We start from the raw sequence: 70727 nt of genomic DNA, 5'->3' as shown, positions 1-70727 counted from the left end.
ATGTTTGGTTTTCTGGGCTTAGCTCGTTAGCATTAGGGTTTCGGTTTCTTACCTTTTAGGGTTAGGGTTAGTTTATTATAAATAGCATGCTTGTTATTCAATTGAGAATAAGCTATTCACAATGTAGTCTTTTAGGGTTTTGTAGTCGTTCCGGCATTCTAGTTTGTTTAATAATATTCTTATTATTTTGTTAGTCTTATTCGTTGCATACTCTGATATTCAACTTATGCAAACCCAAATTCAACCATTAGAGAAAAGGCAGTGGCGATGGACTTCTGGAGAGATAAAGTGGTTTGAAGGAAGAAAGAGAAATGGAATTTTAAAGAGAAAGAAAGCAGAAAGGCGAGCGAGAGGAAGAGAGAAGGAAGACATTTAGTGGATTTGTGTTTGTCGTTCATGGATTCCAATTGGAGAGATCTGCACTGGAAGGAAATGGAAAGGTTTACTGAACCTTCGAGAGAGAGCTCAAGAAATCTGAGAGAGAACAAGCGTCCACCATGTGTAAACCTGACAGAAATGAAATTAAACAAATCAAGTAAGGGTAAAATTGGGAGAACACTGTGCTTATGAACAGTGTTTCAGTTCATTTTCTCTTTTAGTATATATAAATATATAATTTCCAGCTTTCTAAGTGCTTCAAGGGCATGTCAATGTCTGTTGGATCTGCATTTTAGCATTTCAAGAAAACTCACCTCCTGATTTTATATGCATTCCAAATATTATTTTGGTCTCCAAATACCCTTCTTAGTCTAATTAATTTAGTCTTATGTTGTCTCTTTGTATTTGATGTTTTTCATGGTCTTGTTCTTTTGGTTAGGGGTTGTCATTATTTCTGTTTGTGTTTGAGATGTACTGGTTGCAATATAGCTTAATTACGAATTTGTAAATATGTCATTAGAATGATTCGCTTGATGTTTAGGATTTACTTGTCTACATTTTTCTGGGACCTATTATCCTTTTAAGTTTCGCCCCTCTCTCAGACTATTCTTGGCTTCGCCAGTGTACCTAACTAGGTATATGAGCCCCAACGTGGGCTAGTTTGTGTTAGAACAAATCAAATGTCAAGTGTATAATATATAACAATTGCACAGTTTATCTTGAATAGAAATTTCACAAGTATACGATATATCTTACAATATGAACAATATAATGCATTTGAATAACAAATCACAAAAACACGCTGACTTGTTTTCAGAAGATAGAGGCTTGCAGAGCAATCTTTTAAGACAGAAATACGCCCCTACACCAGTGCAGTAGTTCAAATGATGTTTATCTTGCAGGATACAACTATCTAATCCAAGTTCTTGCACACGAACTTGGATTCTTGACGAATTGGTAGTGTTGTTCTCTGTAAGGAATAAAAAGGAGCGATTGAATTGATGTTTTTTTTTCGTTTCTGAGCGGACTGCCATATATATAGTGGCTTAACTTGAACAAACGCAACCGTTCGTCCTTATCAGTTACAAAACGGACGTAACTATTCACTTAGTTTTATCATTTCGGAAAAACTGAATCCAAAAATTAAAAATGAAAAAATTAAACTTGTGTTTTCTTCAATCCGAGCCCAAGACCCCCAAGGCCCAAGGCCCATCTTTGACATTTAATATATACACCCAAACCTCCATTTGTAAGGCCCAATGTCCATAGCTTTGGCCCAATTCATTTTAAACCATAAGTGAGTTAAACCACTTATAAAGAGGACTTTAGAAATCTGTTTGGGCGGTGTGGGACTGAGTCCCACTCACAAGTTCCAACAATACCCCACATTTCCTATTCAAACTCGAATAATACCCCACATTTGAATAGAAAACAAGATACTAACTAAATCAGTAACATCGTTCCAGAGAACTGAGATATGATATGCATAGGGATAGGTGTCTTTTGGACTTGAACCTTCTCTAGTGAGTACTTATCGGATTTACCTAATGAAGCAGTGAATTGAATATCTTGAACTGATCATTGTAAGTAGTAAATCGAAACAAGAAGTATCACACATATCACATCTTGACACACTTCAATTCATACGGTTGTGTTCATTTTGGTCCTGAACAGATCCTGATTTCATGAGACCTTTAGAGAATTGTAGCCATATCAAATCTCAAAGATGCGACCCCACATCAATCTCATATAGGTAATGTTAACTAAGAATAGCCTGTTCTATTCATCTCAACTATAAGATATTAGTATTATTAAGAATAATGATTCACCCTTTACGTCTTACAGGTAACACACTGTTTGCCATCATAGGAATAAGTAAGGATCGTGTGTTTCTTACCTTGAGTTTTCCTCAACTAGTTTGCCTATTGAACCTAGACCATGGGATCTCCAATTAGCTAGGTTAGGTTTTCGTCAAGTTATAACTCATTGAGTTGGCTTTAAACCCATTCCCCTCGATGTAAATGTCACTTGATCCTTGGATCGGCTTTTTGTCAAAGGATCGGTAATATTCTCCTTAGATTTAATATAGTCAATGGAGATAGTTCCATTCTTGAGTAGCTGTCTAATGGTTTTATGTCGTCGCCTTATATGTCTTGACTTTCCATTATATTCAGCGTTTTTGGCTTGACCTTGTGCAGCCATGCTATCACAGTGTATACATACTGCACTCACAGGCTAGGGCCATAATGGAATATCTTCCAGAAAATTTTTAAGCCATTCAGCTTCATCAGCAGCTGTATCTAAGGCTATAAATTCTGATTCCATTGTCGAACGTGCTATACACGTTTGCTTTGATGATTTCCATGACACAACTGCTCCACCAAGTGTAAATACATATCCACTTGTGGATTTACTGTCTGTGCTCCCTGAAATCCAATTTGCATCACTATATCCTTCTAATACGGGCGGATATTTATTGTAATGCAAGCCATAATTCATTGTATGCTTTAAGTATCTTAATACCCTTATTAAAGCATTCCAATGATCTCTTCCAGGATTACTTGAATACCTACTTAATCGGCTTATTGAATAAGTGAGATCAGGTCTTGTACAATTCATAATGTACATCAAGCAACCTATAACTTGTGTATACTCCAATTGAGATACGCTCTCTTCTTCGTTTTTAGCAAGTTTATGAATTGGATCAAATGGAGTGACTACAGGTTTACAATCATAATGTCCAAACCTTTTTAGAACCTTTTCAACGTAATGTGATTGAGTTAGGACATATCCATCTAAATTCCTTAGAATTCGAACTCCAAGAATCACATCAGCTAATCCCATATCTTTCATATCAAAGCTAGAATTTAGCATTTTCTTTGTGGAGTTAATCACATCTTTGTTTGTTCCCAGTATAAGCATGTCATCAACGTAAAGACACACAATAACACAAGCATTTTTCGTTTGCTTAACATAAATGCATTTATCACTTTCATTGATCACAAATCCATTTGTGAGCATATTATGATCGAATTTTTCATGCCATTGCTTAGGAGCTTGTTTAAGTCCATATAATGACTTAATCAATTTGCAAACTTTCTTTTCTTGACCTTTGACAATAAAACCTTCAGGTTGTTCCATATAAATTTCTTCGTCTAATTCACCATTTAGAAATGCAGTCTTGACATCCATTTGATGTATCTCGAGATTGTGTACGGATACTATAGCTATTAATAACCTTATAGATGTTATTCTAGCTACTAGTGAATAAGTGTCAAAGTAGTCAAGTCCTTCTTTTTTACGATATCCTTTGGCAACTAGACGAGCTTTATACTTGTCTATGGTACCATCCGGTCTCAATTTCCTTTTGAAAATCCATTTATGTCCTATTGGTTTATTCCAGGAGGCAAATTAACCAATTCCCATGTATTATTTTGCATGATGGATTCCATTTCACTTTGAATAGCTTATTTCCAATAAGGCGCTTCAGATGATTCTAAAGCAGCCTTATAAGTTTGAGGCTCGTCTTCGGTTATAAAAGTGAGGAAATCAGGACCAATATCCTTTGCAATCTTTGCTCTTTTACTCTTCCGTGGTTCCAAATCTTGACTTTGAACTCTAGAAGTTGAAGCATGATTTTCGTCATCATTTCTTGTATTATCATCATGTACTCTTTTGTTCAATACATATGACCTATCTTTATAAGGAAAATTTTCCTCAAAGAACTCAGCTTCGGCAGATTCAAGTATTGTATTTACATGAATGTCTGCAATTTCAGATTTATGAACCAAAAATCTATATGCCAAACTATTATTGGCATGACCAATAAATATACAATCCACTGTTTTTGGTCCAAGTTTTTGTCTCTTCGGAAGAGGCCCTTGAACTTTTGCAAGACAACCCCACACTTTCAAGATTTTGTATGTAGGTAACCTACCTTTCCAAATTTCATAAGGAGATTGATTAGTCTTCTTATGTGGAATTCGGTTCAAAATCGTGTTTGCAGCAAGGAGTGCCTCACCCCATAAATTATGTGGTGCTCCAGAACTGTTCAACATGGAATTAATCATATCCTTCAATGTACGATTTTTCCGTTCAGCCACTCCATTTTGTTGAGGAGTATATGAGGCTGTGGTTTGATGTATTATTCCATGTGTTGAACAAAATTCTGCAAAGTCATTAGATTCGTATTCACCACCTCTATCCGATCTTAAGACTTTTATTCTTTTGTCTAGTTCATTTTCGACTTCGGCTTTAAATGTCTTAAACATGTTTAAAGCTTCATCTTTACTATGAATCAAATAGACATAACAGAATTTGCTGCGATCATCGATGAAAGAAATATAGTAATTCTTTCCTCCACGAGTTGGTGTGGATTTGAAATCACAAAGATCACTATGGATTAAACCAAGTATTTCGTTGGATTTTTCCACTGATTTATAAGAGTGTCTTGCATATTTGGATTCTGTGCATATCTCACATTTAGATACTTTGTTCATAGAGCATTTTGGCAATAGGCCTAAGTTAACCATTCTTTGAAGAGAACGAAAATTAACATGACCTAATCTTGCATGCCATAATGTAGATGACTCAATCAAGTAAGCAGAAGAAGCACTAGGCTTGTTATTGTTATTGATAGCATCAACATAAAGTACATTCAATTTAAAAAGCCCCTCAGACAAGTAGCCATTTCCCACATACATCCCACCCTTGGTGATTACAAACTTGTCAGATTCGAAGACTATTTTGAAACCCTTGTTACTTAGAAGCGATCCAGAAATCAAATTCTTGCGAATATCAGGAACATGTAGAACATTGGTGAGTGACAGCTCTTTTCCAGAAGTGAGTTTGAGCGTCACTTTTCCTTTCCCTGCAACGGCAGATGCAGTTGCATTCCCCATGTACAGATTTTCTCCACCATCAACAGATTGGTAAGTAACAAATAAATTTCGATCAGCACACACATGCCTTGTTGCTCCTGTATCAACCCACCAGTCATTGGAATTCGTCAATAAATTGACTTCAGACACAACAGCAACAAACTTGTCTTCTGCAACGTTTGCTTGATTGGAATTCTCAGAATTCTGATCATTCTTGTGGCGGCAATCCTTTGCCCTATGTCCTGTCTTTCCACAAACCCAGCAACCTCCTTTGATTTTCTTGAAGGTTTTCCCTTTCACAGCAGGTAGTGTTTTCTTTACAGCAGCATCTTTGCCTTTGTTTTTCTGATGGTGCCTTGCCTTGTGTGGGTCACTTCCTTCCACAACATTGGCTTTTGCCTCCAGCGATGAGACATCATACTTCTCATGTTTGCGATGATCCTCCTCAACCCGCAATTTGAGAATCAATTGATCCATGCTCATGTCTTCAGTTAGATGTTTAAGATAAATCTTAAAGTCCTTCCAATTCGAAGGCAGTTTCTCTATAATAGAGCCAACCACAAAACCTTCTTTCAGACCAAGATTTTCTTCATCTAACTCATGAATAATCACTTGGAGTTCTTCAATTTGCTTGACAACAGACTTTGTGTCACTCATCTTGTAATTCAGAAATTTTCCAATTACAAACTTCTTGGAACTTGCCACTTCGGACTTATACTTCTTATCTAGAGACTCCCACAGATCTTTCGCTGTCTTATATGATGAATAAACATCATACAGAGAGTCATCTAAAGCATTCAGAATGTAGCTCTTACATAGAAATTCACTGTGAGTCCAGGCTTCTATAGCCTGCAGAATTTCAGCAGGAATATCTCCCTCTTCTGGTGCTTTGGGGGACTTAGAAATAATCACATGACTCAAGTTCAGAGTTGTTAAGTAGAACAACATCTTATGTTGCCAACGTTTGAAATCAACTCCCTTGAACTTCTCAGGTTTCTCAACGTGTTGCTTAACGACACCAACATTTGATTGATCCATGGTTACACAAAGATATTTCTGTCTTAGATTGTTAGAACAAATCAAATGTCAAGTGTATAATATATAACAATTGCACAGTTTATCTTGAATAGAAATTTCACAAGTATACGATATATCTTACAATATGAACAATATAATGAATTTGAATAACAAATCACAAAAACACACTGACTTGTTTTCGGAAGATAGAGGCTTGCAGAGCAATCTCCTAAGACAGAAATACGCCCCTACACCAGTGCAGTAGTTCAAAGGACGTCTATCTTGCAGGATACAGCTATCTAATCCAAGTTCTTGCACACGAACTTGGATTCTTGACGAATTGGTAGTGTTGTTCTCTGTAAGGAATAAAAAGTAGCGATTGAATTGATGTTTTTTTTCCGTTTCTGAGCGGACTGCCATATATATAGTGGCTTAACTTGAACAAACGCAACCGTTCGTCCTTATCAGTTACAAAACGGACGTAACTGTTCACTTAGTTTTATCCTTTCGGAAAAACTGAATCCAAAAATTAAAAACGAAATGCCCAAGGCCCATCTTTGACATTTAATATATACACCCAAACCTGCATTTGTAAGGCCCAATGTCCATAGCTTTGGCCTAATTCATTTTAAACCATAAGTGAGTTAAACCACTTATAAAGAGGACTTTAGAAATCTGTTTGGGCGATGTGGGACTGAGTCCCACTCACAAGTTCCAACAGTTTGTTCCACATAAAAATTTGCCACTTAGTATTACGGTCTAGTTGTATTCCTCTTCACTTGTAATTGAGAGGTCTTAGGTTCGATTCTTGCCAAAAGCGAGTTTTAACCACATTGCTAGCCCATTGTGAGGCTAAGTCCACTCCCTCTCCTTTAGTATAGATAATATCGTTGTTCAAACAAATTTACATTATAATCAAAAGGGAACTCTGGTAGCCTAAGGAAAAGAAGAGAAAAAGAAAAGTAGAACCTTCCAACCTTCTACGCAGTCATTTCTCTCTCATGACTTTACATGTTCTATGTTGCTTCCCATTAGGCCATTGTAACTTTCATATATCAGACTCATTAGCATCGCATGGATATGGTGTTTATAACTCTTTATATAGAATATTTTAATAGATATATAACTCTATATACCCTTTAAAGAAAACAGTGTAACTCCTTGATTACTCAAACAATATTAAATGGCTTTTTTTATTAGCATCCCATAAAATATTGAATGCATCCCACATTAAAATTTAATATTAAATGATTTATTTATCCCACTATGCAATAACAATTTTGACCTTATTAGGTTTTAAAAAAATAAAATAAAAATCTCTAAATACACCCCAAATCACTAAACCCTATTATTTATCTTCTCAACTATCAAAACCCTCACAGCCTCCATTGTTGAATAAAAGCCTAACCAAAGAAACTACAAACATGTTGATTGAGAAAAATTGCTTATGAAGAATGAAACACAAAATCAATGTTTTGGAAGCTTCACATGTTGATTGAGAAAAATTGCTTTTGACCAATGAAACCACAAACTGATGCAACACGATAGAAGCTGCTACAGTCACATTCAAGGAAGTAGTACCACCTCCATACTGCGGAATATACACAAAGAAGTCACATATCTCCAATTATTTAGCAGAAAGGCTCGTTCCCTACAAACAACACAAAGAAGAAAAGCAGTGCTCTTGGTGAAGGGGTGATGATTTACAGGCAGAGCATTATCAGTGATCCCAACGCCGCAAATATCACAATCTCTGAGACCGAGCGAAAAAAGCACTTCTTGTGGAGGAATATAAGGAGTATATTGAGAGATGTGGGGTGTATAGAAGATGTGGGGTGTATGTACAAAATATAAGGTGTATATTGAGAATGTTAGGTGTGGGGGTATTATGGGAAAGTATGTGGGGGTGTATTAAGATAATTTTTAAGTGAAAAAGTAAATGTGGGGTATATTAAGTAGGTGAGGTTTATTCAATAATTTGTAGGATGTTAATATAATAAGCCTATTAGATTTCAAGATTTATTTTCTCAAACTATATCCTATCTTCCCACAGGCACCAGAATAACTTAATTTACGTATATGCACACACATTTTCAATCAATGCTTTTTCTGTCAACAAAAAAGTGACAAGATTTTCTTTGGATCTTTTCTATTAATCTATGTGCTTAATTCGTTCGTAGATAAAAACTTATCTTCTTTTGTTTGCTTTCTGTTCTCAGTGTACATGTTTCCTTCTTAAGCTTCACTTCAAACCAAGTTTTTTGTGTAGGAATGTTAGAGCTTGATAAGTCTTTATAAGAACAAGAGTTTCTTTGAGTCAATGCTTTACTTAACTACGAATTTATTTTCATTTTTCAATCAAGCTATTTCTATTAAGTACAATTTTTATTAATTTTTCTTAATCCTCAGTGGGAAAAAACTTTGTTGTTGTACGATTCATACAACCGAGCACAATGACGTTCTAAGATTCATACAGCCGACCCTACTTAGTGGGAAAAGACTTTATTGTTGTTCTTAATCCTCACATCCTCAAGATTGAAAGCTATCGAGTAACTTATTAGGATCTTGCTAGCTGTTTAAAATTTATTCAGAGTGCATGACATGTATCGATCGAGTCCTCGTGGCACGATTTGGCTCACTCCCTCAGTATTGCTACCCTATACTGATTAGGGTTCAATATACCTTTTGCCTCAATATCTTCTCCTGCATTTAGCATCAGGGATCAATTAAGTGTGTCTTAAAAAAAATATTAAAAAAGTTCAAACTTGAGAGGAGGTTGTATATAATCGCCGCCGGTCAAGAAATTTCTAATAAATTAGTAAACTCCTTGTAAGAGATAAGCACAACAACCTAAGAAGAAAAACCATCAGATTTTAAGCACCACCAGCACTTGTCTTAGTTGTCTAAGCACACCATCAGAAATTATCTAACGATGATGTACAAATTGACCAAAACTACCCAATCCACCAACCATACAACATGATTTCTGAAGGCTTTAAGGGCTAGTTTTGTAATTTACTCGGATATATTTCAAACTAGCCAAATTTGAGATATGTGTTTATGGTAATATTTGGTCAGTTTTCTGCTTGTCTGTAAATGTGTACGGGTTAAGTGTACACATTTATTTCTGGTATTTTGTTCTCTAACATAAGGTCCTCCTCTTCCCTTTATAAGGACATTATTTGTGCGCGTCTTCTTTGCATTTCTTGTTGCTCAGAGAGTAAAAGAAAGAGAGTGAGAGTAACAGTTATGGAGCCAAACAAAAGGATTAGCTTCTATAATGGATTAAGATCATGGCCTAATAATAATAGCCCCATTGAACAAAAACCCTTTTCAATGACGGCTCCATCGAACCTTCCTGAACAAAAACCCTTTTCAAAGATGGCTCCATCCAATGTTCCTTTAGCTCCAGCTGGTTCATCTCAAGTGTGGAACCAATTTTACTTGATGAACCATTCTTCTGGTATTGGTGGTTCAAGTAGCAGCTATGCTTATGCCAATAAGCCCCCTCTCCAGCCCTCATCAAATAACCCTGCCGTTGCCAACACGACCAACACAGCTTCTGTCGTAGCTGTGATGGATGCAGATGGCAAGAACTCAGGCCCTGATAGTGATGATGATGACCATGCTGATGCTGGAAATCAGTATAAGGATATTAACAAAGGCAAAATTGTGCTTGTGGATGGAGTTCAGGTCAGACTGGGTGGCAACATGGACACTGAGTCCTTGGATTCAAGAAAACTCAAACGGTAACCACTGGTTGTAAGCATTAATATGTTGCTCACAGAAAAATAATGTTGTTATACCACGTTTTTGCTGACCGTCTCTTTAACAGAGTAGTTTTATTTGTGTATATAGCCATTTTAGTCAAGAATTACCCTTGAGATTGACATAACTCCTCACTTTGATCCCTAAGACTTGAAATCAATAGAAGTGATCTCTGAGTTTGTCCACCGTCAAATCATTTTTTGGTCCTCAGTGAAAAATCTCTGTTAAATAAGGATTAAACAAAAATATCATCAATTTAATAAACAATGGTTGAAATGATTTGACAAATATTGATGGTATTTTTGTCATTTTGGTCCTTATTTAATTGAGATTTTTCACTGAATGACTAAAATGATTAACCGTGGACAAACTCAAAACCACTTTTATCGATTTCAAATCTCAGGAACCAAAGTAAAGAATTATGCCAATCTTCGGGACTATTTTGGCTAAAAAGCCGTTGTGAATATTATGCTCATGTGGGTCCCAATTTAATATAGGAAGATGTTGATAGTTGAATATGTGTGGAGTTATGTCAGGGACCAAAGTGAGGATTTAAGCTCATCTTATGAACCATTTTGATTAAAAAGCCTTTGTGTATATTATGCTCATGTGGGTCCCAGTTTAATAGAGGAAGATGTTGAGAGTTGAATATGTCTAAACAGTTTGTCCCACACATCGGTGAGGGACAAGGCTAGCTAATGAGTTATATGGTCTAGGCTACTTCCCATATTGCAAATTGGTTGTATGGTGGAATCCCAATTTTATCTTGATATCAGAGCAGGTTATCCCTCGTGTGAAAGCCCAAAGGCCCACACGTGCTCACATGTCACCCACATGGGGGCGTGTTGAGAATTGAATATGTGTGGACAGTTTGTCTCACATCGATGAGAGACAAGGCTAGCTAATGGCTTATAGCGTTTGCTTGCCCTCCCTAACTCTCACTAGATTTGATTGGACTAAAGGTTAGTCCAGTCTTGTGTTTGCTACTCGCATAGATTGGGTTTAATGACACTAACTTTCACTCGCCTCGACTAACTATAGGAATAGCGATTCTTAGCAACACCCCCCAAACACCATGGGACTAGCTAAGACTGACCAATTTTAGATCTGTTTCACAACCATTTTTCTCATAAATACCAATTTGAAGCTGGGAATGGGGGATTATACCTGAGGGAGTCCAAAAGGTGGTCGGAAATGGCCGAAAAATGGCCTAAAATTCTCAGCCTGTTTGGGTTTCTTCAAATTCGTGATAGATTTGAGCATGCAAAGCTTAAATCTGGGTCTAGGATGGTGAGGAGTTTGTTCGTGGTGCTAACCTCGTCCAATTCGATGAGGTTTGGCCGGAAAATGTGGCGGGGAAATAGGTTTGGTTGTTGAAGAACGCGCAGCTAGGAGAGAGAGGGGGAGGAAGGAGAGAGATATAGAGAGGAATCGATAGGGAGTTGATGCGAAAAAATTTTGAAGAGCCCATCCGGTGAGGTTTGATTTGGGGAGTAAGAGGGAGAGAGTAGTACGAAGAAGGGAGAAGAAAAGGGACATAAAGGGATAGAGAAGTGAGAAAAAGATGCAAAAAAAAGGGGATTAATAATAAAATATTAATATTTGTGGAATAAATAATAAGGAAGTGTTATTGGCACTCCAAAAATCTCATTCTACACTCCTCACAAGTGTATTTTTCTTTCTAAATATAGAAAGTTTGGAGTGTAGAATAAGAATTTTGGAGTGTCAATAACAATTCCCTAAATAATATAGTATTAGAGTATCTTAACTATCGTGCTACTTCTTAGTCTGACATTATAACAAACATTTCACTAAGTCAATCTAGCTTAGTTTATTCTAAGCCAATCTAGTTTAGTCCCTGAAGCTAGTTCAGTCCGAGATAGTCTGGTGCAATAAACGCACCATTGGCTACTCCTTATATTGCCAATTGGTTTTATGGTGGACCCCAATTTTACCAAAAGATAGTATGTAGAATGGTTAGAAGAGTAATCCTACACTAACTAGATATTTGTGTCATCATTTGTACCATTTCTCTAATAGAGTTAGGATCCACCAACACATAATACAAATAATAATAATTCAAATATATAGTAAGAATATCATTGTTGTGGTCAGAATACCTGGTTTAAGTAACCATACTCTTGTGTGCATTATCTCTGTTAAATGTCTATATATATAAATATATATAATTATCATGTATAATCAAAACATTTGTGTCGATATTTGATGGTTTGTTATAGGATAATATCAAACCGGGCTTCCGCTCAGAAATCTAGACTCAAAAAGGTTCAATATGTTATGGAAATGGAAAAGAAGGCGAAGACTCTAGAGGTAATAACCGTCGGGCGATTAGATATTTTACTCGCTATTTACTGGACTTTAAAATATGTGTATATTTGCTATACTTAATTTACTTCCAAAAAACTAATATTTGATATATTTTACTTGTCTGTACATAGAGTCAAATTGCTTTTCTAGCTCCTCAAGTGGAGTTCTACACGCACCAAAAGCAGTTTCTGCAAATGGAGCAGAAGTCCTTGAACGGAAAAATAGCTGCTTACACAAACGACAAGATACAGAAAGATGGTAAAACCCTAGCTAGTTTCTTCTCACCGTCAGCATTACTGATTTATAGCTAGACACACACGTGCCCCTTCTTAGCCGGAATCCCGTTCTACTGTAGCAAAAAATGGGACGATAGAGCCTCTTCGAAGTGCTTCTATATATATAGCATGTAGTTTATGTTGGACAATGAGAAATGTGTTTTTAATTTGGCAGCTGAAATTGAAGCGACCAAAAAAGAGGTTGCCAGACTGAGGCTACTGCTAGACCAAAAGGCCAACATACAAGCCGGCGCAAATGCAAGCAGCAGGATGGTGAATCAGAAAGATGCAGGGTTGTTGGAGCAGATGCCAACTCCAGGTTTCAATCAGTCTGGTCCTGGAAAGATGAGCTTTTCAAACTCAGAAAAAGGTAAAAAAGAAAATCAATTAATATATAACGTAGCTAGCTAGCCGGATACCTGCAAGTTAAATGTCCTTCATCTGAAATTTTTGTAATTAATCTCTCCTCTTTGTACATTTTCCTTGGTCTACTACAGGCATTAACAGATTTCAATAATTTTGGATAATATCTAGATATATATGGTAGCATATTATGTGTTATAAATAATATATGTCACATGCATCACCTTATCGATTGGTATCATAAGCACGGATATACTAACTAATTATACTCATGCTATACTACATATTTGGGGTTTAGGATACTACATGTTTAGGGGGACTACATATCTAAGTAAGGGTTGATCCTTAAACCTTTTTCGCTGTTGACGTTTTAATTTTTGAATAATTTCGTTTGTTAATAAAATAGTAATAACCTCACAAGCTTAGTAAGAAAAAACATAATAGCATTTACAAAAGATTATCAACGTCGAAGGCATTTTCAACAAAAAAAGAGGTATAGACAAGCAAAAACATACCATGCTCTCAAGGATGGGTCTTCTTTGACAATATAAAAGAAACTATGTTCATAAGTACCCGCATAAACACGACGTCTACGCATAATTTCCAGTTTTTAGTCTTTTATCATTAAGGATGGCCGAGTGAAACTAATAGCAACAGTTTCTTTTCATTTTCTAGACTCGCATTTAGTGTAAATACTTGTGTCGTTAGATTGACGGGTTCACTTTTTTTAGTTGAGGTAGCCAGAGTGGAGATATCTGTACTCATTTCACTGTTTAGACGAAAGGAGTGAAATAGTTAAGTTAGGCACATCATAGATTCACGAACCTTTACCTGATAATATTTGGAAATAGCACCAGAAGAGACCTAGGCATTACTACCTTTTCTTTTCCTATTTTCGAATTCATCCTACTGTACATATGAAGAACTCCCTCCTTACTGTTAGGGTTTTCTAAAAGAAATTAAAAACAAACATGCAGGATGTAGTCGTTCCTTTACAGCAGAATGTATATCATGTGCACTTCAAAGTTCAGACCACAACTTAATCATGCATGAAAGAATTAACTTCAACACTCACTCTCTTTTCGTATATAATTAAGAGTCGGTTAGGTACCAACTCTTCTTAGTCCAGAGTTGATTCTCTTCTCAATATTAGAAGCGGTTCTAAGTTCAAAGCCCCCCTCTCCGTTGATGAAAAATCATGTGGATTAACTTTTCCCCTTTTTCTTTCTCTTTTTTGTATATATAACAAGTTGGAGAAAGCTCAAGCGAGGCCAATAAGCTGAAGCACGTCACTGTGGCACAAGAGGAGCAACAAAACCAAAACCAACCAGTTGGGCTGACAACGATGGCTGGCCAGGAACCTGCGAGGTCAGACCAATCCGTGCCACAGCAGAAAGATAAAAACAAGATGAACTCAGAGGATGGGGATCAAGAGATGAAAGATGTGATGAACTTCAATGAGCAGAAACAGCAGCAGGAGCGTTTCATATGAAACTGATTATCTGGTTATTGCTTGGCTTGAATAAGTAAAATGTTCGTTGTGCTAGTTGTGTTTCCTTTTTCTGGTGTCTTTTTATTCTAATAATATTGCTTTTGGACTCCAAAGCTTTAAACTTTGGGTTATTTTAGATGGAATAATATTGGAACTTTTGTTTTGTGTTAAGATATATATATATATATATATATATATATATATATGTGTGTGTATGTGCGCGCGCGCGCATTAATTTCTTGGATGTTACCATTGCCTGCTTATGCAATATGCATTTGATTCGTATTTGTCCACACACGAACACCGATTCGATCAGAATTATCTTTGTTGGTTTTGTTTCAAATAACGTTGTTTGATTGCTTATGAATAATTACTTGGTTTTCTCAACAACAACAAAATTTGTTGGATGTCATATTTTTGAATTTTCAAGATAGTGCTATATGTGATTCTGAGTGGCGAACGAGCACTTTGGTGCCTATCTACAAGAATAAGGGCGACGTACAAAATTGCATGAACTATAGGGGTATTAAGTTAATGAGTCATACAATGAAGCTCTGGGAGAGAGTCATTGAGCATAGATTGAGGCAAGAGACACGGGTTTCGGACAACCAATTCGGGTTCATGCCAGGGCGCTCAACCATGGAGGCAATATATCTCTTACGAAGATTGATGGAAAGATATAGAGATGGGAAAAAGGATTTACACATGGTCTTTATAGATTTGGAAAAAGCGTATGATAGGGTCCCAAGAGACATTCTTTGGAGGATCTTAGAGAAGAAAGGAGTACGAGTAGCATATATCCAAGCTATAAAGGATATGTATGAAGGAGCAAAGACTGCCGTAAGAACTCATGAAGGACAAACCGAAAGCTTTCCCATAACTGTAGGATTACATCAAGGCTCATCCTTAAGTCCTTACCTTTTTGCGTTGGTAATGGATGAGTTAACAGGACATATTCAAGATGATATTCCTTGGTGTATGCTTTTCGCAGACGATATAGTGTTGATAGATGAAACTCAGGAAGGGGTAAATGCAAAGCTTAACCTTTGGAGAGAAGTGTTGGAATCTAAAGGTCTTCGCCTAAGCCGATCAAAGACAGAATATATGGAGTGCAAGTTCAGTGCAGATGGAGGCCAAAACGAGTTAGGGGTGAGGATCGGAGATCAAGAAATACCAAAGAGCGACCGTTTTCGTTACCTAGGATCTATCTTGCAAAAGAACGGAGAATTAGATGGAGATCTCAACCATAGAATACAAGCTGGATGGATGAAGTGGAAGAGTGCATCTGGCGTGTTGTGTGATCGCCGTATGCCACTGAAGCTCAAGGGAAAATTTTATAGGACGGCAATAAGGCCGGCGATGCTGTATGGCACAGAATGTTGGGCGGTGAAGCATCAACACGTACACAAAATGGGTGTAGCGGAGATGAGGATGCTTCGTTGGATGTGTGGGCACACGAGAAAGGATAAGATTAGGAATGAGGATATCTGGGGTAAAGTAGGAGTAGCCGAAATTGAAGGAAAGATGAGAGAAAATCGGTTACGGTGGTTTGGACATGTGCAAAGAAGGCCTACTGACGCTCCGATTAGAAGATGCGACTATGGGACAGAGGTTCAGGGCCGAAGGGGTAGAGGAAGACCTAGGAAAACTTTGGAAGAGACTCTAAGAAAAGACTTAGAGTACTTGGATCTAACGAAGGACATGACACAGGACCGAGCACAATGGCGTTCTAAGATTCATATAGCCGATCCCACTCAGTGACTTGGATTTTCCAAGTCTCCAACCGAGAAGTGTTCCTCACTCGAAAAATTAAGGGAACACTACCCCAACCTACATGCTCCACTCAGAAAGCTTCAACATACAAGCTTCAACAAAAGAAATTTCAAAGAACTTAGCGAAGAAGGCTTTGGTGTATTTAACACAATACGTTGAAATGAAGGGAAACTTATTTATTGATATCCCCGATAAGCTACAAATATGTACATATACATGAGTCAAAATAAACAAACAAGATGGAGCCTTCACAAAGGTTGCTTAGGAGAAGTCTCAGCAGTCGGTAGAGCCCCAGAAAGAGAAGGCATCGGAGGGGGATCATTCGGAGCCTCAGTACTGGACAGAACCCTAGAAGGAGGAGGCATCAGAGGTTGATCATTTGGAGCTTCATTACGCGGTACAGCCCCAGAAGACGAAGGCAATAAATGCCTTTGGAACAAACCCACAAATCTCTGATGATCAAGTAAAACCTGACCATCAGTTTCCTTCATCTGGTCAAGCTTCCTCTTCATGTTTGTAGCATAGTCATGTGCGAGCCGGTGCAACTGTTTATTCTCATGCTTGAGCCCTCTAATCTCCTGTTTGAGACTCATCACTTCGGCCGCCAATGATTCAACTTGGCGGGTTCGAGCAAATAGGCGTTGGGCCATATTAGACACAGAACCTGCACACTGAACACTGAGAGCCAGTGAATCCTTAACAGCTAACTCATCAGACCGTTTGGAAAGTAGTCTGTTATCTTTGGGAGTGAGAAGGTTCCTGGCCACCACCGCAGCGGTCATATCATTCTTCATCACGGAATCCTCAACGGTAAGAGGACCAGTAGGGGAGACGAAGGATGGGCGCCATATGTTGTCTGGAGAAGGCGGGGCTACCTCTTCAACAAGGTTCAAGTCAAAACGACGGTCGGATGGGCCAGACATTTTCAAAGGTATTGAAGAGAGAAAAGGTCGGACAAATCAAGATCTTAGAAGTGCAAGAATGGAGCTTCTACTGGTGGAGATTCAAGTGTGCTTTGGAACTTAATGCCAGCCCCTATAAAAAGCTGCACTCGACGGAGCTTCAGACATCGAAGAGGCGCCTGCTCAGAAATCGAAGAGGCGTTTGCTTTCTCAAAAGCTGGGCTGCTTAGAGACCACGAGGGTTGATCTCATAAATCAAAGAGGTGTTTGCTTTCTCAAAAGTTGGGCTGCTCAAAGACCATGAAAGCCGATCTTAGAAATCGAAGAGGCGCTCGCTTCCTCAAAAGCTGGGCTCCTCAGAGACCACGAGGGCCGATCTCAGAAATCGAAGAGGCACCTACTTTTCCAGCCTTGTCAGCACCTGTCACACGCACACTCAGCTTTGCGAAAATTATGGGTATTCTGTCGAAGACTTCTGGGGAAGTAGAAAACACATGAATCTTACTGTCCAATCACCCACTTCCCACACGCAGCAATAGCTCATAGGTACCACAGATAACTTTGCCAAAGTTCTCTGCCAAAGTTGAGCACGTGAAGCTTGCAGCTCCCACTACATCGCTCTGACCAAGAAGGGTAAAAGAATAGCAAAGAAACAGCACTAACAAAGTTTAGACCCATAAATTTTGAAGGTCTAGCTACCATATTATTACCCACAAGGGTAAAGGAACAGTACCACTGCTGGATAATTGGAAAGTCCCTGTGTGTCAACCTCTGTGCCTCGTGGCAAGGTAGACTAGCAAACATGCCCAACCTTTACTCACATTCGAGTAAACACTCCCAATAAGATTGCTTGCTCCAAAATCGAAGAGGCACCGTCCTCCGAATCTCGAGAGCCAGACTCCCAACATGACTACTTTCTCAAAAATCGAAGAGAGGGTAAAGGAACAGTACCATTGCTGGATAATTGGAAAGTCCCTGTGTGTCAACCTCTGTGCTTCGTGGCAAGGTAGATTAGCAAACATGCTCAACCTTTACTCACATTCGAGAAAACACTCCCAACAAGATTGCTTGCTCCAAAAATCGAAGAGGCACCGCCCTCCGAATCTCGAGAGCCAGACTCCCAACATGATTACTTTCTCAAAAATCGAAGAGACACTGCTCCCCGAATCTCGAGAGCCAGACCCCCAGCATGATTGCTTTCTCAAAAATCGAAGAGGCATCGTTCTCCGAATCAATCGAAGAGGCGCTCGCTTTCTCAAAAGCTGGGCTGCTCAGAGACCACGAGGGCCGATCTCAGAAATCGAAGAGGCACCTTCTTTTCTAGCCTTGTCAGCACCTGTCACACGCACACTTAGCTTTGCGGAAATTATGGGCATTCTGTCGAAGACTTCTGGTGAAGTAGAAAGCACATGAATCTTACTGTTCAATCACCCACTTCCCACACGCAACAATAGCTCATGGGTACCACAGATAACTTTGTCAAAGTCTCTGCCAAAGTTGAGCACGTGAAGCTTGCAGCTCCCACTACATCGCTCTGACCAAGAAAGGTAAAAGAATAGCAAAGAAACAGCACTAACAAAGTTTAGACACATAAATTTTGAAGGTCTAGCTACCATATTATTACCCACAAGGGTAAAGGAACAGTACCACTGCTGGATAATTGGAAAGTCCCTGTGTGTCAACCTCCGTGCTTCGTGGCAAGGTAGACTAGCAAACATGCCCAACCTTTACTCACATCCGAGAAAACACTCCCAACAAGATTGCTTACTCCAAAATCGAAGAGGCACCGCCTTCCGAATCTCGAGAGCCAGACTCCCAACATGATTACTTTCTCAAAAATCGAAGAGACACTGCTCCCCGAATCTCGAGAGCCAGACCCCCACCATGATTGCTTTCTCAAAAATCGAAGAAGCATCGTTCTCCGAATCTCGAGAGCCAGATACCACATACCACTTTTTCAAAGTGCTCTGACAGAGTTAAAACATGTGAAGCTGGCAGCTCCCACTACCATGCTATGACCAAACAGGGTAAAGGAATAGCATTACTACTTGTTGTTAGGGAGACTCCTATATATGTCGACCTCCATCCCCAACGGACAGGCAGACCTGCAAAAATGCTCAACCCTTCCTCATATCTGAGAGGGCACTCCCAACGAAGCCTTTCAAAATATTCAGCTTTCTTTCCCCCCGATAATACCTTTGCAAACAAGCTATACTAGAGCAAGAATATCTCATATCATCAGGGTTAAAAGCAAGAGTATCCCATATCATGCTTTTTCCCTGTCTTTTCCTTTGGCCTTGTTTTTACCTGCAAGACAAGGAGAAAGAGAGCAATCAGTCAGCACTTGAAATCAAGCTCCCAGCCAGGAACTGACAGCCTGGAACCCCTTACCTGATTACTTACCTGGCATTGCTCTCGAGTACTCATCTTCAACATCTTATGTTGCCAGGGAAGATACCGCATCTGCTTGAGGAACAGATAGGGCAAGTGCGAAGGATACAAGGAAGCATGTGGAGACAAGCGTAACAGCACACGTGCCGATCCATCCATTACTCTGTCAAAAGCAAAAGTATCTCATATCAGCAGGGTCGAACGTACTTTAGATTTGATGGACTTGTTTTGACCCTCAAATTCTTCAGTCGGCCTTATACTCTGGAGGAAACCAGAAAACCCTCCAGCTCAGTTCAAGAATAAGCCTGTGGAAAGTTACTTCTTCAAAAGCAAAAGTATCCCATATCATCTCTTCTCATTTTTCTTCTCTTTATCCTTCATGCTGCTGCAAGATGGGGAGAAGGTGAACAATCAGCCGGAGCTCTGATTGCTTACCTTGTCTGTCACCTCTTTCAGCAAATCCCCTAGCTCGGCGACTTGGGGGACTCCTACTACATGGTTTGTATCGCGCTTGACCAAGCCTGAAACTACAAGTAAGCTTCAAGTGAAATTGATACATTACCTTGTGCATCTCCACCAGTTAAAGATACCACCCCTGGATGGAGGAAGAGTACTTCCAGAGAAGCTGCCACATCTACCTATGAGACAGATAAGGCAAGTCAAGATGATACCACACTCCGATACTTAGAAGTTTCGTGATTACGAGATCATTCTCCCACAATATTTCCTAATGTCATTTGTACTCTAATGTCATTTGTACTAAATCATTCACTTGTACTCACTAAAGGAGAGCTTGAACCTATGTACTTGTGTAAACCCTTCACAATTAATGAGAACTCTTCTATTCCGTGGACGTAGCCAATCTGGGTGAACCACGTACATCTTGTGTTTGCTTTCCTATCTCTATCCATTTATATACTTATCCACACTAATGACCGGAGCAATTTAGCGAAGATCACAAAAAGCGACCGTTTTCGCTACCTAGGATCTATCTTACAAGAGAACGGAGAATTAGATGGAGATCTCAACCATAGAATACGAGCTGGATGGATGAAGTGTAAGAGTGCATCCAGCATTGTTGTGTGACCGTCGTAGGCCACTGAAGCTCAGGGGAAAATTTTATAAGACGGCAATAAGGCCAGCGATGTTGTATGGCACAGAATGTTGGGCGGTGAAACATCAACACGTACACAAAATGGGTGTAGCAGAGATGAGGATGCTTCATGGGATGTGTGGGCACACGAGAAAGGATAAGATTGAGAATGAGGATATCCGAGGTAAAGTAGGAGTAGCCGAAATTGAAGGAAAGATGAGAGAAAATCGGTTCCGGTGATTTGGACATGTGCAAAGAAGGCCGACTGACGCTCCGGTTCGAAGATGTGACTACGGGACAGAGGTTCAGGGCCGAAGGGGTAGAGGAAGACCTAGGAAAATTTTGGAAGAGACTCTAAGAAAAGGCTTAGAGTACTTGGATCTAACGGAGGACATGACACAAAACCGAGCGCAATGGCGTTCTAGGATTCATATAGCCGACCCCACTTAGTGGGAAAAGGCTTTGTTGTTGTTGTTGTTGTTGCTATATGTGATTCGTTTGGAAGCACTAGTAACCACAAGTAATTTTGTTGAAATACACTTTTGATAGATTAAACACAGCAATATCTTTTTAATAAAAGGTCAATTTGTTTTGTAAGTATTTTTATGATTTATAAGGAAAAAAGATTTTGGTGATTCATAAACATGTTTAATTTTTTATGCCAAAAGTTGAAAGTAACAAATAGCGTTTTTTATTTTATTTTATTTTGAAGTTCTTATACCTTATCGTGTTTGGACGGGAGACTTTTCAAAATTTCATGAACTATTAATAACAATTGTTAAAAATTCGTTACAAGAACATATATCAAGAAACTATAAGACATGAAAAAATAAATCAAAATGACACCTAGCTACTTTGTTGGTGGCTTGACAAATATTGGAAGGAAAGGGTCAAGGGTTCGTATGACCCTCATTGCTGCAAACTTCCAAAATGATTTTCAAATTTGCTTATTGGTTCAATTTGATTTGGTTAGGTTAAAAATAAGGTTTTAGAAATTCAAATCCTGAACCAGATTTGTAATTAAGTAATCAGTATACACAAACTACACCGAACCGACCATGGGGTCCGATTGCAATTCTTTGTTTTTTTTTTTTTAACAAACAGTATTATCTACACTAAGGGGGTGGGAGAGTGGGAGCTTCACAAGAAACTAACAATAATATGATACAAATGAAGAGGAATACCACTAATTCATAGTACTAAGTGACAATTACAATTCAACTTAATTCCCACCCGTAATTACTAGCACTGAATTATCCAATGAAAAAAATAATAATAATTTGAATGTAACATTTCTATATTACATGCGATATGTTACACTAATTTTGTCTAACATTTTTTATATTTCAATTACGTATGTTGATGCACAAAATCAGCGAAGACTTTGGTACAACAGAAAGTGTCAGGTTTTATGACCTTCGCTTGGTTGCTTCGGTCACTAGTGAGGATAAGTACGTAAATGAATAGAGACAGAGAAGCAAACACAGGATGTACGTGGTTCACCCAGATTGGCTACGTCCACGGAGTAGAGGAGTTCTTATTAGTAGTGAAGGGCTTACACAAGTACAAAGGATCAAGCTCTCAATTTAGTGAGTTCTTGTGAATGATTTAACACAAAATGGCATTAGGCGATATTGTGGGGGAATGACCCCTATTTATAGAAAAACTTGTAGCTTTGTCACATTGACATGTGTCATGTTATGATTGGTTCTTGATGTCGACACGTGCTGCGCTCTGATTGGCTTCTAATCTTGACACGTGTCGAGTAGTGATTGGCCTCCTGGTCGGAGGGGAACTCTTCTGGGTCCTTGACAGTATAGCGTTGGCCGGTGCTCGGTAGTTTCGGGATTGGTCAAGTATGGTACAAACAGTGCTCCCTTAAGTTCCCGAGTGAGGGAAACTCCTCGGTTGGGGACTTGCAAGATCCAATCCCTTGAGTAATCACGAAACTTCTAAGTACCGAAGTGTGGTCTGATCTTCATCTGCCCTTCTCTGGAAGTACCTTTCCTCCATCCGGGAATGGTGTACTTAGCTGATGTTGACGCACAAGGTAATGTATCAATTTCACCTAAAACTTAGTTGTAGTTTCGGGTTTAGTCAAGTGTGATACAAACCCTATAGTAGGAGTCCCCCAAGTCGCCGAGCTAGGAGATCTGCCGAAAGAGGTGACAGACAAGGTAAGCAGTCAAACTTCCAAGTAAGCAACCCAGGGTCAGAGGTTTGACTTCGGCTTCCGGTTGATTGTTCTCCTTCTCCTTGTCTCTCATTCAACTGCCAGGATAAGGAGAAGCAAATGGATAAGAGATGATATGAGATACTTTTGCTTTTGAAGAAGTAACTTTCCACAGGCTTATTCTTGAACTGTGCTGGAGGGTTTTCTGGTGCCCTTCAGAGTATAAGGTCGACTCAAAAATTTGAGGGTCAAAACAAGTCCATCAAATCTAGAGTACGTTCGACCTTGATGATATGGGATACTTTTGCTGTTGACGGAATAATGAATGTGGTATGGAAAGGTGTCGTGCTGTAGTGATCTGTTTCAGCTCACCGTTGAACCTTCTGCTTCAATCTTTTGCATGGCAGAAGTGGTGTGCAACCTTTGCATTTAAATGGTCCTTCAGAACATTCCTTCATAGTGACTCATCCATGCTTGGCAGCTTCAGTGTAAAGAGCCAATATCTGATCAACTGTCATGAGGTATTTGCCGGTGGAATTCGTGACCTTGACAGCAGTTGAGGATGAGTACTCGAGAGCAATGCTAAGTAAGCAACCAGGCAAAGGCTCCAGGCAGTCAGTTCCAAATTGGAGGTTTGATTTCAGGTTCCGACTGACTGCTCTCTTTCTCCTTGTCCTGCAGGTGTGGACAAGGACAAAGACAAAGATAGGGAGAAAGCATGATATGGGATACTCTTGCTTTCGACCCTGATGATATGAGATACTCTTGTTCTTGGTGTGGCTTATTTGCTGAGGTATTATCGGGGGGAAATAAAGCTGAGTATTTCGAGAGGTTATGTTGAGGGTGCCTTTTCGAATGCGAGAAAGGGTTGAGCATTTTTGCAGGTTTGTCTGTCCGTTGAGGAGGGAGGTCAATGTATATAGGGATTTCCCAATAACAAGTAGTAATGATATTCCTTTACCCTTCTTGGTCACAGCAATGTAGTGGGAGCTGCCAGCTTCACGTGTTTTAATTTTGTCAGAGCACTTTGAAAAAGTGGTATGTGGTATCTGGAAAGCTGATGTTACGTGTGAAGATTACAGACAAGCTTTATCTAAGGAAATCTGGCTCTCGAAGTTCTGAGAGTTGTGCCTCTTCGGTTTTCGAACAAGCAATCCCGTCGAGGATCTGACTCTCGAGATTCGGAAAGCGGTGCTACTCCGGTTTTTGAGAAAGTAATTATGTTAGGAGTCTTTTCTCGAATGTGAGTAAAGGTTGGACGTTCTTGCCAACCTGTCTTGCCGCAAAACACGGAGGTCGACACACATAGGGACTTTCCAGTTGTCAAGCAGTGGTGCTGTTCCTTTACCCTTATGGGTAATAGTAGGGTAGCTGGAACTTCGAAATTCTCGTGCCTAAACTTTGTCAGAGATCTTTGACAAAGTTATATGTGGTACCCGAGGAGTTGATGGTGCATATGGAGAGCGGTGATTGAACAGTAAGATTCACGTGCTTTTTACTTCACCAGAAATCTTCGACAGATTGCCCGTAATTTTCGCAAAGCTGATTGTGCATGTGACAGGTGCTGACGAGGCTGAAAAAGCAGGTGCTTCTTCGATTTCTGAGATCGTCCCTCGTGGTCTCTGAGCAGCCCAGCTTTTGAGAAAGCAAACGCCTCTTCGATTTCTGAGATCGGCCCTCGTGGTCTCTGAGCAGCCCAGCTTTTGAGAAAGCAAACGCCTCTTCGATTTCTGAGATCGGCCCTCGTGGTCTCTGAGCAGCCCAGCTTTTGAGAAAGCAAACGCCTCTTCGATTTCTGAAGCTCCGTCGAGTGCAGATTTTTATAGAGGCTGGCATTAAGTTCCACAGCACACCTGAATCTCTACCAGTAGAAGCTCATTTCTTGCACTTCTAAGATCTTGATTTGTCTGACCTCTTCCTTCTTCAACACATTTGAAAATGTCTGGACCCTCCGACCGTCGTTTTGACCTGAACCTTGGAGAAGAGACAGCCACGCCTTCTCCAGACAACATATGGCGCCCATCCTTCATATCCCCTACTGGTCCTCTTACAGTTGGGGATTCTGTGATGAAGAATGATATGACCGCTGCAGTGGTGGCCAGGAACCTTCTCACTCCCAAAGATAACAGACTACTTTCCAAACGGTCTGATGAGTTGGCTGTTAAGGACTCTCTGGCTCTTAGTGTTCAGTGTGCAGGTTCTGTGTCTAATATGGCCCAACGCCTATTTGCTAGAACCCGCCAAGTTGAATCATTGGCTGCTGAAGTGATGAGTCTCAAACAGGAGATTAGAGGGCTCAAGCATGAGAATAAGCAGTTGCACCGGCTCGCCCATGACTATGCTACAAACATGAAGAGGAAGCTTGACCAGATGAAGGAATCTGATGGTAAGGTTTTACTTGATCATCAGCGGTTTATGGGTTTGTTCCAAAGGTATTTATTGCCTTCGTCCTCTGGGGCTGTACCTGGTAATGAAGCTTCAAATGATGAACCTCCAATGCCTCCTCCTTCTGGGGTTTTGTCAAGTACTGAGGCTCCGGATAACCACCCTCCGGTGCTTTCTCTTTCTGGGGCTCTACCGACTGCTGAGACTTCCCCTAAGCAACCTTTGTGAAGGCTCCCTTTTGTTTGTTTATTTTGACTCATGTATATGTACATATTTGTGGCTTATCGAAAATATTAATAAATAAGCTTTGCTTCATTTCAATATATTGTGTTAAATACACCAAAGCCTTCTTCATAAAGTTCTTTGAATTTTTGCTTTTGTTGAAACCTGTATTGTTGAAGCTTTGTGAGTGAAGCATGTAGTTTGAGGTAGTGTTCCCTTAATTTCCCGAGTGAGGAAAACTTCTCGGTTGGAGACTTGAAAAATCCAAGTCACTGAGTGGTTGTGAGACTGCCGAGTATTAAGGTGCAGTAGCATATGGTGGGAGTCCCCCAAGTCTTCAGGCGAAGAGAGTTGCCGAATGAGGTGTCTCGCTTGTTACTAATTTGTCAAAGTAACGAATCCTTGTTTCGATGTCACACATTCGCATATGCCTTATCTAAAAATATTTCCAACTTTTGTGTGTTTGATGCTGCATGCTATTGACTAGACAAGATTAAGTGCAATTAGTAGCTTTTCTCTCTTTTTCATCTTTTCTTTGGTGGAATTGCTTTTCGTTTCCACTAATCAGCCTGAGTGGATGCAAGATAACACCATTCTCTATAGCTCAGATCGCAAAGTCGTCTTCATGAAAGTTGTTCCTTATCTTGTGAACTACAACATCTCCAAATTTGAGATCCATCGGAGTAGTACAACTTCAGAAATTCAGGTATGATGAGTAACTGTTCATCAATTTTCTGTTAACCCGTCAGACTTGTTGTGAGCTTCTAAACTCCATTTTTTCTTGTTCATCTCAACATACTTTCTTCATCGAAGTTGTTCCTCACCTTGTCAGCTACAACATATCCAAATTTGAGATCCATCGGAGCAGTACAAATCCAGAAATTCAGGTATGATGAGTGACTGTTCATCATTTTTCTGTCAACCTGTCAGACTTGTTGTGAGCTTCGAAACTCCATTTTCTCTTGCTCAGATCAACATACTTTCTTCATCGAAGTTGTTCCTTAACTTGTGAACTACAACATATCCAAAATTGAGATCCCTCGGAGCTGTATAACTCAAGAAATGCAGGTATGATGAATGACTGGTTATGATTTTTCTGTCAACCCGTTAGATTTGTTGTGAGCTTCGAAACTCCATTTTCTATTGTTCAGATCAGCATGCTTTCTTCATTGAAGTTGTTCCTCATCGTCTCTTTCATAACATATCAAAAATTCAGAATGAACTAATGGTTAAATATTTCCAGATCTTCGAAACATCACAGCAGCTTCGAAATCTGCAAGAATCCGACTGTCATGTTTGGAGCTTCAACACTTTAATTTCCGTCGCTCAAACAGAAATGGTTCCTTCTTGAAAGTTGTTCATATGCTCAAAAACTATAGGGTGTCCAAAATTCAGCTCCATTGGAGAAGAGCAGAGGTTGCAGAAATTTGATAGATGAAAGGAGGCGGAAGAGGGAGAGAGAGAAAAAGTCTCTTGGGTTGGATTTCTATTTTGGGGCAGATTCCAAGTTTTGTAGCACCTTCATTATTGATGAATTGCTTGTACTTTTGTCCATTATGAAACTTGGGACTTTGGCTTGTTGTTGGATCTATTATAATATGTTTGGGAACATATATAAGTGAATAAATAAGAAGGAAAATTTTGGGCCCTTGTGGGTGTAAAACAAAAAATGTTTATGTTTACCCAAGTGTTTTTGTACAAGTTCAAGGGCATCTTGGGTTTTTTGAACAAAATTTGTTTATTTGGAGCAAGGTTTTGTGTTGAAGCTTTGTAGGTGAAGCTTTTTTAGGTGAAGCTTTGTAGGTGAAGCTTTTTTAAGTGAAGCTTTTCGGGTGAAGTTTTTTTGGGTGAAGCTGTGTGGGTGAAGCTTTTTAGGTGAAGCTTTGTGGGTGAAGCTTTTTTAGGTGAAGCTGTTTGGGTGAAGCTTTTTGGAGGTGAAGTTTTTTTTGGGTGAAGCTTTTTTAGGTGAAGCTTTTTGGGTGAAACTTTTTGGATGAAGCTTTTTGGGTGAAGTTTTGGAGGTGAAGCTTTTCGGGTGAAGCTTTTTGGATGAAGCTGTTTAGGTGAAGCTTTGTGGGTGAAGCTTTTTTAGGTGAAGCTGTTTGGGTGAAGCTTTTTGGAGGTGAAGTTTTTTTTTTGGGTGAAGCTTTTTTAGGTGAAGCTTTTTGGGTGAAACTTTTTGGATGAAGCTTTTTGGGTGAAGTTTTGGAGGTGAAGCTTTTCGGGTGAAGCTTTTTGGATGAAGCTGTTTAGGTGAAGCTTTGTGGGTGAAGCTTTTTGGAGGTGAAGTTTTTTTTAGGTGAAGCTTTTTGGGTGAAACTTTTTGGATGAAGCTTTTTGGGTGAAGTTTTGGAGGTGAAGCTTTTCGGGTGAAGCTTTTTGGATGAAGCTGTTTAGGTGAAGCTTTGTGGGTGAAGCTTTTTTAGGTGAAGCTGTTTGGGTGAAGCTTTTTGGAGGTGAAGTTTTTTTTTTGGGTGAAGCTTTTTTAGGTGAAGCTTTTTGGGTGAAACTTTTTGGATGAAGCTTTTTGGGTGAAGTTTTGGAGGTGAAGCTTTTCGGGTGAAGCTTTTTGGATGAAGCTGTTTAGGTGAAGCTTTGTGGGTGAAGCTTTTTGGAGGTGAAGTTTTTTTTTTTGGGTGAAGCTTTTTTAGGTGAAGCTTTTTGGGTGAAACTTTTTGGATGAAGCTTTTTGGGTGAAGTTTTGGAGGTGAAGCTTTTCGGGTGAAGCTTTTTGGATGAAGCTGTTTTTTTTTTTTTTTTTTTTTTTTTTTTGGCGCTTGACACGGTCTTCATTTGCTTGTTTTGTAGTGACTGTGGAAGACGGATTGCTTTCTGATTGAGAAGGGGTTCCGGCATCGCTTTGCACCATCTTCCTGTGGGTAATATAGGAACTTCCTTATGTTTTGATCATGCATGTAGTGATAGAATTTGTTTCTTCTTATTGTAGATGTCAGAGCCTGGAAGTTCTAGTGATGAGGGCTCTTCTAGCTTTAGCTCTAAGTCTGAGTCTGCAATGTCGGAGTCTTCAGGGTCTTTGTTAGAGTCCTGTACTAGAGAAACATTGGATGATCTTCCCAATCGTCGAACTTTAGCTATTGCTAGTTCTTCCTCCATGGCGTTGGGTGAGGGGGTTTCTCCTGATATGTCTTTGCCTCGGCGGAGGCATGGTTATAAGCCTGCGCCATCACCTCAGAGTAAGTCTTCCAAGTATTGGCATTGATCATGTATTTAAAGAAACAATCACGTAGGCCTGCCGTGAAGGCTTTGAGGGCAGTCTTGTCGTCTGCCTCGGCACACCGGGAGTATTCATGGCTGAAGCGGCCAGCATACATACGTAATGACTCGTCTGGCTTCTGGCGGATAGTGTACAGGTCATCTGCAAAGTGCAAGCGATCGGTTTGGAAAATGTGTTGGGAAACAAATAGTTTCCTCAATTCCTCAAATGAGTCTACCGTCTCAGGTGTAAGACGACAATACCAATTTAGAGCTCCGCCAGAGAGGGTGGAGGGGAAGAGAAGACATCGCTCTTCGTCGGTGTGCATCCGGTATGCCATGGTGGACTCAAAGAGGTTAAGGTGCTCAATCGGGTCCTCTTTTCCAGTATAAAGTTGCAAGCCAAGCTTCTGCTTTGTCTTTGCTTGAAGGGGGGTGTTGAGGATCCTCCTTGTAAGAGGGCCAGGCCTGGGTTGGTTCCAGTCAGGTATTTCAGCCTGACGTTCAGCCTTCAACTTGTTTACTTCCTCAAGAAGTTGTAGGACAAGGGGGTCCTGAGCGGAGTTATGTGCCACTGGAGCTTTCTTTCGTAAATCTCCATCTCCTCTTGGAATTAGGAAGGTTTGATCAAGGGCATGTGATTTTTCCCTGGACTCGCTGTACTGGCTTCCAGGGTATGTCTGTCGGAACACCTCTGAGTCCCCTGTACCCTCATGTCTCTCTAGGACTTGTTGCACCTTCCCCAAGTTGGTGGCCGGCTCGGGCCGTGGCAGGGGACCGAGTCTCTCAGAAATCCTTGGGTCATTGATCTTTGAGCTTATATGGATGGAATTCTCTCGACGTTGCTTCAGGAAATCCCGACAATCGCGAAAGACGGCTTTCGATCCTTCTGCCCCTTCAGCAAAAAGGTGTCTCCCTCCGCTTCTCATGGTTCGGGTCGAAGCAACTGGGTTAAGAGAAGCCTCATGTTGATTATCAAATCGAGGGGTAATTTGTTCCCTATCAGGGATATCTATGTCGAATGCATGTGACCCTCCATGTTGGAGGGCACCCCGTTGATGGTTAACTTCCACGGGGGCAACAAGCTCGCGTGTCTGAGCTTGCCTAGCTTCGTGAAGTGTCTCGAAGAGCTTCTCATATTGCTCTTGGAGGACCTCATTCCTCATTGCTATCTTGTTGTTCTGAGCTTCCAACTCATCGACTTTAGCTTGAAGAAGAACTCGTTTTCCTTCCTTCTTTCGTTGTTTCGCACTATGTGCAAGGGGGGTGTCATTCTGTGTGCTGTGGCTTCCTTCGCTTCCCATGCTGGAGAGGGATGCCTGATCAAAAGAAAGTGTACGAATGATAGAAACCAGCTTGACACAGCTGAAGAGAGTAGGAATAAGTGTCGTTTCCCACAGACGGCGCCAAATGTTGATGCACAAAATCAGCGAAGACTTTGGTACAACAGAAAGTGTCAGGTTTTATGACCTTCGCTTGGTTGCTTTGGTCACTAGTGAGGATAAGTACGTAAATGAATAGAGACAGAGAAGCAAACACAGGATGTACGTGGTTCACCCAGATTGGTTACGTCTACGGAGTAGAGGAGTTCTTATTAGTAGTGAAGGGCTTACACAAGTACAAAGGATCAAGCTCTCAATTTAGTGAGTTCTTGTGAATGATTTAACACAAAATGGCATTAGGCGATATTGTGGGGGAATGACCCCTATTTATAGAAAAACTTGTAGCTTTGTCACATTGACATGTGTCATGTTATGATTGGTTCTTGATGTCGACACGTGCTGCGCTCTGATTGGCTTCTAATCTTGACACGTGTCGAGTAGTGATTGGCCTCCTGGTCGGAGGGGAACTCTTCTGGGTCCTTGACAGTATAGCGTTGGCCGGTGCTCGGTAGTTTCGGGATTGGTCAAGTATGGTACAAACAACGTATAAGAACATGTAAGGTCTCACATTTTTCTGATGTGGGATTGAGACTTTCAACACGCTCCTCAAATGTGACAAATTTTCAAGTCTAGCACATGAGTAACACAAATCGATATGGCGCACACGTGGTTGTTGTACTTCACATGCAAGACAATCTACTGTGATACCACGAAGAAGTAGAGGTTCCACCATGTAACCAATTGACTTTATGGTGGAACTCTAATTTTCTTTATGGTATCACAACACAAAAAAGCTAAGGCCACAAACTCAATCATATGGCAGGCTCCCAATCTTCCTCCCTCTCTTCCTCTACCTCTGTTTTATCTTCAACTACATCAAGCCTGGATTCTTCAACCATGGCAGCCCTCTCCTCAAATCTCCCTACCTCGCTCAATATTTCTCACCTCTTCATCACACCAACGGACCGATCCAATTACCTGACTTGAAAGTCTAAATTCTATGATGTCCTTGAACTACATAATTTTCTCTTACTAACCACTAGGGCAAGCCATTTTGCTATATAACCAAATTTTTACTACCGTCGAGGGATCTCTTAAATCAACTTATTTGAGGGATCCTTTGTATGGCTCACTCCATATCGTATTTCGACAATCCAGCCAACTATCGACCTTTTAGGTCAACTCTCAAATGTCATCTTTATCAAAAATCACAAAGATCCAAAACCATTTGACCAATGAATTAAATGGTAGCCATCTGTGTTTCGTTGAAAATTGTACTCGTCTATTTTCTTCACTACAATTGGATGTTTTAATATTTTTATATTTGTCTAACATTTTAGCAAGATCTACAAATTATGTACTAAAAGATAGATAATTTTGACCGTTACAAAATGTTATGTAATGGACACTAAAATATATTCCTCAAATAAAATTATTTGAAGAATCCTTCACAAAAAGGGACCATACATATTCGGCCATTGAGTAAATTGGAAAGTTTAATGACAAATTTTTTAGTTGAATGAACTAAACTAAAATTTGGCATGAGTGGGCATAAAAATCGAAAAGCCGAAGATGAACATTTCCGAAAGAAAAAAAAATTGAACGATTAAAATGGTCAACAAACTGGCTGGCTAGAACCTTTATTATTTGATAAAGTATCTTAAAAATTTGGCGATTAGCAATTGCAACAGTTTGTTGAATAAACGATATTATTTACATTAAGGGGAGAGGGGCTAAACTTCACAAAGGGCTTAAGACCTGTCACTTACAAGTGAAGATGAATACTACTAGACCATAGTACTAAATGAGCTATTGCCACAGTTAGATATGCTCTTTGGATGTCTTCTAACCGTTAGATGGTGATAGTATTAAAGTCTTCCATAGTGAGCTAGAAAATTGAGTTTGATTCCTTTTTTATAAGAATCAAAATCCTATAGTGGGTAAGTACATTTGAGTTTTATGAGAGTGATTCTAATTCTTGAATTCAAGATAGGAAAAAAGAAAAAGAGAACTCACCTCTATCAAACTCAAACTATTGTAACAATATTGTTATAGGAATCAAACTTAAGTATTGTGAAAGCCTAAATACTTACATAAGTATTTTAGCTAAATTCTAAAATTTGATAGTGTGTTGGATTATATGGTGAAATACTACTTGGCTACTCAATATTGGGTTGAAACCCCTACTCAAAATTCTTTATAAATAACCAAAGGTATGGTGCAATGGGCAAATTGCCACCTTCATTTGGTGGATTCCCTAGTGCCTTTTTGGCAGGGGTTCAAAACCAGCCAAGAGCACCTTGAGGTCAGAGGCAAGCCGAACCTCGAGCTGAGATTAATACCACCCTTCAAGTGGGGGACACTTCGTGACCTTTACCAAAAAAATTCTTTGTAAGCAATTCACAAAACTTTATGTTTATGATTAAAAACAATCAAATTATAATATTTTGTGAGGATCATCTTTACAAAAAATAAATCAAAACTAAAATGGTTTAGTCAATACATGTAACAACTAAATCACAATTCCTTTAGTCAATCAAATTGTAGTATTTTGAAACCATCTATACATTTACTCTAATTACTTGACTAGAAGACTCGAGTTTAAATTCATTTTTTTGGAGAAATTATTTTTACATAATAATTTATAATATAACTGGTTTTTATCATTAAAAATAAAATAAAAAATAAAAAAATAAAAAAATTGAAATATACCACAGAAAAACCTAGTTTTACCTAGTTTTTCTCATTTCACACGTGACAGTTCCGCGCCAGATTCCGCGTGTAGACTGACTTGGAACACGTCATCAACAGACCCAACGGTGAAAAATCAGAGGTTTGGTTGTCACTGTCAGTGTCACGGAGGACTGTGGTGGCAACTGGCAAGCCTCGGCCATTGCAGGAGCACCTCACAAATCACAATCAATCCACAAACAAAACCCCGCTCTCGTCCCTAAATTCCCAATTTTTATTTTTATCACGGAGGACTGTGGTGGCAAGCGCATGTCTTTCATTTTCTTTACATTCCTCCGGAATTCGCTCTTGGGGTTTAGCTTTTCCAGCTGAAAATCCTAAATCCTGTTTGGCTCCCGAGAAAAGTTAGGAATGAGAGAAAGAAGGGTGACGACTTCGAATCGTCGTTCTGGATTTTCTTCATACTTCAACTCCTGACAAGGGTAGGTTCTACTTCGCGGATATTTGACTCGGTTGACGTGAGTTGTACTTCACAGAAAATTTCTTATATTTTCCTTTTCGCTTTCTTTGATTTTCTTGGCAACCAAACGGAGTGGAAACTGGGTTTTCTCGGTTGAGAAGTTTTGGGATTCGGCTGAAGAAAATGGCCTCTGCTCAGGGGATTGCTTCGCTGACCCGGTTGTGTTTTGCGGTTAAACGGCACCGTTTTATCGGTCGCCAGGGTTTTTCGGCTCAATCTTGCGCTAGGGGTTTTCCCATATTCTGCAAACAACAAAACCCCAACTTGGTCATTGTGAAATCGAGCCAAGTTCGAGACTTTAGGGTTTTCAATTCGGTTCAATTGGACCAGTTCGTGACCAGCGAAGACGAGGGCGAAATGGGTGAAGGTTTCTTTGAGGCAATTGAGGAATTGGAGCGGATGGCAAGAGAGCCGTCCGATGTTCTTGAGGAAATGAACGACCGGTTGTCGGCCAGAGAGTTGCAGCTTGTGTTGGTGTACTTTTCTCAGGAGGGTAGGGACTCATGGTGTGCCCTTGAGGTGTTTGAGTGGCTCCGTAAGGAGAATCGGGTCGATAAGGAGACGATGGAGCTCATGGTTTCGATAATGTGTAGTTGGGTCAAGAAGTTGATTGAGGGGGAGCATGACATTGGGGATGTGGTGGACCTTCTTGTGGAATCGGATTGTGTGGGTTTGAAGCCGAGTTTTAGCATGATGGAGAAGGTGATATCTTTGTACTGGGAGATGGGTGAGAAGGAAAAGGCGGTTTTCTTTGTGAAAGAGGTGTTAAAGCGCAGAATTGTTTATTCGGAGGAAGACGATACAGATGGGCATAAAGGAGGGCCGACTGGCTATCTTGCTTGGAAGATGATGGCAAGTGTTTGTTTACTGTTGTCCTCAACAATATGCTATTCAATTGTGAAATGTACTTGTGAATTTATATGCATTTCATTTTGAACTATCCACATGCCATTGGTAGTGATAGGAGGATTTTTGGGTTGTGGGTTTGGCTTGAATTTACCTTGCCATGCTGATTTATTAGGATGGTGCGTCCATTTTTTTATGAATTTAGCGGTTTTCCCGGTCATAGAGCTAGTTTTATTACTAGAGTATACATATTAAATGGATGATGTGCAGATTGACCAACCCGGGTTATGTCAGTGAATTATAGCCAAGGGATTGCCATTCATTACACAAATTGTCAATAATTATTGTTACTACTGGTTAGCTAGCAAAACATAAATCAGTAGAAAGGAAAACTGTTAGCATTAGTTTGGGTTTGTATTCATTTGTCGTAACATATATGTTCGAAAATCTTTATAAGTTTCCAAAGGTTATGAATGAAACTATTGAATGTGTTTCTGCAGGTTGAGGGTAACTATGGGGATTCAGTGAAGTTGGTGATTCATCTAAGAGAATCTGGGCTGAAGCCAGAGGTCTACAGTTACCTCATTGCAATGACAGCTGTGGTTAAGGAACTAAATGAACTTGCGAAGGCTTTGCGGAAGTTGAAGGGTTTTGCAAGGGCTGGGCTGGTAGCTGAATTTGATACAGAAAATGTTGGCCTTATTGAGAAGTATCAGTCAGATCTTATAGCTGATGGAGTACAACTGTCCAATTGGGTGATTGAGGAGGGAAGTTCTTCACTCCATGGGGTGGTTCATGAGAGGCTCCTGGCTATGTATATCTGCTCTGGACGTGGCCTTGAGGCCGAGAGGCAGTTGTGGGAAATGAAACTTGTTGGTAAAGAGGCGGATGCTGACCTCTATGACATAGTTTTAGCCATCTGTGCTTCCCAAAAGGAGGCCAATGCCATCAGACGGTTGCTTACTAGAACAGATGTTTCCAGCTCTCTGCGTAAAAAGAAAAGCCTATCATGGTTGCTAAGAGGTTACATTAAAGGGGGACATTTTGATGATGCTGCAGAAACAGTAATAAAAATGCTTGATTTGGGTTTGCACCCAGAGTTTTTGGATAGGGCAGCTGTGCTGCAGGGACTACAGAAAAGGATCCAACAATCTGGCGGTGTAGATACTTACCTCAAACTTTGCAACCGCCTCTCAGATGCCAATTTGATTGGGCCGTCTCTTCTATATCTGTTTATAAAGAAATATAAGCTATGGATCATAAAAACGCTTTAAAGGACATTGGCAACAAGTTATGAGAATCCAAGTATGGTTTAGTTTGTGAACATTTTGTAGCACCGGAACTTTAATTCCTGGTGCATTTTACATGTTAATTTTGTATAGTTATGGGTGGGTATGAGATTTGGTTGTAATTTGGCATGGCCGAATCGTGGAGGCAGGTTAACTGTGATGTCCAAAAAGTTCCCTTGGTGATCTTTCACTCGTGTATATGGTTGCAGCTGTAAACATAATAACGAAGCTACAACTCTGTAATTAAGTAGACTTCGTACAAATACTACAGGTATGTTTTGCCGGTTTCTTGACTTCTTGTGCTTTTAGAATTTTCATATTTCTCATGCATCTCTGCCCCAGATTTACAGTTGCATCATGAAATTATGTTATCGACTCTGCGGTTCACACTTTCTTTTGTAAATAGGATAGATGCATACCAGTAAACAGAAGAAAAGTATGTTTCTGTTAGAATTATATTCCTTTTGTTGCATTAGATCATCACCAAGTCAGTAGTAGCTCATGCATCTGTGTGGCTATCTTGGGCCCAAAGTTCTCACTAAACTACTAATGTTGTTTGTAGCTCTATAGGTTTCAACTAATCCTTTTGTTTTCGTTTCAACACAATGAAAGATGTGTGAACTACTACTGACTTGGAGATGATCTAATGTAACAAAAAGGTAGGGTGGGTGTGGAGGGTGGGATTCTTAGGTTACATGTAAACGAGGACATATCCCCCTCCCTACTTCACTAGTCGTTTGACGTAACCAAAGTTTTTCTCGTGCAGACGAGGATGACATTTGGGAATCATGAATGAAAGAGACCATGAATCAATCATAAATAGTTGGTTTGCTTCTTTAGAAATGCTAAGGGACTCTCTTAAAAGTGGGATTCTTCATGGACTCTTTAACACCTCATGTTTTTGGCAATGTTTTACAATGTTGACACATAAATTAACATTAGCATTTCTCTTCTTTATCAATCCGTCTCTTTTGTCACAATTAGATAGTACAAAATGCATTGGCGATATAAGATGCTTAGGAGACTCTCAAAGTGGGACTCTGATGCAGGGCGCAGCAGATAGAAACGAAATAAAATGACAGATAGGATTGATAGGTAGGGTCCACTATCTCCTGGTGCGAGAAGAGGCCTGAAAACCCTAAGAACTTTGGTTCTAGCACCAGCCTATAATGTAGACATTAGAAAGAACAAAGCAACAGACTCTTAAACAAGAGAAAGGCACATAAAAACAAGTTTACAACTCAATTATCAATATGATAATTCAAACAACTTCTCCCCCTTTTCTTTACAAATACATGAATTTATAGATGCTTAAACCCCCTCTTAATAATTACTGATACATGCATCATAGTTCATGCATCATTACTAGAGTTAATGAACTCATTAATATTAACCCCACTTAATCTACCCCGCTAACATATATTTATTACATTAAATAAAGATTGACTAATACTGTAACATATGAGATACTAAATAACCAAAATAATTGCTTTTAATCTAGTCCACAGAATATAATTATTATATAAAATTCATTACTTCAGAACCCTTGTATTCCATGTATATCAGCTGAATTTCAAAAGCCAAATGTATTGAATCTTCCGATGATCTTATTTCATGCCCTGCAACAAACTCTAGAGGCTTTCTACCACGTCATTATTTAACGTCAATTCTTGTGTCAACGTTATAAAACATTGTGTCGAAAATATGTGATAATTCAGTTTTTTTTTAGCATTTATCTTGGCTATGTATACATAATTCAGTTTTTTTTTTCTTTCACTAAAGCTGGCGTTGCTTTATACTGTCTCCCTTTTTTTTTTCTCTCTCTAATTATTGACTTTAATTATATATTAAGTAAATTGCAAGAAATCTAATTATTGAGTGTGTGCAATCTTTCTTCACGTGTAAATTATGTGATGGATTATGAAGTTGATAATTTTGTATGTGCTTTGTGGTGCTGCTGCTGCCTGCTGATACGGGAACTGTATAGCTGGCTGGACATCTCTGTTCATAATCGTCCTGTCACCGGATGATGTGTTACACTGGAAAATATTAGGTTAGGTGGCCTGACTATGTGTCTTGTCCCGCCACCTAATAAGATGTCGCTACATCGTCATTTACTTTTTCTTCAGACTTTCACTGACAAATATATTAACATGATACAATATTGACTACGTGAATAATAAAAATGACATGTCAACAGTCAATGGCGTGTCAATAGTAGGTCGTAGTACAGGCTACGTAATTTGACTGTCTGACTCAAAATTCTCTCGTGTTACACACAAACAATGAGGAATGTCCCAAACATTCTCCTAAAAGAGTTCTGATAGGGCTAGTTGCTCACGCACCTCTTCCTTATCCGGCGATGAGAGAGACTGAAAGAGGAGTTGCGTGGAACCGTACCCGTTTCGTTTGATATGGGCAAGCATCCATGCTTGTTTGGATACATTTTAGGAGATATTGATTTAGCAGACAATAGGATCACTTGGCATCAATTGCACAAGATGGTGCAATTTAGTCTGCTCTGTCAAGAACTGCTGAGAAACAAAGGACTACAGAGCATTCACGTGGTCTTTTAGGCACGTAGCTTCATCCGCACGTGATCAGATTGGTCTATTATTATTTTTGTTTTGAGGTGAAATAGTAATAATATTTTTATTAATTTTCTCTTCCCTTGTTATTTGAGAAAACTGTAGCAACAATTTTAACTTAATTAGAGTAATGGTCGTTCAACTAAAAATTCATGATCATTGGTCTCTTAATTCATCAAAATGTGCAACTATGACCCATTCCATCAACTTCGTTAGAATTTCCTCAAAATGAGTCATGCTGGAAGGATCATTACTTCAATTGGGTTAAAGTTGAGGGTTCATCACTCCAATTGGATTTAAGTTGAGGGACAATTCTCCATTTGGATTAAAATTGAGGGACCATTGTTACGATTTTTGTCATTTGGTTTTCCATATTTATTCCTTGATTTAGCCTCACGTGTGTGGCACGTGACTCGTTTTGGTAGAAATTTTAATGGAGTTAACGGAAAAAAGAATAGTTGCACGTTTTGATGAGTTAAGAAATCAATGATCATGAATTTTTAATTGAAGGACCATTACTCCAATTGAGTTAAAATTAAAGGATCATTGTGGTTATTTTTGTTTAGATAAGCATGCAAGTTGTAGAGATGTCGTAGACAGAGATGCTCGACAACTTCCAATTATTTGCAATTGAATATTTAAAGGCATAAGCAGTGGCGGGAGAAAGACCAATGGATGTAAGCCTAAGTTTAAATTATTTATCAAAAGCAGAAACACGCATTGTTTAGATCTAATCTCTACTTAATCCCATTATTAATTTGGTCTTTGAGTTCCCCATTATTTAATAACAATGATAATTAATTGAGTTAGATGGCGATTTCCTGTAGTTGCAAAAAATAATAATGTCTATACAATTTGGTGCGGAAAATAACAATAACGCTATCTTTTGTAAAAAAAAAATATAAAAAATAAAAAATAAAAAAAAGAAGATAATTAATTGATAATTTCTTATTTTGCTAAATGATGTATATTCATACAGATAAATGTTACTTGGAAAATCGGCATCCAAAATTAGTGTATGCAAAATCTAGAGTTGGGATATTTGTTTGGGTGGTGCCTAATGTATGGTCATTTAAAACCAATTTGTTGGAGCATGCATGAGCATGATGTAGACATTTAACCACTAATTGAACACAATCACAAGATTAGTGCATTATTTATATAATAATAATGTGGCTTTTTATATTAAAGATCAATGTATATGCTTTTCCTGCACCAACTACTTCTTCTGTTAGCGTGGTTTTTGTCACATTATTGAAAGAGCTTCAAAATTCGAATCTTCATGGCTATTTTATCAAAAGAAAAGAACGTCTAGTGATAAAATTACGGTACATAACGTAATGAAGTTTAGTAAAGTAATGTGACTAATGTACTTCATATGGTAGTGCAAAAAAAAAAGTTGCCTACTCTTACCTAAAAAAGAAAATAAAAGTTGCCTAATTCTAAGGATCCATCATCCATTTGGTGAGCCAAATGACCTTTACTTAACATTCAATTTCTCCTTAATCACATTTTTGTAGTTGATTAATTTACTAATCCAGCTTATGATACGCTAAGATAGAAAATTAACCAGTTGACCAACTTCACTTGGGAAAGGCTAATTTTCCCACCTTGATACGCCACGTGGCATCCTTGTAGTGGTTGACAATGGTGGGTGCTGCTGAACTGACTCCGATAAACAGAAAAAAACTCCCTTGCCTTGGAGTTCGCCAACTAAACAACAAAAACTTGCCGGTTAACCAAAACCCCTTTGAGCACAGAGTGAGAAAGACAGAGTCTTTAGAGAGAGAAAGAGAAGAGAGAGAGCATGAAGAATACAGCCCATGAAAGAAAAGAGAAAACCCAGAAGCAGAAGCCATTTTCTTCCATTTATTTTATCGGGAAACAAACACCACATTGGCCTATAGCCTGCTTCGCCGCCTCTCTATCTCCGGAGGTAAAAACTCAAAATTCAGACATTATTCTGTGTTTTGTGGTGCTTTTGCAAAAGCTTAGAACTTTACAAGTCTTATTCTCTGTTTGTTTGTTTTTGTTCATATATATATGCAGAAGATTTACTGCCATTTAGATATGCGAGGTCTGAAGATTTTAGACCGATTCACAAGCACACAAGTCCACGCTGTAAATCCCACCGAACCCTCCAATGGCAAAACCCATGGCGGCGTTTCGAGAGCTAAGTTTAATTCCCGTCTGATTAAGTCATTTGGGTCGAACTCAAAGCCCAAAACTTTGAGCTCGGGCTCTGGGGCTGAAGCTCTTCTGCTTCCCTGTGGAGTCCCAGCAACTGACCTCCTTGAGCCCTCCATAGACCCCCACCTTAAGCCCTCTGATTTCGTCGAAAACTTGGCCGACTTGTATCGCCGGTTGGAGGGATGTTCCTCTCAATCTGAAAGGTCATTGTTGTGCGTTGAGCAGTACTCTCTGTTGAGTGGTCATGGTGATCCCAAGCTGCTTCGACGGTGTCTGAGAGCTGCTCGACAGAATGCTGCTGATGTGAACGATAAGGTTGTGCTCTCGGCGTGGTTGAGGTTCGAGAGGAGGGAGGATGAGCTTGTGGGGATGGCGGCTATGGATTGTGGCGGGCAAGTTATGGAGTGTCCTAAGGTTGCTTTGGTGAATGGGGTTGATCCGGATTTGGTTTCGGGTCATTGCCAATGTGGGAAAGACGCTGCTAAAGCTGTTAGTGTGCCTGCTTTTAAGGGCAGTGAGTGTGTGGGTTTAGATGAGGAGGGAAGTGATGTTTCATTTTGTATAGGAGATGAAGAAATTAATTGTAGAAGGTGTAAAATTGCGTCGCTTTCTAGCCCTTTTGAAGCTATGTTGTATGGATCCTTTAAAGAATCGAAAAAGGGTAGGATTGATTTTTCAGAAAATGGGATATCTGTGAAGGGAATGAGAGCTGTGGAAGTGTATAGTAGGACTAGGAGGTTATACTTGTTTAGTCGTGAGATTGTTGTGGAGTTGCTTTCGTTTGCGAATAGGTTCTGTTGTGAGGAGATGAAGTCTTCTTGTGATGCTTATTTAGCTTCATCCGTCGACAACATTGATGATGCATTGGTTCTTATTGAATACGGTTTGGAGGAGATGGCATATCTTCTTGTAGCTGCCTGCTTGCAGGTGCTGCTGAGAGAGCTCCCAAGTTCTCTGCATAATTCAAAGGCGATGAAATTTCTTTGTAGCTCCAAGGTTAGGGAGAGATTGGCCATGGCAGGGTATGGTTTCTTATTGTATTATTTCTTAAGCCATGTGGCAATGGAGGAAAGTATGGTGTCAAACACAACTGTAATGTTATTGGAGAGGTTGGAAGAATGCGCAACGCAGAGGTGGCAGAAGACGCTTGTGTTGCATCAATTGGGTTGTGTTTTGCTTGAGAGAAGAAAGTATAAGGAGGCTCAGTTTCACTTTCTGGCTGCGGCTAAGGCAGGTCATGTCTATTCAGTGGCTGGTGTTGCAAGGACGAAGTACAAACAGGGGCAACAATATTCAGCGTATACGTTGATGAGCTCTATTATCAATGAGTATAAACCAGCCGGGTGGATGTACCAGGAACGCGCCCTCTACAATATCGGTAAGGAAAAGATTTTGGATTTGAGCACTGCAACTGAATTAGATCCCACTCTTTCATTTCCATATAAATATAGAGCCGTTGCAAATTTGGAGGAGAAGCAAATTAGAGCAGCCATTTTGGAGATTGACAAAGCTGTTAGGTTTAAATTGTCGCCCGACTGTATTGAATTGCGGGCTTGGTTCTTCATTGCCCTTGAAGATTATGAAAGTGCTCTCAGAGACATTCGCGTTTTATTAACTTTGGAACCCAATTACATGATGTTTCATGGAAAGGTTAGTGGGGATTACTTGGTGGGGCTTCTCAGCCTTCGGGTTAAGCAGTTGAGTGAAGCTGAGTGCTGGATGCAACTATATGATCAATGGTCGTCTGTTGATGACATTGGATCTCTGGCTATCATACATCAGATGTTGGGACATACCCCTCGAAAGAGCCTCCTGCAGTTTCGGCAATCTTTACTCCTTTTACGGTATGTTTTTCTGATCGTAGCTATCATCTTCTGTGCTATCCAGCCACAATCTTTGTGGAATATACTTCCTGTTATCTTTTAGTTATAAAATGTCATCACATATTCATGATATCTGGATTATTTTTTAGCCTAATTTGATTGAAATGTTCAATATTTGTAGAATTAGCAGTTTTTCTTATTATTTAGTATAAAACCTACCGCACATTTGAATACTTCGTATCAAAATGTAGTTGGATTAATGAAATTTATATGCTGATTTATCAATATTCAATAATAAGCGAATGTGCTGGCAATGTAGAACTTTGACTTCGCCGATGTAAGCGTCCTGACTTATGAACTTTATTAGGTTAAATTGTCAGAAGGCTGCAATGCGCAGTTTGCGGTTGGCAAGAAATAATTCTGGCTCTGAGCATGAGAGGCTGGTCTACGAAGGGTGGATTTTATATGACACCGGAAATCGTGAAGAAGCTCTTGCAAAGGCGGAAAAGTCCGTTCACATTCAGAGATCATTTGAAGCTTTTTTCCTTAAAGCGTATGTACTGGCAGATGCTAGCTTGGACTCTGAAGCATCATCTCATGTTATTCAACTGCTGGAGGAAGCTCTCAAGTGTCCTTCAGATGGTCTTCGTAAAGGACAAGTGAGAATTGTTTCGTTATGCTCGCATTCTTCATCATTGTACATTCACATTCTTGTTCAATAGAGTATTCTGATAGAATTATTACGCTTGCATTCTTTATCGTTGTACCTTCACATTCTTGTTTGACAAATTATTCTGAAAATTTCCAGGCACTAAATAACTTGGGGAGTATATATGTAGATTGTGGTAAGCTGGACAAGGCTGCGGACTGCTATGTGAGTGCTCTTGACATCAAGCATACAAGAGCTCATCAAGGGTTGGCGCGTGTTTATCATCTTAAGAATCAACGAAAAGCTGCATATGATGAGATGACCAAACTCATAGAGAAGGCACAAAGTAATGCATCAGCATACGAGAAACGCTCAGAGTACAGTGATCCCGAGATGACTAAGAATGATCTCAATATGGCATCACAATTGGACCCATTGAGGACATACCCGTACAGATACAGGGCAGCAGGTTACCATTCTGACCCCTTACCTTTCTCATTTCCCCAATTTTCTGCACTTTGTTGTCAAAGAAGTGGTTGACAATCCAATTTCTTATTGTAAAACACGCACATCTACCACTCATCTAGCACTCGCATTGCCAAAGAACATGAACTTGTCATTTTGTTTTAGGCTTGCTAAAAGTCCCCGTCTAGTAGGAAGAGTTTTTTTAATTGTGAAACTGAAAAACATTGTGCTAATGTATGGAGTCCCATGACAACAGTGCTGATGGATGAACAAAGAGAGACTGAAGCTATAGAAGAGCTTACAAGGGCCATATCTTTCAAGCCTGACTTGCAAATGCTTCATCTTCGAGCTGCATTTCACGAGTCAATTGGTGATTTGAGTTCTGCTCTCCAAGATTGTCAAGCTGCTCTCTGCATGGACCCCAACCACACAGACACTATCGATTTGTATAATCGAGCAAGGGATTGAGATGATATTTAGCATGTATATATGCTGCTCACGAGTCCAGTGTGTGGGAGAGAATATTACAGGGGCTTCATTGTTCGAAAATGTCTCCCAGAAACCATGATCTCGAAGACTGTTCAGCTGCAAACCCGCCCAGCAACAAGAAGGTATGGTTCAAGGGAAATAGACAACGAACGGAATGCTTTTGTATATATGGCATTGTCAATAGATCGCGATTAACTTGAACTGCAAGCAGGAAGCAGCCTCGTTGACCACTCTAGTTGGAGATGGTTATGCAAGAAAGAATAACATAGGAGCACAGGCTGAAGATTAGCATTCCATTTTCCAACTTTGTTTTCAAATTTTAATTTTTAAAATTCTCTATCATATTACCTTGAGAATTGTTTGATGCCAATCGATGAGAAAACGGATCTCCTATACAATCCCATTGTACATGAACAACATTGTGAGGACATCTATATATCTCAACTATTGAAACATATGTCAGATTTCTTTTATTTTGTTTCTGTTTAATTTCGCCATCAAGATCATGCAGAGAATCTGCAGACGATGGTTGCCCTCAAAAGGTTTGCCGTAATTTTCAGGCTCTCGAAGATGAAACTTGAACATGGAATATGGAGAACGTTAAACGGAGGCTTTCAGCAATCGGAAAGTCAAACTTTATTGATTTCAGACGTATATTTTCATATATTTTGTTTCTGTTAGATATCACACAAAATAATAAACAAATAGACAAGAAAATCAAATAGATTTCATGATCAGTTTCCTTCTGTTGACATAATTTCAAGTTCTGCCCACCAAAGAGGTGATAGTTTCGGTGTGGCTCCGTCAGGTCCCATGGCTGTGATTACCTTTAACCTGCCCGTGATCTCTGTCATTGTCGGTCTTTGTTTCGGGTCAGGATGGACGCAGTCTTTTATCACTCGAAACAGTTCGCTTAGCTCTTCTTCTTGGAAAGAGTTTAGGCTAGGATCCACTATTTCTCTCAAGGATTTATCTCCTTTCAGATAGTGTGACGCCCAGTCTTCAAGAGAACCGTTTTCCACGGAGTATGGAATCCTACCGGTGATCATTTCAAACAATATTACCCCGAAGCTGTAGACATTGCTTTCTGGATCTGTGGACATGGAATCGCAAAGCTTCTTGTCAACGGATCCCATCTTCGCTGTTGTCACTTCATTCAAGAAGGTAAAATCAGATATTTTGGCTGCGTAGTCTTCGGTCAGGTATACAGAGGATGATTGCAAGTTCTTCTGAACTATAGGTGGTTTCAGTTGGTGCATGTACTCTAGACAGTATGCCATGCCCATGGCTATTCGTAGTCGCATTCCCCAGTCCAAGTGCTCTGCTTCTTTTACTGCAAGACACAAATTCGACATTATCAAAACTGTGCATACCAGCAGGTATATTACCGCTTAAAACTAACTCGAACATTTCACTTTTTTTCTTGGAAATAATGTGAGAATTCTCTGTAAACTTGCAGAAATTTACTTGACATGCATGTCTGTATGAATGTGACAGAGGTAGACATGATCACGCGTGCAAGCACGGGAACACACATAAGCATTCTGTGCAAATGCTTTTTGATTGCGAATATGCTATATGAAGTACAGATTGACTTCATTAATATTTTCTTCACAACATAGAGAGAAAGTACTCACTGTGTAGATGCTCAAAAAGCGTTCCATTTGGAGCATACTCAAAAACCATTATTCTTGTGAATGGTTTATCTTCTTCGCAAAACCCGATAAGGTTTACAAAGTTCTTGTGGTTTACTTTGGACAATGTTTCTATCTGCAAAAGCAAAAAAAGACATGTTTATAGAGATTAGACAGCGATAGATGTGGCAATTAGGGACTCTCAGACTAAATATTGCATTGGCTTTCATAGAAATTGTTTCCTTTGTACCTTCTTTCTAAACTGAGCCTCCAAACTTTTGGTCCAGTTTGCAGCAGATTCCATTATGATTGATGTCACAGCTATTTCAACGCCACTCGAAAGGGTTCCCTTATAAACGTTGCCATCTGAGAGAGATCCAATTACATTACTGAAATCTTCGCAAGCTGCCTCAAGTTCTGATCGGTTCAGCTTTGGTACACCTGAACACAGTTCATCAAGCTAAGTACTTGAAACATGTATGGAATTTAAGCGAAAATTTCACAGTGCCATATTTAAAGGAATCAGAGGTGTATATATACATACATATACACTTGCACGAGTGTTTAAGTTTGTGTGTGCAGGGGCCTGAGTATTCTCACAAATCTCACCTGTGACAAATGCTTTCTGCAACTGTCCACTTAACCCGGTGGCCCAGGGCTTGACAGTAACAACTTTACTGCTTCTGGCGACAATAATGCCAACAACCGCAAGGAATATCAATAAACAACCCCCAACAACGCCTGCGCATATAATAACTACACGATGCCTTGAATTGGAATTGCTTTGAGCCACTTGACTTGGACTTAAAGAAGGGGAATGAATTGGTTCTGGACTGGACTCTGGTGGTGGAAAAATAGTTGTTGGTGGATTTCTTGGGACTGGAGAGGCGGGAGTTGGCGCTACCAAAGGTGAGGGTGAAGGAGCCGGAAAACTACTTGAGGGAGATGCAGAAGGAGAAGATGATGGTGATGGTAAAGGGGAATCTAATGACAGTGAAGATGAAAATGTTGATGGTGGCAATGAGACTGAAAATGGCTGTGAAGGTGGTAAAGAAGGCTGATGAAGTGGTGGTGAGGAAGATGAAGAAGCCGAAGTTGGTAATGAACCGCGTTCATTTTCTTTAGCCCTTCTGAATCTGGACGGTGCTTTGTCATCTGCCACCTGCTGCAGCCTACGGTGAGCTGCATCTTCAGGTTTGGCAGTGCTCCTGTTTATAACAAAAAAAAGTCATCATAGACTGAATGAAGGAAATATATGTTACAACGTACAAACTGTTTGTAATACTTCCCCATAAAAATTTGTACGGTGCCAAAACATAAAGAACTTGTCTCAGCTAACACTACCGAATCACCGAATTATTAGGAATACTGTGAGAATTAGAAATGAACTAGTTCTTAGTAAATTAGGTCTGAATTTATCTGGCCGTTTATATGTCGAATCCAAGATATAATATTAGATCAGTTTAGCTTCTTACCAGCTGATAGATCTGCTAATACAGAAAGCGGCATCTGTTAGTTGATCCTGATCTACCCGGCATTCCAAAAGCATCTTCAATTGATGGAGTTCAGAAGATATGGAACCAAGAAATCTGTTATTGTCAAGTAAACTGCAATAAAAATCACAAGATGAGTTTAGTAAAATTGTGGAAGCCATTAGAGAATAAGACCCGTTATCCCAAACAGTTCGAAAAAGATGTGCGTACAGAGTGGTAAGAGACGGATTGTTGCTGAAATCAGATGGGAAAGGTCCAGTAAAGTTATTGTATCCCAAGTCCAAAACCTCCAGCTCCATTAACTCTGCAATCTCCTTCGGAATGTTTCCGGTAAACGAATTATTGCGTAAAATGCTGCAGTAAGAAGTACCAGATTCATAGTAACGCCTTGAAGCAAAAGGTTGAAAAAAAAAATACATAAAAATAAATAAATAAACTCATTGGACTCCTTTTGTTGGACTTGGAACCAGTTATATTCTTACATAGATTTTATGTAAGCCAGCTTCCCTAAATCAGGAGCCAACGTTCCTCCAAGACAAAGATCTCTCAAATTCCTGCAAGTTTTTCAAATGTAACATTAGGCTGACATTACCATGAATTAATATAGTAGATGGAAGAGTTTCCAAACACATGTGATTGCCAGATATCAATCTTTAAAGATTTATGATTTCCCAACACATTGTTTTAGCAGATCTCAGTATCGGTGCTTTTTTTATGGATTGCCGTTTGCAGTCACTTTGAAGCTTCAAGCTAGAACACTAAAAGGTCGTACCCAGTGCAAAAGGCTCCCGCTTTACGCAGGGTCTGGCAGAATAAATTTATTCGGTGATATATGAAACCCCTCCTTCAAATCATGTTAATAATCAATGCAGAAACACTTCTTCACAATGCAGAATAAGAAAGAATTTTATTACTCTTCACACTTAACAAACTCACAAAAACCATTTCCTACTTTGGCATGGTAGAACTTCAAATGATTTGAGCCGTGTTTCAGTACCACACAATATTACTCGAAAACAAGATGCCGAAGCAAGGGATGATAAGTTAAACAAAATAGAGATTTATCAGCAAATGCCACTCACAAGATGACAACTTTTCCATCCGAGCACTCCACCCCGAACCAGGAACAATGATCATCTTCTCCACCGTTGTTGTTCCATTTCGATAAAGCCCCAAAAGGGTCTGTCACCACCCTGTCCCTGAACCTCAACAACGCCAAACCTGCATCCAAACGCCACCCATTTATCAGAAACCAAAACCCATTAAGCAGCTGACCAAAAAAGCAATAACCAACCATTAAGCAGTTGACCAAAAAAGCCAAAACCCAATGAGCAGCTTATGAAAAAAGGCAAAACCCATTAAGCAGCTGATTGGAAACTGTACGGACATACATAAGAACAAACAAGTACTACTAGTTCACAGACCTTCAATGTTAAGGGACCAGCACGGGCTCAGATTCTGATGAAACAGTAAAAGAAACACCACCGCTAACACCGCAATCCGGCGGTGCTGCGAAACGCCAGAAACTCTCCACCTTTGATCCATTAATTCCCACGTCAACAGAATAAAAAATTCCCAAGCTGCAACATTTACACGGAGAGAGAAGAAATATTATTGTGGGAGTCACTAGAACTGCAAGAGTAGTTGGACAGAGGTGGAAGAAAGCGCGTGCAATCAGAGACTTGTTAAAAATTACTTACAACTTGAAAAAGTTCCAATTTTTTAAATGCTTGACCGAAAACTTACCAAAATGGGGACCGAAATATCGGGCAAAGACGACGGAATGTTGAATGTTTCGGTTCCGCGGCAATCCAGCGACGTTGCCTTGTTTGTCTTGTAGCTAGCAGCCAGCGACAGGGCTCGAACTCGAAGACATTTATTTGTAGAGCCGTCCTATCGTGGCCACGTGCCGCTCACGTGATTATTTTGGGTGAGTTTTCCTTTTCTTCCTTCCTACTTTTGTGGGGTTGCCACTTGCCACAATTTTTTATCAGTTTGTAGCATTTTTCCTAGAAATATCATTGACCTCTGGTTTTGATATTTTCTTATTGGATGATGACAGTACTAATCAAGATTTGGAAATTTGATCAGTTTAATTACTAGTTAATCAGATTAATAGGCGAACCGAAGACCTACAAATGTAGAGAAAAACCTATGAAGACTTTGAAAGAGACTAAGAAATGACATGGAGTACTTTGAGCTAACAGAAAACTTAGCGCAAAACCAAGCGTAATGGTGTTCTAAGCTTCATACAGCCGAACTCACTAATGAGAAAAAATTTGGTTGTTGTTGTTGTTATTGTTGTTGTTGTTGTTGTTAATTACTAGTTAATCAGATTAACAGGTGCATGAGTCACGTGTTTTTATTGCATGTGATTTGAATTGATCTGAGCTACATTATGATTTTGAAGAATAAAAGCAAATGTTTGTCAAAGAATGGAGATAATATGATGAAGATTAAGATGAGGTAGATTTGACTTTCATTAGTGATCATCATTCTCTTTTTCATTCTGCATTGTTATAAAATAATCTAAATCATTCATCTTCGAAATCCTCGAACAATTGGTAGAAAGTCAAACTGAAAATTGTTTAGTCATTTGATGAGTAGTGTGTTAACTCAATGTTCAATCAAATTCTTCGTTTTCTTGTGTAATAACAGTTAGATGACTCAACGAATTCCGATTGTGGTATTCTTTTAGTAGAATACGTTTTGAGAGGGGAAGAGATAGAAGGTTTGGGTTATTAAACCAAATTACATAAGAACCCACCTGCATTTACTTGAATATACTCATGTCCATTTTTGCTTGTTTTTGTTGCATTTTTTCTTAATTCTATTGGGAATATAGGGATCATTCTGCGTAATTTCCCTTCTTTTGGTCTCTTCTTCTCTTCATAGTTCGAGCCATATTTCTTTTTATGTTAAAGTTCAAGCTTACTTTCATTGAACTATGTACACAGGACTCATACGTACCCCAGATACATACTGCCTCAATTATAACTTAAAAATGATCATATGCCATCATGCAGTTGGTCACAATTCATAAGGCAAACATTACTTGCTCTTCTGCATTTTATTATAATTTGGGTGCGGGGTGAATTTGGAGAAAATTTTACATGTATTACAAATATTTGACACCGTAATGTTTTCTTTTATGTCTTATAATAGATGAACGACATAATTGATATTACATTAATGAAAAATAAATACACATATTATAATATGAGCACGCTAAAAAATCTCTTGTGAATTTGTAACTAGAGTTAGTCATTCCATCACAACGAAAATCTCTTTTATAGCTTTTTTCTTTTTATTTTTGGAGAAGTCTTGAATCTGTAACTTGAACCAGTCATCCCGTCACACGAATTCCATGAACCAGTTTAGTTGACCAAAAAAAATTCCATGAACCAGTTTCAGTTCCGGCCTCCATAAGATAACCATTTAACAATTAATTAGTGGTTCATCATGGTTGTATTATTTTGTCTCCACAAACAATGATGCAGACCAGTTTGTCAAGTTTTGGGGAAGTGGACCCCCAATGATCATATTAATTAATAATAAACAATATTTTTTCTCCAAAAATAATAATATCTTGATTCCTGCTTGGATGTGCTTCATGTGGACCTACATTAAATTAATTTTTTTTAGATTAACATGAAAAAAAAAACATTAGAGGGCGAGTCTTTGCGCAACGAAAATGTTGCTTCTTTGTGATCGAAAAGTTTTGAGTCGTGAAAACAACTTTTTTACAAAGAAAGGGGTAAGGCTGCGTTCTATACACGTTTCTCCTCGACCCTTGCTAAGCGAGAAGCCTTATTGGCTTTGAGTCGTCCTTTATGAAAGAAAAAGGACATTAGTTGCAAATATCAGATAATGCATGCCCTAAATTGTGAAAAGAGTTAAACTATACAGCTCGAGCAGATATAATGGTGTTTGGTCAGTAATTAACATATTTTTTACAGGTAGGGGAAAGAAGATAGTGAAATATAATCTTTCTATAAATTGAGTTGCTGATCTGAAGTGGTTTCCAAGTCTTCAGGTTTCGGTGGGTTAGAGAGTCTTATTTGCCCAGCAACATCTTCTGCAAGTTACAATGACCTTAATGGGGTCCATTAGGTCATACCCTCTTTGAGTGTGTATCTCTGTTCTGTTGGAAAAGAAGTCAACGAGGTTTGAGGTCTGCGCACTCTCGAGTTTCGAATACTCTGGAGAGCGACTGACCGTATCATTCTTTAATTTTAAAATACAAAAATTAATTTGACATACTTAATGCATGTTTAATAAGAGAGCTGAAACTTTCAGCTTGGGTTTATATATATACACTTATATAGAGCATACAAGCCATTTGGACACAGTCCACAACACTTAAAAAAAATGCAGCAAGGTCTGGCCTCTTATTTGATCAACTTAGATAATTAGGGTTTCCTTGGGGTTTTGTTTTCGCATAAAAGAAACACAGAAAATAAGAGGAAACGCTATCTTTTTATTTTTGTGTGTATGGATTGTGTTAAGGGTTTTGTAAGCTAATAAAGTGTTGTTATACTCATAGAGGCTTTATATGCTGTAAAACAACTAAAATTCTATTTTAAAGAGCTAAACTGAAAAAATTCATTTTCGAGATACTGTAAAGTGTCTCTGTTATAACAAAATGAATAATCACTTTAGATTCAAAGAGCAACCGTTCACTTGCTAAATATTAAAAAGATAATAAAACTCTACGGTGGACCCTTAAGCAAGGAGAAAGGAAGAGAGAAGATTGCTTAGAAAATGAGGAGGTTGAGTTTTCAAAATTTGTTCAATAGAGTGTTGTTGGAAGTAAAAAATTAAACTAAGTAACTAAATTAATAATATTTTGACATTGGTCACTTGCTAGTTTAACGAAAATTTAGAACTTCTCTTGAAAATGCTTTTAGGGTTTTGGACCCCATAGCCGGACCACATTAACTTGCTGCTGAATTTTTCTAGGGTTTGTGCATGAATGAGTACTTAGTTGAATGAGACCCATTACCGTACGTGGGGCCTTCTGGTCTCCTTCAAAAATAGACAACACAACCTCCTGGTATAGAAAATGTCGGACTATCTGTATTTCCAGTGACGCTGGATCAATATGTAGGAGTTTTGATTCTCTTAAATGAGCTTTTGAGAAGCCAGTTGGTTTTGGTTTGTGATGTAGGAACCATTGATACGGCTTATAACAAGAGGGGTGGAGACTGAGTGTCATTAAACGAAATGATCATTGGGTCTTGATTTGTGACACTATCATCTAAGACGATGAATTATATATAGTACATCTAAAATGGGAATTCGCACATCATCCGGTGTGTACAGCTCCATTGAAATCAATGGCAGCCCATCCTTCTCAAAAGTAAGACCTATGCCTCCATGATTGAAGTGGTATAAGGTACTCTATCACATGCATGTTATCTGAGGTGGACCTAAATTTATGCTTGTTTCACAAAGTTTTACTACGTTCCAAACGGGAACCATATCACATGTGCATTGGTCAACCTGCCCAAACTAATAGTCATAAGTACAAGCTGTATTTGTAAATTGATAAGGTTCGTCTTGCATAATCTTTATTTGTTTCAGTTGGCTCGAACCGAAGAAAAACGAATCAAATGGATCCATATAAAAAAAATTAGATAAGTTATCTATAAGGAAAACTAATGAAAATGGCTTAAAAACTTTGAGTTTTAATGATAAGGACAAAATAAAGGGTAAAGTGAATAGTACCAGGTTTGACTTTTTAATGTAAAAATATGATTTTTTATTAAAGTGAACAGTACCGTGGGCTTTTCGTTAAAACTCCCTTATCTATATCCACACATATATGAATGATTCTATGTAAGAAAATAGATTCCCTTTTTCGTAGTTGCAACAACTAATTATTGCAAGCAATTCAATTCACCATACCCATCTCGATTATTGATAGAGTGAATAGATCTGCCATTTCTTGAAATCTCCCTTCAAAACAAACCAAGCTTGAGCTTTGATACGTACGATTAAAAAGGACATAAAGGATGAATTGGACTCAAAGAAACCACATCGCTCATCTTTTAATTACCTAAGTTTCTCCAAAAACTTAAGTATACACTATCAAAATGGAGCTTTATTTGTACAATTTGTAAACATTTTCTATATTCATTTAGGTGAGAAACAAAGATTGGTATATTCCTAAAACGATATGTACTAAGTCTCTATTAATCACTTTATTAAACTAGTGACATTTGACCTAACAATTTTTAATGAGAGGTGAGCATCAAATGTGCATCTCCTCCGACATACATCGCTTGGAATGAGGATTAATTATTTCTGGATTCTCTTTGTGAGGATTCTAATAATCCTTACATCTTAGTCGTTCATCGTACATCGTGCGGTCAGTTTTCGTTAAGTACTATTTGTGTTTAATTTTAAATAAAAAATTCAAAATATTTTTTGACCACACAATATACGATAAACGGTTAAAATGTGAAGATTCCTAGAATTCACACCATTTGAAACCAGATGGGATGCAAGTCCATATCACTTGTACTTATGCCAACCTCAAGGTTATACAAGAAAAATGGGCCTTGGGCTTCGTATTTTTAGGCTTCACTTTTCTTTTTCCCTTTTTTTAATATAATAGGTACACATTGAAAACATGCCAATTCTTCTCTCATGCATCTCGGTAGCACATGAGGCGACAACATATTTTTGATTCTGGATCAACCGATATGCCAAAGCAGAACCAGTAACCCCAAAGAATGCATCTGTAGAGAGTTCGAACAAAGGGTGAGAGGCTCCAAACCTTTGTGCTTTCTCGAATATGTTACATTTTTGCTCATTGGTTAAACATGCACTGGGATTGGTTCTTTTTGTGTTATTTTTTTTTTGGTAAACCACTGGTTTTGGTTCTTTAGAATGAAACTCTCATGTGTCTTTGTACATAGACTATGAGAATGAAAGGGTTTTCTTCCCTTTGTCCGAAGACGTAGGGAACCACAAAATACCAATAATTTTGCTCACGAGCTCTAATTCACGAACCAGATGTCGTCAGATTAAAAAATTGTCTAACATGATTTTGAAACTGTGAATACAAGATCTCTTTTCAATCTCCACGTCTAAAATTTCAATTCCTCTTCACGTGCAAGACGAGATATATACATGCAATTTTTGTTGGCAGGAAAATACTTCGATAGTCCAATGGATAAATTTTAAAAGAATATAAATAAAATGTTCATTTTGGCTGGGAATTTGGATCTCTCCAAACTTTACTGTCTAGAGTTTAAGAATCAGAAAATTCAAATTGTTCAACAGAAGAAAAAAAAAATATTTCGAACATTTGGTTTACGTGAGATGAATTAATGAAATGAATAAATAGAGACCGTCGAACTCAAGATTTCTCAAAAATAAAAACAAAAAAACTAAAATATAAAATTCAGGAAGAAGAAAAAATGTACTTAAATTGAGCTCAAATATAATAATCAAAGTTAGCTTCTTAATCCATAATTCCACGCCCCCACATGCGCCGGGCCTACGCATTCTTATATGCCCAACAACATTTTTAATAACAAAACTACAAAAACTAAAAATTAAAAAAAAACAAAATTAAAAAAAAAATCCCTCCAAGTGGATTTTTGCCCTTCTTTTTTTACATTTTCTCTAATTTTTGTTATTTCTAACTTAGAGGGAAAATTACTAAATTAGAGCGGCGCACACGAACAAGAAGAGCACCTGATGAGACCGTTCTCATTGCACGCCGTACAACTCTTGAAGCCGTTCTTCTCAGAGTACAACTTGTGGCTGCCGCTACACTCGTCGCACAGAATAAATCTGTACCCCCCGCACGTGTCGCATACGCCCGGCTCTTGTGCGGGCAATCCTTCCACGAGCTTCTTGAGCTCGCCCGCCTCGTGCAAATTTCTCACCTCGTCGGCGCCACCTACGTACCTGCCGCCAATGAAAACCCTCGGCAAGGTCAACTTAGTTTGTTGACCCAGAATCTGCTGCAGCTCGGTTAAGAACCGGTGGTCCATCGCCAGATCTCGTTCGTCCAATGATACGCGAAACCCTCGGAGAATCGATCGGACGGTCTTGCAGTCCTCGAACGTCGACCGAACGACACGTAGGCTTGTGAAGTAAACGACAATGCGTTTCTCCGCGCCCGGGATGGAGCTGATCGACGGCTCAGATTGTTTTGTGGAGATTTCATCGTCGGGTTGGGGTTTGAGGTGTGAGGATGTGAAGGGCTGGGCGGCTGACCAGGCGCGGAGGAGCGAGTTGGCGACTCGGACGCGATGGAAAATAGCGGAGGCTTTTTTGGTGGCGGCGCCGGTTGTCGGTTGCTGGGAGTGGTCGTCGGTTTCGTCGGCGCAGAGGGTTTGTATGTCTTTGAAGGAGGAGAAGGAGAAGGGGGAGGATGGGGATGACGTGCCGTGAATCTGAACAGTTGATTTGCTCCACGGCCACCACATTTGAGGGTTGGGATCAGAAGTTGGATTTTAGCAAAACCCAGATGAAGAATTGAACAAAGATTGAAACTTTATGAATTGGGTTGAAAAAACAGGAGGAAATATGAATTGGGTTTGCTCTGTTTTTTGAATTTATGGGATTTGTGGGGTGATTCTCTGGTTTCTGGGTCTTGTTTTGCTTAAAGCAAAGGCCTTGGTGATTGAAATTTGAAAGGGAGTTCTGCAAAGTTGTGGGGAACTTTCTAGAGAGAGAGAGAGAGAGAGAGAGAGAGAGAGAGGAGGGAGGAGAGGGGAGGGGAGGGATTGGATTGATAGGTAAAATGTTGGGGGGGTTAGGCAGTCGGTTAAGGTAGTTGAGAGAGGTGGTGTGTTTTGTTTATGCCTTAATGGGGGTTTTAGAGAGAAGGGGAGGGATGAGAGGTGGTAATTAGTGAGATGGGTAATTGGGATTTAGAGCCTAATTATAGATGAGAGGTCCTGTGTTTTGGAGATAAGTAACTTTTTCCTAATTTTCCATATACTTTTTATGTGGACCTAGTCAAGATTTTTCCTTTTATGTTTTGTATACGTCACAGTTGACGTATATTTGGGGGAACTTTATTTATCTTGGGTTGGATTTAGACTGAGATTTAGAGGCAGAAAACTGCTTGACTACACAAGAGTTGGTAATGACTGATGACTGATGCTAATGACATTTTTAAGCTTGAGTTCAGTTTACTCTTTACATTCACCAACAACTTTTAACCAGCATTGATGTAGTACAAGATAGAGGTCGATTGAAGTGGAAAAAAGTCTAAGAAATGAAAGCGGTTCGAATTGGAAAGAAAGTGGTTCGAATTGTAAGGAAAGTAGCTCAAGTGAGTCAAAAATCTTGAAAACAAGATAAATAAAAGACCGACCTCAAGCCAACAAAGTTTCCAACTTAATAGCTAGCATATCTGCTTATGTGCCTTAAATTAAAGCTTTTTATTAAAAATCATGTGCTTATTTATCCAAGTGATCTGCACAAGATCTTGCTATGCAACAGTTTATTTATATTATTATAGAGCATATATTTAAGAAGGGTGGTGGTGGATCTTAAATTATTCACACAACGCAGGAGTATGGGGGCGTGCTCATTTTCTTGCCAGCCCATTAATACTAAGCAAGCACATTGACATTTCTGCTTGCCAAAATCTTCACCTTCACCAGTTCACACGAGCACAACTTAAACCGATTACGTTGTAAGCGGTACATTGTCTTGGTGAATATAACATTTATTTTTCAATATGTTGTGACCCGAGTTTAAAACTTCCCTCTTACCAATAGCTTGGATGTGTAGATTATGATTGCTACCCTCTTACAATTAGGTTTTTGTTTTCGTCTTTGTTACATATGCACATACAAATATAATTTTTATGAGAATACGCCGTTTTATATTTTGAAGGCTTGTTGAATCGAGAAAAGCTCATTGTTAGTCAACTTTTTCACTTTGATCTAATTTATTGACATGGTTGATTATTTAGGATACCAAACCTTGAGACTTCAAATCTAAAATCCAAGCAACTAACCAACCCGAGACTTAAAACTAAAGTCTAAGCTCTACGTGGTGATCAGAAACTTGATCATAAGTGAGATTCTCTCAGCGCATCCATCCTTCAAGAAACACGGCATCGAAAATCTTCGTATATATAAACGATTTTTGAAACGAAAATCAAACGAACGACATCAAATATAAGGTTAAATGTATTTTCACACACTTATCTTGAAGTCAAAAGAGAATAACAATAAGAGAGGAGAGAGTGAACGAGTAGCAATGATATATCCAACATATAGGATGAGGGACCATGCATAATTAACCGCGTAGTGTAGTGGAGACAATACATGTTTGGTAGTTCTGGAAGTGTGAATAAATCTGTTGTTTCCAAAAGCAAAAGTTAGTAAAGTAGAAAACCCACCCAGTGGGTGGATTCTGAAAAGTTCACATGGATTGCGGGGAAAAGAAGAAGTAGAGTAACAAAGTTATGGACTTTGTGGCCACATGCTTGATCGATTGAACGTAGAAGTTAAAGACAGCCTAGGGATCCTCTTTCATGCATGTGAACCAAAACTCGAGTTTTTAGGGTTCCAAAATGAGGTATGGATTTTTTCATTTCTTCTGCGAGTCTCAGAGCTGGCAAATCCTTGCATTGTTTTGGTTCTACAGCAACAAATGACCAGATCTAGTTGACCTACACCTGTCAAAACACTGTCACGTATAGCCTTGGTTATATTATTGGAGGACTCACATGACACGGATACACCGTCACGTAGCGTTTCCATCTCAATAATACAAAAACATTTGGCGTGTTAGCTTTTTTCACATGTTTTCTCATCAAGCTCATGTAGCACCCACTACCGCTAGGGGATCCCATTTGAATCCAACTTCTTATCCGCAAACTCTTTACTGAACCGAATCATGCCGATTAGAAAGCCTTCCAACTCCGCAGCAGCCCAAAACCCAACAGTAAGGATTTTGCTTTTATTAGGCTCCCATTGGTCTTTGTGAGCGTAAAAAATGTACGCAGCATTTTCCGTTCTGGTATGATACAGAACAACTAGCTTGTGGCTCCGGAACGACTAGAGTAGCGCGAGCAAGGAGGGAGATCATTACAGGATTGGAGAAGAAGATGATCAAAAACCTTAAAAAAACATGGATTTTCTCCGTCATATGGAAGATTGTTTTCTCCCCCAAGTATGATCGCGTGATCAATCAAACTCGGGACGGAATCCTTATGCCATGGACCGTCACTCATCTGTGTCATGGGGGAAATCATAGGCATAAACATCCGACTCTCTATCATGATCTCCTTCGAATTCACCCTGCACCCTATACAATGTAGAGCCAATAACTACACATCTCCTACTGTTCCACATAGAATTACCTGCATAAAAAATAATAGCCTCGTTCGACATGTTCAAGCAGAGTTTCAAACCTCGGCTTGCGGCAGCTCCTTCCGCAGAATTTGATAATATTTAGACGGCATATTGTGCGCGGGCTGTCAAAATGCACGTAAAAATACGAATCTTTATTCGGCTCTGGTGACATTGTCTTCGAAGTTTCTGTGTCTTCAGCTTTCGTTACCACAATCTCATCCAACACTACAAGGGAACAGGGATTTAGCTGACCCATTCATTCGTCACTGAAAGTGAAATGGTCACTAAACCAACTCAGTGACCCAAAAAAGGTTGATCACTGAGAAGTCGCTACAAGCTCGTCACAATTCTCTTTAGTGACGCTGAAATATCAGTCATTAATAGTGACCGGCCTTGCATGGTCACTGAGTATAAAAGCTTTACTGACCACAATTTTGGTCACTAACTTTGTCACAAAAACAATATAATGGTACCCAGTGGTGAAGCCACGTGAAGGCAAGGAGTGGCGACCGCCACTTCCCTCTCTGGAAATGAAGCCCAGGAGCAAGTACTCGCCCTTCCTCTCATCATAAATGAAGCCCTATTTTTTGTTGCAGCTGCATAAACATTGTGCACAGTGGCGAGCCACAGAGACACAAGGAGGTGTGGTTGCACCTCTGGTCATTGGAATTCGACTCTAAGAGCGATAAGCCGCCCCTCTGGATGTCATTCCTCTGAACCTGCACTAAAATAGTGAAATTTTCACACATCTTCTCACGAGGAAGAAAAACTGTAGCATATTTCAGTTTATTGGCTTTAAGAGGAATAGTGCCGTTACGTTTATTGGCTTTAAGAGGAATTGTGCCGTTATGTTTATTGGCTTTAGTGGAACAGTGCTGTTACAGGTATAGGCTTTTGACTTAGCTATATCTACAACTCACATGAAATTGGATCAGCCCAATTTTTTGGCTCTTTTTCGTTTTTCTTTTTATTTCATTTAATATTTTATTTAAAATGAAGGCTTTTTGGTGCTGTGATTATCCCTCGATTTCATTTTTTTAGTTGTTTTAATTTTGTCAAGTTGTCACTTAGTACTACGGTCTAATAGTATTCTCGTTCACTTATAAGTGATAGGTCTTAGGTTTAATTCACGCCAAAGGCGAATTTGAACCATATTATTGCTAACTCATTGTGAGGCTTAGGCCACTCTCCCACCCCTTAATGATAAAATCGTTTGTTCAAAAAAAAATTTATCAAGTTGGTTATTGTATCTTTTGTTAGACATCTCTAATCTACTTTATGAATTTAATGATGGTATATAATTCAGTTAAGAACCATAATTTTGAGAATGTTAATCAAAATATTAATTAGTACTCACATCGTCGATATACATTCCACTAAAAAGTATACATGTTAACTTTTTATCAGAATACCACACTTACAAAAATGATATTCTTTTCATCTACTTGTACCATCACTTTAATAGAGATGAGACTCACATGTACTGGTGGACTCTACCTCTATTAAAGAGTTTCCCTTAAACACCAACACACTGCCCCCATCAACTCGCATGACCAACACCACACTGCAGCTAACACGGCCACCATCACTCACAAATAGATCGCCTGGTAGGACACATCTAAAATTGGCTAATTGCATTCATATTCATATTTGGATGAGGATTTTCTAAGTTCCAAAGGAATGATGCCAAATTATTAGGGAAAGTACACAAAATATGAACGACATTAATATTATTTACTATCTAAAATGATGTGGGTGTAGATATTTTTTTTTGGACCTTTTACCTTTTGAAATTTCGCCTCTCCTCCTAAAAATTTCTGGTTTCGCCATTGATGGTACCTGAATCGAAAGTCACATGCACTATGTAGTGACTTCAAGAGAGAGGTCGCTAAAAGCTGGTCACTAAAATCTTAAGGTCACATGATGCAAGATACATAAAATCAAATCCTCAAAGACAATTACACGTCGTATTTCACAAAACTACATAATTATCATCCAACGTATGTCTACAAATCTCTTATAAAACACAAACAACAAATCTCTTAATATCACGCAACAAAAGGGTAACAACGTTGCAGCCAGAAAGTGCTACATATCCTGTAAAAATAACGGGGAAAACCACAAAAGAAGCCAATACCAGCTAGAGTTCATTAATGCAGTTTCAAAACTGATAAAATAACGACTCTGTTAACACTCATCTGATCTAATGCATTAACATTCTCATCAATTCTATCGGTTCGTGCAAAAATTCCATGAAACAATGAGAGAGAGAGAGAGACCATTTAATGGAAAAAACAGAGATGAAGTCGTATCAAATTGTTAGGTCTCGACTTCTTTGCAATGCAAAAGTTATGATAAAAGGCCCGAGTCTGGGAGATGAAAAATGGATACAAATTTTTTGCTGGTACTTAGTTTCGGCATTCGGCAATAGGTTTGAAAAAGTCTTCGTATTGGGAGTCCAGCCCTTTGCTAAAGAAGAACGAACGTGCAAAGGTTTCCTTGGGCCAGACGGAGATTGGCCGACGACGCTTCTTGTTCTCACCCGGTGTCAAGAAGAAGAATGCAATGAAATTTCCTGTCAAAACAGACGAAGAAGAAAGAAACCATAACTTACATGAAAAAGATGAGACACATACCTAATTAATGATATTTTCACAAAGTAAACAACACATAGCAACACTCATAGCATACAAAATCACAAGTACAACATATTTCTCAAACCTTATACAAGTTCTTCCACAAAATTAATAGTCTTATCTTTCTTGTTGCAAACACCACTCCATGAGCATATTGTCAGTGTTGGACTGAGAACAATGTGAAGGAGATGTGGCTTCTTTCTGGACACCTAAACAATTTTCAATGGATCAGGATCCATGACACTTTTTTTTTTTACACATATTTTATAGAATTCATTTGTAACTTTTCAAGAATCCAAATTATATATATTTTAATTCTCATTCATAGATCCTTTTTGAGAAAAATTAGTTAAATTTAAAATCAATAAGATATTTATTTGTAAATATATCGTTATATTTAAAAAAATAAAATAAAAAATTGTTCAAAAACTTCTAAATCGATGATAAAAACCAACATTAAGGGGGGTGTATTCAATTGAGATTTTGAGAGATTTTAATGAATCTAGGAGTATTCCATCAGGATTGTAAGTGATTCTTTAAAATTCAATGTGTATTCAATCAGGATTTTAAGATAGTTTATTAAAATCCTTAGAAATCCGGGTGTATTCAATTAGAATTTTAAAGAAGATTATAACATTCTAGGTGTATTCAATTAGAATTAGAATTTACACTATGTTTGAATGAGGGAAATAAACTTGGAATTTTGGTAAAAGTCTGAATTTATAAATTGATATGCATCAATTCCCTTGTTTGGATTCATAAACATAGAAATTTAGAATTTCCACTTGGAAAAAAAACTTGGAATTTGAGACCTCCAATTCCCAAGTTCAAATTCCATGTATGTAGGTGTCATTTCCCAATTTCTATGATTGAAAGTTTAAAAATAACAAATTCAGTATTCAATTCCATTGTTATTTTAGGTTAACTAAACAAGAAAATTTACAAATTCTAAAAAATAAAATCTCGTCATTTCAATAATCGACAAATGTCACATCTTCCCATGAGATTTCGATGGAATTGAATCAAAATTTTACATAGAATCTCTACAAATCAGTTAAACTTCGTAAAAATCCATTAAAATCTCTCAAATTCCTTATTGCATACACCTTCCCTAAAAATAAAGAATTAGTATTGACATTTCAAAAATCTAATCGTGCCCATTTCTCATAAGAATTTTTTTCTTTATAAATGTGTCTCATTTGGAAAGTGTTTTAAATGATCGAAAGAAATTTTAAAAAAAATATCTCTAAAACTAATTTTTAATAAAAATATTTTTGAATTTCAAAAACACTTAAAATATAAGAAGCATTAATTTGATGCTTCTTGAAAAAAGACTTGAGAATTAACCTAAAAGCATTTTTAGTCATTTAAACGCACTTTCGAAATGAATAGATGGAAGTTTTAAAGTTTATAATTAGATTTTTGGAGTATTGTCAAAATAAAAAATAAAATAAAAACAAAGAAGGGAGGCGAGCGGCCGTCCGCCCTCGTTTCTGAAAAGTTATTGGAAAGATCAGACGCAAACAAACACAGGCAGAAGAAGACCCACCAAGAACTCACAGCAAGAAAGAGAAAATGGCAAGCAGTGCCACCGGCGGTGACGATAGCGGAGGCGCCACCGTAAGCCTCACCGTGAAGTTCAGCGGCAGAACAATTCCCATCACAAACCTCTCTGTGGACTCCACCATCGAAGACCTCAAGGCCCTTCTGCAGCCTCTCACCAATGTCCTCCCTCGTGGCCAAAAGCTCATCTGCAAAGGTGCCTCCTTTTGGATTCGTTTGATTTTAATTGAATGGCAAGTTTTCTATTCGTTGTTTGTTTTGAATTTTGGGTTGTGGGTATTTTGTGACAGGGAAGCTTCTGGTGGATGGAATGACACTGAAGGAGTCTGAGGTCAGGGATGGAGCCAAGATCATGCTCATGGCTTCTCAGGGCTTGCACCAAGGGGTACGGGTATTTATAGATAAAGTTCAATTCTTGTTTTTTACCCTTTTGGTTTCTTGAAATTATTGAATTGAATTTGGGAGATTGAGTTTGATGGAAATGAAAGAACCCCACTTGTTTGGTAGTCGATAAAATATATGAAAAAAAAGATGGTTCATCAAGAAAGATACTTTTTTTCCTAGAGTAAAATGTAGGTGATCAATTTCATCAAACCTTGGATTGCAGTAGTTGTGGAGATTGATGGGCATTTTTAAGTGTTCTTTCGGAAGCGTTGAGTTATTACAAATGGGTTATTGATAATGTTGTAATTTCTGGAAATTTTGGCATGGATAGGACGGACCCATCCTAAAACAAGCTCAGACACGCCCCATTTCCAGATTCAGAATTGTTGATACATTGGGAAAAGAAAAGACGGAAGTTCCTGTTGATAAGAACCGGTTGGATAGATGGAAGGCTACTGGAGTTATAGGACTGTCTGACTACAACTTGAAGGTATACGAAACTGGCCTTTGTTGATTATGGACCCTTGTCTCCCAGTTTGCGTTTTTCTGATTACATTTCACTTCAAGAGAAGCATTCTTGTTTCAATGTGTAACGTGTATGGCCTGATTAACAGGTATTGAGTATGTTAATAGAAGTGATATGCCTTGTAGAGTTATATCTTTTTTCACCAATAGAAATGAAGTGGGAATCAGAACCATTGATACTTGTGAATCCGATTGGAGTGCAATATTGATTTTGTTTTAGAGGACCTAAGTTTTTCTGATGTTGACAAATTCTTGTTGATTGAATTTGAAAAGGCTATACCTGATGAAGTGTGGGCTTCTGGGACTTCTGCAAGAGTTATTGAACTCAGCAATAATTCTATTCGAGATGTACCTTCAAAGATTGGTTGTCTAAGCTCCTTGCAGGTACAGAAACCTCTGTTTCATATTTTCGCTCCATCTACATCAAATTCTTGCCATAAGTTTTACTTAGTTTCAGTTCATTCTCAAAATTCTGTAGAAATTGTTGCTCGCTGCAAATGATATAGTGGACGATTCTATTAGCTGGGAGGGAATAGTATCTTTGAAGTATCTAACCGTTCTGTCTCTGGAGCAAAACCAGTGAGTGTCTCTTTTACTTTTCAAATAAAGCTAACCAATAACGAGTGGCTTTCATTTTCTATCTCTTCACATTGTGTTGGATATTTTGATGAATTGCATGATGTATGCAGTTTAACAACATTGCCATCTTCACTGGGCTTGTTGACATCACTGAGGCAACTTAATGTTGCAAAAAACAAATTATCTAGCCTCCCAAATGAAATAGGACTTCTGACTAAGCTTGAAGTTCTGAAAGCGAACAATAACAGGTAATTTTGAAAGTATTATATGCAAGGATGCCAAGGACATGTGTTTTTTCGTATTGAGAATTAGAGAATCAAAATCTGGTTCCTCTTGTTTTTCCTTGTCTTCTCACCTGAATGTGATACAATTAATAAATTTGGCATGTCTACATTGTGGACATTTTATTTTCTCCTGTGAATGCTTTTGGGTTAGGAAAGTTGTTTCCCCTTTATGCATCGATGATATATTGATGAAGACACTATTTCTTGAAGACGTGTGTTATGATGGTAACATATCTTCTTCTTTTTTGTCAAAATGTTGGTAACATATCATAATTAAACTTACGTGTGTCTATGTTGCAGGATAAGCATCATCCCTACATGTATAGGGGATTGCAATGCTCTTATTGAGGTACTTCTTTTGGTGTTTTCCTATTTTTTTGTTTCTTTCAGGTGTCTGGTGGGTGGAGGGGTGATTAGAGGGTTGGTTGTTTCCCATACTAGGTAGTTCAGTTATGTATCTGACTTACTTTCCACATGGTGCAGGTTGATGTTTCATCAAATCTTCTTTCCGAGTTGCCAGAGACAATGGGAAATTTGAACAATCTGAAGGTCCCTACTTAATCTACTGTTTTGAACTTATTATCCCTCTTTCTTCATTTCAGTTTTTACCCGCTTCAGAGTTGAGCGGTTCAGTTAATTAGTTAATGTTCCGTATTACACTGATTACGTTTTTGCTGTATTAGAATTTATTTAGTAATTTGTTTTGCCTTTTCTTATAAGATTGTTTTCCATTTCACGCTTTATTCATATTGCACCTGCTTTTCACCGCCCATCGACTTGATGTTTGCTATTGTATCTGCCTACACCCCCTGTTGCCCATTGATATATACCTGAGCTAAGACCTAATGGTTACGGTATCTTGCCATCCTAAAGTTTTTGACTCCTTTTACTGCCTCGTCATCCATGAACTTTTACATGAAGTTTTTATAGATATCAGTTTAGCAGTAGTAGTCTTCTAACTTGAGCACTTGTACATGAAGATCTTATAGATATCATTTTAGCAGTAGTAGTCTTCTAACTTGAGTGTAGAGTAAGTGCAAAGTCACCAGGCTGATATTCACCTGAAGTCTCGTACTTTTGTGCAGTCTTTGTATCTCAGCAACAACGGGTTGAAAGCACTTCCCTCTGCGTTATTCAAAATGTGCCTACAGCTAACAACACTTGATCTGCACAATACAGAAATAACTGTGGATGTCCTTCGTCAGGTACGTACCTAGCAGCAAATGTCATTCTGTAAAGTAGTCTAGCTTTTTACTTTTAACGGTGTGTCACTGACAACATTATGTTCACAGTTTGAAGGCTGGGAAAGCTTTGATGAACGACGCCGGTTGAAGCATCAGAAGCAACTGGATTTCCGAGTTGTAAACTCCGGTGCATTTGATGAAGGTGCTGATAAGAGCTGATGCTGCTCAAGTCGGGATTACAGGTTGCAATTGTGCAAATTTGTTGTCCATGCTTGCTATATTTGTATCTAGAATTACAAAAGCAAGCTCTGATCTGATGTCTATGGAGCTTGAATTGTTATAGGATTTTGTGTGAATCAAAGAAATTGATGACATGAAAAGTTCTGCAAGTTAATATTTCTTTGACGTGATCAAACTTTTCATAATTCGTCGTTAATTTTAGTTTAGAGAGTTTTTTGTAATTACTGGTAAGAAGGGAGTTGAACTTAATACCTTTTTTTCGACATATTTTTACAAATAGTAGTTTTTGATAACCTGTAACACTATTGAGGTATAATTCATATGTTTGGAAGGATATTGCTTATATTATATATTTGGATCTATACAATTATTTAGTTGGATAAAAATACTAGGGATGTGACTTTGGAGTCAAGTATCTAGAATTTTTTACTGTATCGGAAACACGGTCTTGTGCACTTGTGAAATAATGTAATTGATTTGAAACTTGAAAAAAAAAACAAAAAAAGCTTCATCCCGATAGGGAAAACGTCACAATATGAATTTGATCTCATTGAGCACTAGTGGAATCGACAAGGAGAACGCGATGATAGTTTTTAAAGAAAACTAATGAAAATGACTTGAAAACTTTGAGTTTTAATGATAAGGACAAAATAAAGGGTAAAGTGAATAGTACCAGGATTGACTTTTTTGTGTAAAAATGTGGTTTTTCGTTAAAGTGAATAGTACCGGATGTTTTTCGTTAAAGTTCCCTAGTTTTTAATGTCATGGAATAAAGTGTATGTGTTTTAATGGTTTATGATTCGAAATAAAATAAAAACAAAACAAAAATTTAGCTTTGAGTTCGAACCATCTCCAATGCACAAAAGTTAAAAATTAAAAGTCAAAATGTAAATTGGAGATGATATAACTTTTGACGTCAAATATAACTTCCAAACTTTTAACTTTAGGCCGGAACATTAGAGATAGTCTGAAGTAATCCAATAAAATATACATTTTTTCGCCCTTTTTCCCTCGTTTTAGAGAGAGTTCCAATAAAATATCAGTGAGGCTAGCTAAAGGATGTTCACCTATTACTGTTGCTTGATTGCAGCAAAGTTGATAGGATTTCCGAGAACTGAGGGCGCTTTGACGGTGAATTGTTCCAGCACTTGGTCATCAAGGACTTCAGAATTTGTGGGCAGTCCTTCGGAATCTCGGGTCTGAGGCCACAGGCAGCGATCCCGACTGCTGCTTGGACCGGTGAACATGCGGCATATGCTGCCTCACCAGTGACCATCTCCCAAATTACCATCCCGAAACTGTACACATTACTCATCCATGTCTCGCTAACACACTCTGGATCACCAGCGATGATCTGTGTCCAACCAGAGAGGCAAACAAATCAATGAACACCATTTCTATATTTCAAGTATTCAGATCATAAATGGGAGATAATACCAAAGCGGAAAGATGTGGAAAAACATTGGTGAATAAAAGATGTCACCCAGTTAGTATGCTGGATAGCATGGATACAATTAATTCAAATCAGAGATGAGGTGGACGAACATTTCAAGTTGAAGTTTTGGCTTATTTTTAGCTACGCCTCCTGTAACTCGATTTTGATCTCACTTTGACTCCCGTAACTTAAAAATCACCACTTTACTACCTGAAACTTAAAATTTGTTCCACATTGACTTGTGGATGCTCTCTCTCTTCTCCTGAAACTCAAAAATTGCCCCTGGAACGTATGTGGGACTCATCACCCAATAAGACTATGCCACATGTTCCAATGAACTTGATTATAAATCTCCACTATGCGTTAACATTCAACAATCCGAAAGTCTAAAAGAAGATATTTTGAAATGGAAAAAAATAAAAAAGACATTGATTAGCCTGTTGCACCCAAATCAAACCCACATAATGGAATTAACAAAATTAAGGCAATGTGGAGCGAATTTGAGTTTAATATAATGCAATGACGACTTTTGAGTTTCTGGGAGTAAAATGGGATCAAAATTGAGTCTCAGAGGGCAAAGTGAAGAGAATTTTTAGTTTCAGGAAGTAAAGTGGTGACTTTTGAGTTACAGGAAGCAAAGTGAGATTAAAATCGAGTTCCAAGGAATGTAGCTAAAAATAACCTTAATTTTTATTAGAATGCACTGTACTTACAAAAAATCTGAGCAAGTTCATTGTTGGAGGCGTTCAGATTGTTAGATAGTATATAAAAGTGAAAGTGACAAAAAGTGGTCCCAAAAGGCCAAACTGGAGGAAAGAAAGAATTATTCTTTTCTAAGTGATTTGCATCCGCATTTCCCGTGACCCAAATCAAAGCAAATCTAATTTCATCATCAAGTATTTGTACCTAGAGTTTGTCTCAGCATCCAATTATTATCAAAAGCACATAAAAGTTGGATAAAATATGGGTTTATAGAGTGGGATCAAACAATGGATCCGGAAAGGGTATAATGCTTGAACCGTGATCAGGCTAAAAACTTAAAAGCTTCATTTATAATACCTGTATTTCTGAAGGTAGCACTACTTTAAGGCTGCAGCTACGGTGATTTGTTTAGCGGAATGGATAAAAGTAGTTGGGCAAAGTGAGATTTTTAGCCAAAAATGATTCTTGAGATCGGCATAACTCCTTATTTTGGTCCTTAAAATTGAAAATCAATAAAAGTGTCCCTGAATTTGTCCACCGCAAATCATTGTGGTTGTTCCGTGAAAAATTTGTCAATATACTCGTACATGGAGGGGTTGGTTTGACAACAATACCCTTAAAAATATAGTCTCGTGATCGTTCACGTGACAATGTACCGAGGATTGATAGGTTTTTCACTGAATACGGGGACAAACTCATGACCACTTCTATCGATTTTCAATGTCAGAGACCAAAATGTAGAGTTAGCCAATCTCAGGGACCATTAGCATTATCCTTTGCCTAAAATGCCGGGCAAAGTTTTAGGTAAACAGTACATTGAGATGTAAAGTGCCAACAACTATGAAGACATGGTCGGCATGCTCAAACAATTATGTCGGGGTGAGTGACATAAAGTGTCCTTAGCGAAAATCGATTGATCATGAATAGGTGAATTGATACATTGAATCTGATATGAGTGCCGGTGAAACCTAACACAAAATCCGTAAGAAATAGATCAAATCTTGTATGCTGGGAAGGTCTATGCAGGTAAAGCTTTTGTAGCAAAATAATGCCTAGATTATCTGCAATTCGATCATATCAGAGAGTTCTTGGAACAACGGCAAAAGATGTGGAACTTGGTTTATGACACATTTGGATATGCAATGAACAGTGGAAATGGATGAGCGTCAATTTGTTCCCGGTGCTTTGGAACATGCAGATTGACAGGATAAAAAGATTGTAGCAGTGAAAGAACTCAATTTAACTGGTTTAAAGATTGCCATGATGATTGATAAGTACTAAGCTATATTAATTAACGGAATAATAACTGAGGCAACAATGAGCTAACCTCGGGAGCTAGCCACCGGTATCCATCAGTCTCATACTCCATTGCGTCACCAACACTTTGGCAAGCAGCAACTATACCCATGTCACCCAAGCAAGCATTCCCATGTCGATCCAATAATATTCGCTGTGTGTTGAGGTCTCTATATGCAACGCCGTGGTCATTCATGAACTTGACTCCCTCTGCTACATCAACAGCAATCCTTAATATGTCCTTAGTCTGAAGCTTCTTTTTCTTAAGCATCAAGTCATATACTGATCCACCTTCCATCAGCTTCATAACAACGCACAACCCATGATTGTCATCGATGCAAACACCATAAAATTGCAGAATGTTCTTGTTCCCACATGTCATGAGCTCCAAAAGATCTCTTCGGAGTTCAAAGTCATAGGAATTCCCCTTGTCGCACCCTTTAAGCTTCTCAATTCCAACCTTTTTCCCCTTGTACACTCCCTTATATGAATTGGGTCCAATCTGATCAACAAAGTCGAAATTATCAGAGTTCAACAGCCACTTTCCTATCCCATCCCCGCCAGATTGGATTGTCTGCCATTCGTCTACTGATACAACAACTGACGAAGTGGGTAGAGGATTCGGAAGCTGAATCGTGTGGCTAGAAATCTCAAACCCATTCCTATAGTTTTGTTCACCAATGTCGTCGTCAATATCCTCCACCTCCCTCCCCTTAGTATTCTCTTCTTGACACCCGCATAGCCCAAATGCGAGCTTCACTGTGCTCGATTTGGGCTTCCTTACGGCCGACTTCAATGCATTTTCAACCCGGTTTCTGAACAATTTATCTTCTCCAGCTTCAACCATAAGAAGAACAACACCAATAGTACACCCTTTCTTCTCAAAAATCTGTATCTTCTTGTAGAAAATCAAATCATTATCGAGTGCAACAGACATCAATGGCCATGAAATCGAACAATTACAAGCAAATGTGAGCTTGAACACAGACCCCAGAGCCTCCATGTCAGACACCTCTTGAATCAACATTGCAGGATGCCCATCCAATGATGCCTGCTCTATCAATTTTATATGAAGAAACACTTCTTTCATTTCGAACCCCGCCTGAGCATAACTATTCAACACATACACAAAAACCCAAATCACTAAACAAGCAAAATCAATCAGAACACAATCCAAATCCTCTGTTTGGCCGCTCAACAAATTGCACAAAGTCGCAATCTATCAATCCAAACAAGTATAAACCAAACTCAGTAACCAAACAGAGCTAAATATTCAGCTTTGAAACCTGAGGGGAAGAGAATCGTAATGCTTGCGAATGTTGGAGACGAGCTTCTCCGGCAGCTGACTGCCAGGGTAGAGCTGCGTGAGGTTTCGCACCACACTCCCCCACACCAACTTCCTCGAGCTCTCGATCTTTCCAAACGACGCCGTCGCCGAGTCACTCGCCGAGTCTAGATTCAGCGAGTTCTTGAGCGACGCGATGGCCTCGGACACGTTCCGGCTCAGCCTCTGCAGCTTCTTCTGCATCGCGGACGAATCCTTCACTCCGGCGCCAGTCGAACTCTCCGACTCCGCCGTCGCACCCTCCGATCTGTCATGCGTCCTCATCAGCCCCTGCTCCACCATGTCCTCGTCCGCGCTCGCTCGGCCCGACCAGCACTCCAGCGCTGCAGCCATGGTTAGCTAAGTTAGCTAGAGAAGCTCAGTGCGGGCTCGGCTCGGACGACTCAGTGACTCAGTGACTCGTCCCTCGTCTCTGTATTTAGTTCAGCAACACAGAGAGTAAAGAGAGAGTGATCTCTTCTTGTTCAGATTTCTGAGTCTTCATTTTCTGACAAATAAAA

At 38.9% G+C, this 70727-nt stretch overlaps 6 protein-coding genes and 1 long non-coding RNA gene across 10 annotated transcripts in view; 4 read left to right on the top strand and 3 right to left on the bottom strand.

Moving 5' to 3' along the window:
• The first annotated feature begins 26157 nt into the window (after nt 1–26157).
• On the top strand, nt 26158–27088 carry LOC139194393 (uncharacterized). 2 transcript variants are annotated; one of them, XR_011579158.1, is made up of 3 exons: nt 26158–26327; nt 26411–26508; nt 26684–27088. It is a non-coding gene; the product is annotated as an uncharacterized lncRNA (long non-coding RNA). The 2 variants fall into 2 exon arrangements; XR_011579159.1 differs by lacking the exon at nt 26684–27088 and adding an exon at nt 26592–26621 and having other exon boundaries at nt 26197–26327.
• Nucleotides 27089–32870: 5782 nt separating this feature from the next.
• On the top strand, nt 32871–35674 carry LOC103418528 (pentatricopeptide repeat-containing protein At2g30100, chloroplastic). The gene is made up of 2 exons (XM_008356647.4): nt 32871–34098; nt 34593–35674. The coding sequence occupies exons 1-2, from the start codon at nt 33370–33372 to the stop codon at nt 35364–35366; spliced, it is 1503 nt and encodes a 500-aa protein (XP_008354869.3). The 5' UTR covers nt 32871–33369; the 3' UTR covers nt 35367–35674.
• Nucleotides 35675–39672: 3998 nt separating this feature from the next.
• On the top strand, nt 39673–44040 carry LOC103418538 (ethylene-overproduction protein 1-like). Of its 2 annotated transcripts, none has more exons than XM_070818177.1 (5): nt 39673–39905; nt 40022–42003; nt 42350–42641; nt 42791–43100; nt 43353–44040. In XM_070818177.1, the coding sequence occupies exons 1-5, from the start codon at nt 39777–39779 to the stop codon at nt 43562–43564; spliced, it is 2925 nt and encodes a 974-aa protein (XP_070674278.1). In that variant the 5' UTR covers nt 39673–39776; the 3' UTR covers nt 43565–44040. The 2 variants fall into 2 exon arrangements, with proteins under 2 accessions (XP_070674278.1, XP_028955437.2); XM_029099604.2 differs by having other exon boundaries at nt 40019–42003.
• A 157-nt stretch (nt 44041–44197) lies between these two features.
• LOC103418547 (probable inactive receptor-like protein kinase At3g56050) lies at nt 44198–48571 on the bottom strand. Of its 2 annotated transcripts, none has more exons than XM_029099606.2 (10): nt 48459–48571; nt 48137–48292; nt 47795–47933; nt 47195–47266; nt 46923–47066; nt 46695–46826; nt 45829–46427; nt 45470–45660; nt 45223–45355; nt 44198–44918 (listed from the first exon to the last, which is right to left on the bottom strand). In XM_029099606.2, the coding sequence occupies exons 2-10, from the start codon at nt 48255–48257 to the stop codon at nt 44320–44322; spliced, it is 2130 nt and encodes a 709-aa protein (XP_028955439.2). In that variant the 5' UTR covers nt 48258–48292; nt 48459–48571; the 3' UTR covers nt 44198–44319. The 2 variants fall into 2 exon arrangements, with proteins under 2 accessions (XP_028955439.2, XP_028955440.2); XM_029099607.2 differs by having other exon boundaries at nt 48137–48344; nt 48459–48567.
• Nucleotides 48572–54145: 5574 nt separating this feature from the next.
• Nucleotides 54146–55463, bottom strand: LOC103418557 (uncharacterized protein At5g39865). The gene has a single exon (XM_008356673.4). It carries the CDS (start codon nt 55160–55162, stop codon nt 54392–54394), a length of 771 nt encoding a protein of 256 aa, XP_008354895.3. The 5' UTR covers nt 55163–55463; the 3' UTR covers nt 54146–54391.
• Nucleotides 55464–62093: 6630 nt separating this feature from the next.
• On the top strand, nt 62094–65603 carry LOC103418749 (LRR repeats and ubiquitin-like domain-containing protein At2g30105). The gene is made up of 10 exons (XM_008356856.4): nt 62094–62449; nt 62544–62638; nt 62969–63127; nt 63436–63546; nt 63641–63741; nt 63852–63989; nt 64326–64374; nt 64509–64574; nt 65111–65230; nt 65318–65603. Exons 1-10 carry the CDS (start codon nt 62266–62268, stop codon nt 65426–65428), a joined length of 1134 nt encoding a protein of 377 aa, XP_008355078.3. The 5' UTR covers nt 62094–62265; the 3' UTR covers nt 65429–65603.
• Nucleotides 65604–66357: 754 nt separating this feature from the next.
• Nucleotides 66358–70727, bottom strand: part of LOC103418518 (uncharacterized) — a 4439-nt gene continuing 69 nt past the window's right edge. Inside the window, exons 1-3 of the mRNA XM_029099608.2 lie at nt 70169–70727; nt 68914–69994; nt 66358–66803 (exon numbers count right to left, since the gene is read on the bottom strand). The exon at nt 70169–70727 is cut by the window's right edge and continues 69 nt beyond it. Coding sequence (XP_028955441.2) covers nt 66513–66803; nt 68914–69994; nt 70169–70560 — 1764 coding nt within the window. The 5' untranslated portion in view covers nt 70561–70727 and the 3' untranslated portion in view covers nt 66358–66512. The remainder of the gene's footprint in view (nt 66804–68913; nt 69995–70168) is intronic.

This window comes from Malus domestica, chromosome 03, assembly GCF_042453785.1.
Source record: "Malus domestica chromosome 03, GDT2T_hap1".
NCBI lineage: Eukaryota > Viridiplantae > Streptophyta > Magnoliopsida > Rosales > Rosaceae > Malus > Malus domestica.
Note: the sequence above shows the minus strand (reverse complement) of the source record. Positions and strands in the feature narration are given on the sequence as shown.

Coding starts and splice junctions, on each gene's coding strand:
- LOC103418528 (XM_008356647.4), top strand. CDS start 33,370: ATGGCCTCTGCTCAGGGGATTGCTTCGCTGACCCGGTTGTGTTTTGCG. Junction 34,099..34,592: donor ATCTTGCTTGGAAGATGATG/GCAAGTGTTTGT, acceptor GTGTTTCTGCAG/GTTGAGGGTAACTATGGGGA.
- LOC103418538 (XM_029099604.2), top strand. CDS start 39,777: ATGAAGAATACAGCCCATGAAAGAAAAGAGAAAACCCAGAAGCAGAAG. Junction 39,906..40,018: donor CCGCCTCTCTATCTCCGGAG/GTAAAAACTCAA, acceptor ATATATATGCAG/AAGATTTACTGCCATTTAGA. Junction 42,004..42,349: donor CAATCTTTACTCCTTTTACG/GTATGTTTTTCT, acceptor GAACTTTATTAG/GTTAAATTGTCAGAAGGCTG.
- LOC103418547 (XM_029099606.2), bottom strand. CDS start 48,257: ATGGATCAAAGGTGGAGAGTTTCTGGCGTTTCGCAGCACCGCCGGATT. Junction 47,067..47,194: donor CTGGCTTACATAAAATCTAT/GTAAGAATATAA, acceptor TTCTTACTGCAG/CATTTTACGCAATAATTCGT. Junction 45,356..45,469: donor AGGCTCAGTTTAGAAAGAAG/GTACAAAGGAAA, acceptor TTGCTTTTGCAG/ATAGAAACATTGTCCAAAGT.
- LOC103418557 (XM_008356673.4), bottom strand. CDS start 55,162: ATGTGGTGGCCGTGGAGCAAATCAACTGTTCAGATTCACGGCACGTCA.
- LOC103418749 (XM_008356856.4), top strand. CDS start 62,266: ATGGCAAGCAGTGCCACCGGCGGTGACGATAGCGGAGGCGCCACCGTA. Junction 63,128..63,435: donor TGTCTGACTACAACTTGAAG/GTATACGAAACT, acceptor GAATTTGAAAAG/GCTATACCTGATGAAGTGTG. Junction 63,990..64,325: donor CTGAAAGCGAACAATAACAG/GTAATTTTGAAA, acceptor TCTATGTTGCAG/GATAAGCATCATCCCTACAT.